The following is a 72,089-nucleotide window of genomic DNA, read 5'->3' on the forward strand; positions in this document are numbered from 1 at the left end:
CATATATCAATTTGATTTTAAGACAAAGTTTAATTCCTCATACCTTCTTTTGAACTGCATACCTAATATTTGAAAATTCATAGCTGCATAATAGAAATTGATTCTTTATAGCAATAGCACTTAGACTTATATACTGCTTCACCATGCTTTGCAGCCCTCTCTAAGCAGTTTACAGAGACAGCCTATTGCCCCCAACAATCTGGGTCCTCATTTTACCCATCTTGGAAGGGTGGAAGGCTGTGTCAACCTTGAGCCGTTGAGAATCGAACTGCTGGCCATTGGCAAAATTAGCCTGCAATACTGCATTCTAACCACTGTGCTACCACGACTCTTTATAGCCTAATTATTATTACAAAGAGATTAGTTCTTCTTCAACAACAACATCAATAATATGCCACCCAACTCCCAAGGATTATGGGCAGCATATAAACTCTATGTGGCCATAGAGTTTAGGAATTTATTCAGTGTCCCTTTCTATCTCTAATTTGCTTGCTCCTTGACTATGAGTTTGCTAATATGAGCAAACTCCCTTCTGCCTTCCTTCCTAGGTATGCAGGCACAGAACAGTTGATTTCTTCCTGATAAGATATAGTTAGCTAGATGCTGGGCTTTGGCCATCTCACTTCTTGTAAATAAATGTTTTATTTATTTTATTTTATTATTATTTTTATTATTAGTCATATTTCTATGCTGCCCACTCTCCGAGGATTCTGGGTGACTTACACCAAAGACAGTATACTAAATAGCATATTGCCCCCAACAATCTGGGTCTCATTTTACCCACCTCGGAAGGATGGAAGGCTGAGTCAACCTTGAGCTGGTGAGATTTGATCCACTGATCTGCTGAACTACCTCTCCCATGAAGATACCCACAGCATGCTTCAACCTCCAACAATCTTCGCTCCATGCCAGTGGTGAAATCTGAACTGATTTATTACCGGTTCGCTGGCTGTACATGCGCAGTGCGCACCATGCACCAAATGCGAGGTGCGCGCACGCAGTGCACGCTAAAAGGAGGCATGCGGTAAGTAGAACAGCGCGTGAGGGGGGGTGATCAACTGTGGTATGCAATCTTTTTTTTTTACTTAAAAAAAGTAAGCATTGCTTTTAAAAGTAAAAAAAAAAAGCCTCTGACGATCACACTGCTCAGCTGTGATTGTCAGAGGCTTTTTTTAACCTTTTAAAAGCATTTCTTCTACAAAAAAAATGCTTTTAAAAGGCTCTGATGATCCCAGCTAAGTTACCTGATCATCAGAGCCTTTTAAAAGCACTTTTTCTACAACCTCTTCAGCTGAAGAGGTTATAGAAAAAATGCTTTTAAAAGTTAAAAAAAAAAAAGCCTCTGATGATCATGCGGCTCAGCTGGGCATGGGGCAGGGAGGGATTTTTGTTACCGGTTCTTCAAACCACCTGTCGCCATCGCTACTGGATCAGGCGATCCGGGTCCAAACCGGGAGCATTTCATCCCTGCTCCATGCTTGTTTGACATAGTTACAGGGGTGGAATTCAGCCTATTTGGACTGGTTTGGGTGAACCGGTAGCTCTGATGATCAGCTGAGAGCAAACGAGTTCGCTCAGATGATCAAGTGGGGCGCCTGCCCCTGCTCTATATACTGACCTTTATTTTCTTTGTTTGAAACCCAGCTGATTGGCGTGGCAGAATGGATTGCCGTGCCTCAGCTGTTTTACTCACTGGGGCTGTTGCAGAAGGTAAGTTTTAGATTTAGAATTCAAATGCACTGCGTGTGTGGCGAACAAAGCGAGCATCCATGCACAAAGCGCATGCTCAATGAACCAGCTGTTACACCAGTTGAATCCCACCACTGCATAGTTATACCTGTCATGGAAAAAGAAAGGTTATGTGATAGAGAGCATTCAAGATATGAGCAATGATGGAAAACAACCTTACAGTTCTCCTTCTGTAAAAGGAAATTTTGTGACTGTATCCATGATAAATATTTTGTCAGTGTTCCAACAAAATGCTTTCAAAACTCCAAATGTGTTCATCAACACTAAAAGAGGCCTGCTTCTTATTTATCTATTTATTAAATTATTTAGCCATCCATGTCACCATAAGGAGACTCTGGGCGGCTAGAAATTTAATAGCTTTTTGTCTGTTCTTTTTCATGCATATTTAAATATGTTTCAGTATGCTTAGATCTTTTCTTCTGAAATTAAGCTATGTCCTTAAAATGATATGAGAAACAGTGGGAAATTGTTGATTAGTGGATTTAAATAAGAGACAAATCTAGCCAGGGCTTTGGACTGTGGGAAGGAAACGTTTAAAAAAGACTTTATCTGATTTGGTCAGCTGTAAATCTATCTGGAAATGAACACATGCAATTTTCAAGCTTACGTGTTTACGCTGACTAGCACTAAAAATGTCTTCTGAAATCTATATATTCTTGATTCTTGCATTTGGAAGTTATCTGGGGCTTGACAAATGGTTGGGAAAGAAAGTCCTGGAAAAAAAAAAGGCAAGGCAAGGCAAGGCATACAGCTTTGCATTCTTCAAGGTAAAGCTGAACTGACATGTTCCTCCAAGTGTTTCTGTATAGCAGTTACAATTCTTGTACTCCATGTTAACCGCAGGCCTTTAGAGAATTGTATGTAAAACGATTAGTATCAAATTTACAAGTAATTATATGAAGAAATATAGTGCAAGTGGAACTGTTATTACAGTGACACAGCAACAGTTCACAATATACGGCTTAACAAGGCTGCATTAACTTTGGATCTCAATGCATGTTTTTACAGCTGGCAAGTCCATCTTGAGTCCCAATTCTTGCTCCCAAGAGAGCATGACAAACAAATAGCATCTAGGAATTATCATCTCTCTTATTATCTTTTCCTCTGCCTGTTTGCCTGTCTCTGCATTTATCTAGTTAGCCAGTTTGTCCTTATTCTATACTGTTTGGAAGTGTTGGTCCTCTTGATCTCAATTATTCATATTGGTCATTGGCTGCACATCTCCTAAATTTAGGACTCTGAATTGTCTAAGAAGTATAGAAATGTAAAAGCACATCTGGTAATTGAAAAGATGGGAAAAAATTAATAATGAACCGCTCATTCTGAAGTAGCAGTGATGAAGATAATGGATGATCGCCAGGCAGACCGTATGCACTTGGCGGACAGAATTAATCATAGGCTTTACAACGCAAAACAAGAGTGACAAGTACAATAAAACATTTAAAGACAAGAATGGATTTTAATTTTAAGGGTTGTAATAAAACAATAGGATAAAGACGATTGCCAAGGCAGATCTTTGCATATAGAATCGAAATAAGAGACAAAAGTATACATAATATTTAATTTGCACTTCAATTACATTCTAAAATATAATATTGACTTTAAATATGATGGGGGTGGGGTGTACAACCTGAGGATTTCTACCCTTCTATGCTATTCAAATGAGCTGTGGGTTTTTTAAAAAAAACATATGATATGAAGAGGTAGAAGTTTGGATTATATGAAATGATTTTCCAACCCACATTTAACAAAGAGATCTTTGTAAACCTTTGCAATTTCATTTAGTTTGACTGGAATTAATAAGATAAGACACAGTATTAAAGAGGCGATTAATGGTGCAAAATTATTTTAAAGGATTTTTGTATCTTGCAGATATATTTTCATTAAGCCTCTAGCTATAGCACCAAGGGGATCATGTTTAGCTCTTGATGTCTAGTGTATTTTTATGTTCTTCTTTCATTTGCTTGTACAGTTGGTACATATTGAACATTGTTAGCAGATTTTTTTTTTTTTAAAAAATGTGTCAGCACCAAGTACCGGAAGTGCAAGCAATGTTGCAAAGCTTTATCTGTTTGTTTGATGGCTTGAATTTCTCCAGGGAGAATATAAGCTGTTTAAATTCTTGGTGCTTGCACAAGTGATTTATTCTGAGCTGCTTTACATGTGGAAAAAATGTCACCATTATACACAATCATGGTTCCTTGGTATTTCTATATGTAATATGCAATTTTGGGAGATTGACAAGGATTTCTGTCCATCATCTGTTTATTGGTTGCAGCAACAATATGATCGTAAATTATTACTGTTGAAATATATAAAGATGATGGAGGAGCTTTGGTAAGTGCTCTTTCTAGATACAGAGATATTAGTTGAGACTAATTCCAAATCTGCAGGACAACTACAGAGTGCTGTAGATGAAGCAGATTATTTAGACCCATGTCTGTCAGGATTCAGATGTGGGACAGAGATGGGATTGGTCATTTTGATTTATGACCTATGTTGAGAACTCAGTAGAGATAGTATGCCTGTCCTAGTCTTTTTTGGACCTTTCTGTGGCCTTTGATATTATCAACCATAGTAACCTTCTGGACCTGCTGCAGGGACTGGGGATTGGAGGTATGGTTCTGTAGCAGTTCCCTTACTCCATGGTCAGTTCCAGCCAATAGTAGCCAGGTGAGGATTGGAGATGTCTACATCATGGTTGCTTTCCCCTTGCTATTTTACTGGTACATGAGGCTATGGAATCTTTAATCTTTCTAGATTGAGAGCAAAGTCTAAAGTCCAGCTGAAATGCTTACGAGATTTCCTCTTCACTGACAATGCTGCTGTTACTGCTCACACTGCCAAAGACCTTCAAGAATTTATGGACTGTTTTAGCAAGGCCTGCCAAGACTTTGAGCTAACAATCAGCCTGAAAAAGACACAAGTCATGAGTCAAGACTTAGATTTATCTCCCTGTATTACAATTTCTGCACAAGAACTGGAGGTCGTCCATGACTTTGTGTATCTCGGTTCAATTATATCCAATACTCTCTCTTTAGATACTGAGCTGAATAAACGTATTGGTAAAGCGGCAACCATATTCTCCAGACTTTCAAAGAGAGCATGGCTTAATAAGAAGCTGGCAAACATACAAAGATCCAGGTCTATACCTGGCCTGTGGCCTGAGCACACTCTTGTACTGCAGTGAGTCTTGGACCCTTTATGCACGGCAGGAGAGAACGTTGAACACCTTTCATATGCGCTGTCTCCGATGTATTCTTGGCATTACCTGGCATGACAAAGTTCCAAATAGAGCAGTCTTGGAACATTGTGGAATTTCTAGCATGTATACACTATTGAAACAATGACATCTACGCTGGCTTGGGCATGTTGTGAGAATGGCTGATGGTCAGATTCCGAAAGATCGCCTGTATGGAGAATTAGTGCAGGGAAAGTGCCTCAGAGGGAGACCACAGCTGCGATATAAGGATATCTGCAAGAGGGATATAAAGGCTTTGGGAATGGACATTAATGACTGGGAAACCTTGACCTCCGATCGTTCAGCTTGGAGGCTAAAGACGTAGCATGGCCTTCTCCAATTCGAAGAGACACTTGTTCGGCAGGCTGAGGCAAAGAGGCAGTCCTGGAACCAGTGAAATCTGGGGGCTGGGCAGGGAACAGAATGTATCTGCCCTCAGTGTGGAAGGGATTGCCACTCTCAAATTGGCCTTTTTAGTCACACTGGATGCTGTTTTAGGACCTCTTTCCAGAGCACGATACCATAGTCTTTTGAGACTGAAAGTTGCCAATGAAGCTACTGATGGAGGTCATCCAATGGTTTGGAGTTCAGTATCATAAATGTCCTGATGATGCCCTCTAGCACAACTGCAGGCCAGCGGGGAGATGCTGTCAAAGTCCTGTTCTACTGCCTAGAGACTATATAGGTCCGGATGGGAGAAAACAGCTTTAAATTAAACATTAGCAAGTTAGAGCTACTGTTTGTACATTAAGGATGTTTGAACATGCTGAGAGAAGCAGCCAGTCTTCCCCCATTTTTAGGAATTATGGGGACTGAAGCCCAGAAGTTTGGTTTTCCCATGTTGGGGCTGACCCTTTGGAACTACTTCCAATTGGAGGCCCTTTTGTCTCTGGAAAAGACTGAAGTCAGAGTTTTTCCAGAAGGCTTTTGCTACCCGAGACCACATATTTTGTTTGAGCTTCATCTGCAGAAATGAGGAAAATTAAACAAACAAATAAATAAAATCACATCTCCTTCTCCCTCCACTTGTCTTCCAGGACTTTTTCCATTTCATTTTTTTGTGATTCAGTTTATAATAAAACACAACTGTGTTTCCTAACCTGTGTTTCTTCTCCCCCTCCCTTTCTGTATTCTCTGCCTCAACAGATCACAGGGACACTGAGTAAGTGGTCTGGGATCGTTGTTAAATACGAAAAAACAATGGATCATTGGGCTTGATGACTTAAGATATTCAATCAACTTTGGCACTTAACCACCAGTTCAGTGGTGTCCATTGGAAGGGTAGAATTGATTATTATCCTAACACAATCTTTCTGGTTGTCTCCCCAGTAATTGGGTCATGGAGACCATTATCGCAAGCCAGGTTGCTAGTCTTGAGTCCTTCTCCTTTCTAACCCAAAACGTGTCGTAAGCTGCATCAGTAAAATTGTGCCATATTTCATTCCTCTTCTCTCCCTTGGCTTACAAGTAAGATTTCTTTTCTAACAAAGAAGCAGCAAATATCATTTAGGAAAAAACAAAGTAAGAAATTGTTAGAAACCTCCTTTTTTTTCTTTTTAAAAAATTAAAAACATTTTGTTACATTCACATGCATTAAGAGGTTCAAAGAAAAAAAAATAGTCATAAATGAGTGACTAATTGAACAATATTGCACATGATTATGGCTGTACTTGAAACATGCCTTCATCAAGGCTGGGGGTGGGGAGAATACAGGAGCCTAAATCCATGAACAAAGAGATTATAAATAAACTTGAAAGTTAAGAGTAATTATGGATTTGAATGGAAAATAATAACAAAAAGTAATAACCCTAAATAATGAAAGGGGAGGGTGACAGTCAGGCAAGATCAATGTATGTGCATGACAAGGTAATGCCATTTCAGACGTGAGAATAAGGTAGGAAGGGCGTCAAAAATACAGTTTTCAGTCTATGCCAACAGAATAATATACTATTCAATACAATGAAAAAAATGTGACAACAAAGAAGCCACTTCTGAGGGGTCTCCCCCTCCCCTGCCAGCTCCCCCTCCTGAAATCATCACACTAGGAATGATCCAGTTAAGTACTTTGGTGTCAAGAATGGAGTTGTATGCAGGGATAGAGGCTTCACTGCTGCCAGATGCTTAGTTGTTGTTCACTGTAATCACTAGGACCGCATGTGTTTGCAACTTATAATTGGTTTGTGAGATTTGCAGGAGAATAATAAAGATTTTTGCTTACCAGTTACAAAAAAAAATATTCACCCCTGATTATATTGAACTTTTCCTTCAGTTCTAATGCAAAAACATTTCTGGATTCTGTACATCCAGTTGTGATTCCACAACTCTTATATTTTGTTGTTGTTAGTTGCGAAGTCCTATCCGACCCATCGCGACCCCATGGACAATGTTCCTCCAGGCCTTCCTGTCCTCTATCATCCTCTGGAGTCCATTTAAGCTCATGCCTACTACTTCAGTGACTCCATCCAGCCACCTCATTCTCTGTCGTCCTTTTGCCCTCAATCTTTCCCAACATTAGGCTCTTCTCCAGTGAGTCCTTCCTTCTCATTTGGTGGCCAAAGTAATTTCTATATTAGAGTTGTGGAATCACACTGAATGTAAGATGTGGAAGGAAGGAAGGAAGGGAGGGAGGGAGGGAGGGAGAGAGGGAGGGAGGGAGGGAGGGAGGAAGGAAGGAAGATTTGTAACACTGAAGTCTGCTCATCTGACACTTCAAAGGGATGTCCTTCACATATGTTTGACTCCAATTCCAATGTTTCTTAATCAGTATGACTAGTTCTCATACAGATTGAAAAAAGATATATATTTCAGTTTGCTGTGCTTGGGGCAGGAAAGCCAGTTGTCAAAAGCTACATTTAATATATGAGCCCAGTCTTTGTAGTTTATACACCTTAAGCCATTCCGGTATGTTAAGCCATAAACCAAAGTTTACAAACTGCAGTGTGTGAACCCAATCTGCATTCATCTCACTGTTATGAAAAAAGGATCCTCTAAATCATGGCAACTCATTTCTTTTGTCTCTTCAAGTCAGAATTTTAGAATTTTTCCCTCAAAAACTGACACAGGAAGTTTAAAACTCGAACATCCAATGCCTGACTTTAATCAAGTTAGATTGCTTCTCCTGAAATCTTTACTTTTAAATGCTTTTCAGGTTGAATGTCTATGGAGATTCTCAGTCATCCAGGTCACGGTTGCCCCAAAGGTGCTTTTTCATGAGGCCACTGGACTTTCTTTGTTTTTTTCTTGAAGATATTTCACTTCTCATCCAAGAAGCTTCTTCAGTTCTCAGTTCTGTTCAGTTCTCAGAACTGAAGAATCTTCTTGAATGAGAAGTGAAACATCTTCAGGAAAAAACAAAGTCCAATGGCCTCAGGAAAAAGCACATTTGGGACTGCTTTCAGGTTAATTCCCAATCCTCAAAAAATACTGTAGAGTTCTTGGAAACCTGAAAGCAAGTGTACATAAACACTTTGCACAAGGGACTGCTCACTCTCCCTCTTTTGTCATATATCCATGCAGACACCCAAGCAACTCTGTGCTAAATTTTGCAGTTAAGAAGCTTAGAATAATAATAATTTAAAAAAATGTTTAAATTCTCTCAGGACGCCATGCTTATTGGAAAAGAAGGGGCAGCAGATACAGAAGGGGAGGCTTAAAATACCCTGAAGGCTGATGGTAAGGAAAAGGTTGGGAATGGAGGTGAGGCTGGCAGCTAAAAAGTCTTAGTGGTTGTTGAAGATGGACAATTGTTTTTAATCCACAGAACCAGAACTAGAATGGATCGGGCAGTGTTTGTATTGCTGAAGGCTTGTTAATTTGTAAGTGGTGGGAGAAGGGAGAAGATTCCCTTCTTAAGGAAAAGGCACCATGGGGTAAATCATTAATCAGTGTAGACTGCACAATGAGGCTATGCCAGGGGTGTCAAACTCGATTTCATTGAGGACTGCATCAGGATTATGTTTGACCTTGGGGGCCAGGTGGGTGTGGCTGGGGTGGGTGTGGCCATCTTGATGTTACTCATGTTGGGGGCACCCCTCCCAGGCTCTATTTTTGGTTGCAATGGCATCCTGCAGTGCTCTGCCATCGAAAACGGAGCTTGGGAGCGTCCTCCCAAGCTCCGTTTTCGCTGGCAGAGCACTGCAGGAGGCCATCACAGCCAAAAACGGAGCTCGGGAGGTACGTGTTTGGTGACAGAGACACCGTGGGCTGGTCCTTCACTGTTTCCAGGATGGCCCCGTGGGCCAGATCTAAGTACCCCGCAGGCCGGATCAGGCCCATGGACCTTGAGTTTGACAGCCCTGGGCTATGCAGAAAAAGGCAAAAAACTGACATTAAGTTTTGCAAGTTAGATAGATACCTATCTTCAATGGCTGCTTGAGGATGAACAGTCCATAACTACAGTGCAGGTGGCCAGAGTCTGCGCAGTAGAACTGGGGATTCATCGCCCATAGTTACATTATATAACAAATGTGGCAAACCCTTTGCACTGCTTAGCCTTTTCCCTTTTAGCTTTGAACCTACAACGGGCCACACAGTTTATGGATTGTAATTTTAGTATAGTTAGGTGATGTATAATTGACAGACTGAATTTTATTATAGATTTTAGTTGTTATTTATTATTTTATACTAGAATTTTAATTGTACATTTACTGAGTGTTTTTATTTGTGCTGGTTTCTGGTTTAAGACTAAATTTTTTAAATAAAGTTAGATAGATAGGAGGAATTCTAGGATTTAGCAATACAGAGACGTCTCTGTATTGCTAAATCCTAGAATTCCTCCTATCTATCTAACTTTATGCTAGGTATATGCTAAACTTCTGTCATAACATTCTAAGATATTGATACAGTACTTTGAGCTAAAAGTTAAAGGACAGGGGGAAATGCTTCTTTTCTGTAAAGGCTGCTCTTCTGGGAGAGGGTACAATTATTTGCCGCAGAATGTAAAGCAATCTGGAATCACTTGCCTTTCTGGAAGCTAGGAAACAAACCATCTTTGAAATCCAGTAAAATAAAAGAATACTATGTGGCGCTGACTCTTTCATTCAGGTGGCTCTCAAATCTATATATTATATTTAGGATGTATTTTATCTACTCTAGTCTTAAAGGAACAACTCCCCCAAAAGCAGTGGAATTGGGGGAGGAAAAAATTACACATTTCTCCTTATTTCTAGATTCACCAACAAAATTTCTATCAACTTGCCAAGAGTTTTCTTTCTTTTCCTTTTTTCTAAACCTGGGCCATTGGCAACCCTCCTAACAGCTGACTGTCCTTTTGTATAAACAGATATGTAAATACTGATTATACATGAAACAGATACAGGAAAAGTGGTGGCCATTAATAGAGAGGCATTTCATAGTAAGTCAGAAAAAAGATATAATAAAATGATTGGAACATCTGACAGGTGCTTGTAAATCTTCACTGCACCATTCCTTGAATAAAAATAAAACAACAGCAGCAACACGCAACTTTCAGTGTTTTACATTTTCCAGACGCTTATCAATATTAATCACTTCTTTTTGCTTATTCTTTCAGGTATAACTCTATTCCTAGCTGGACCCTTTGGAAAAATTTAGGGCAGGGGTGTCAAACGCAAAGCCATGGGCCGGATCTGGCCTGGGAGTGCTTAGATCTGCCCCACAGGGCTACCCTGGAAACAGTGAAGGACTGGCCCATGGTGCCTCTGCCAGCAAAAATGGAGCTCGGGAGAGCCGCGGGCAGTGCTCCCAAGCTCCATTTTTGCTGGCAGAGGGTTGCAGGAGGCTGTTGCAGCCAAAAACAGAGCCTGGGAGCCTATTTTTGCTGGCAGAGTGCATGGGTCGCCACAGGTGCCCCTGATATGAGTGATGTCTAGCTGGCTACACCCACCCTGGCCAGGTTCACTCCGATCCCTCGAGGTCAAACACAACTTTGATGTGGCCCTCTATGAAATCAAGTTTGACACACCTGATTTAGGGGAATGGGTTTTTAAAAATGCAGTGTTTCCTGAAATTGGGTCAATGTCTTAATGGCAATATGCATTAAGAGTCACCTTACAGGAGAGATGGGTGGCCTATTTTTTTTTTTAAATAAATAAATAATAAATAAAATTAACAGTATATCCTGCAAAGTCCTGCAGAATCCTGGCTACTTTTTTCCACTGGATAACAAATCCAAATCATTACCTGGCTAGCAGGGACCACTCCTTGTTTTCTCTCTGCAGAAAATCAGTGATCTACAGTGGAGATTTTGTTTTCCCCTCTCCATCTCCACTGTAGATCATTTGTGTGTTTGTGTGTGTATGAGAGAGAGAGAAAGAGGGAGAAAAGAGAGAATGATACGAATGTGCATAAATCAAATAAATAATGTGCAAATACTGTAGGTGCACATGTGTCCGAATCTCCTCAAGCAATGACCCAGAATCCATGCAGCCCTTGGAGCCAAAACAATTGCGCACTGATGCTGATGCAGGGAAATCTCCAGGGGACAGAAAGGCAGGTGCATCATTACCCTAGGTAAACAGCAGGCCTCAAATGGGTCCTTGATTCTAGTGTGTTAGTAGATGTACAGGGCAGGACAGTGCATTAGGGCCATTAGAGGACAGTACATTTGAAGGGCTGTTCAGGTTGGCTGAAAGACAAAGGACTATAATAAAGGAGAACCTGGAGCCTTGAGCTGGCCCACCAATACAACCCTTAGGCGAGGAAGCAGCTGCACAGGTCCCAGCCTCCCTCACTATAGCTAGATGCACTGTTCCGAGATTTAAACTAATTATTTCAAGAATAGCAAGTGCTCAGACACATTAGCATTGGTGCACTTTAAACCTTCTGCTGTCTTTTTTGGGGGGGGGGTATTGCCTTTCCTTTGGTGCTGAATCAAATGACTCCTCCATTCTTTAGGATCTTTGGCTGGGCCTTGAAGTAATGCTGCAGCAAAAGACTTTTTAGGACGTTTGTATGGCTTAATTATGTTTGAATGCTGGGGCAAGACCTTCTGATTTGTTTTGAACTTTTCGTTTCTTCAAGGTTCCCATTTGATGCGTTTCAAAAAGAGAAATGAATAATGATAATGGAGTTTGGACTGGACAAATGTGCCACCCTCCCCATCAACAGAGGAAAAATATGAAAAAAATAATAATAATGAAGGAATCAAGATGCTCCATGGAAATAACACCAACTCTCTGGAGGAAGACAATCACAACAAATACCTGGGTATCCTTCAAGCAGGCAACATCAAGCTCACTGAAGTCAAAATGAAATTTAGTACTGAACACATCAACAGAGTGAAGAAGATCTCAAAGTCCAAAGTCAGAGGAGGAAATATCATCAAGGCAATTAACCTCTGGAGAATTCCAGTCATTAGATACACAACTGGAATAATGGACTGGACCAGGGGTGAAATCCAGCAGGTTCTGACAGGTTCTGGAGAACCGGTAGTGGAAATTTTGAGTAGTTTGGAGAACCGGCAAATACCAGCTCTGGCTGGTCCCAGAGTGGGGTGGGAATGGAGATTTTGCAATATCCTTCCCCTGCCATGCCCACCAAGCCATGCCTACCAAGCCACACCAAGCCCACCAAGCCACACCCACAGAACTGGTAGTAAAAAAATTTGGATTTCACCACTGGACTAGACTCATATAGAACTAAAGGCCCTGCATAGGAAAATCAGAAAAATAATGACAATGAATCATGCCCTTCATTCAAACAATAATAATAGACTGTATGTAGCAAGGAACATAGCGGACTTGGAATATTGCAAATATGCCAGAAAGTTGAAAAAAGGGACATTGGAAGAATATCTAAAGGACAGTGAAGAAGATGTTCACTTCACTGAGGGTTATTGGGGCTGGAAAATGACTACAAACTTATGCGGTTTGAATCCCCCCCCTCCTTCCTTCAGACTGAGTTTTGGCCTATTGGCCTACTACGATCATAGCTTCCCATCCATCTTGGCCTGCTGAACTACTCCTAATTTTTTCCCATTTCCATCTGGCCTGTCTGGATTCCCTACCATGTAGAACTTCTCTGACGAACATCTACGAACTTAAACCTCCTTTGAGCTGGATATTGGATTCCCTGATGCTGCTAATCCCAGGAGGGATACTGGTTCTATGGATATGGGGCCGAGGAGGCGGAATATGGCTATCCTCACCCTTGAGCTTTCTTTCAAAGTCTCCATGGATTGGCCTGGTGAGAGACGGCCACCCTGGAAACTTTCGGGGTCGAATGATATGCACCTCCTTAGCCACTGTCGTGAGAGGACAGTGGAGCTTGGCAGCCTGACCATGGACTGGAATTTTCCCTACGCTTATAACATCAGTGGTCCCCCACCCTTGGACTGTTTCCCCTGATAGCTATATGTACTCGGTGTCGGAACTCCTCGCCCTGCGAGATTCTCCCCTCTCGCAGATTTGGCCCCCCACATTATCGAGGGGCCTATCTCGATGACGGACTTTGGAGTCCGGAGAGATGGCATGGAGCAAGGAAGAATTTATGGGGCTTTTTAGGGAAATTTTTAAAGATTTTAAGGGGTTCTGGGGGAGGGGGTTGTAATTATTCTTTTAAAGATATTGGGAAGACGACTAGGGCGGATTGGGGGGGAAATCCACCAGGGTCAGAGCCGTGCCCGGCACAGGGTAACGATCCGGGGGGCACCGGACGAGGGATTGGGAAAGGGATGGGGGACGATATCTATGAGGGCTGTACCATCGGCACGGTGAATGGGAGGGGCAGATATGGCGGGAGCTGGGGACCACATCAGGTGCTGGGGGCTCGCACTTGCTGTCTGAGAGCAATTGCTTGCCCCGGTCCCCAAGGCTCTGCTCGGATACTAGGTGGCTTAGATACTCAGGAGCTGGGCCTTCGGCTGATGCTGTGCAATGCCAGGTCCGTGGTCAATAAGGCCCCCCTCATCCACGATCTTATACAAGAGGGAGGAGCGGACCTGGCGGGTATTACGGAGACCTGGTTGGGCCCGGAGGGTGGCGTCCCTCTGGTTGAAATGTGCCCACCAGGCTTCAGAGCATTCCATCAGCCGAGGGCTCAGGGGAGGGGCCGGGGGGTGGCGGTTATTATTAACGAGGATCTGGGTCCGAGGGAGACCACTGTGCCTCAGATAGCCGGATGTGAGTCCCTCCTTGTGAGGTGGGGCCGTGGGGTTCAGATGGGCTTGTTGCTTACGTACCTGGCTCCCTGCCGCGTGGCAACAGCCCTACCTGAGCTACTCGACGTGATAGCCACGGTGGCAGTAGATACACCCAGGCTTTTAGTCATGGGTGATTTCAACTTGCCATCCGTCGGTGAAACGTCTGAGGTGGCTCGGGAGTTCATGGCTTCCATGACGGCCATGGACCTGACCCAGTTAGTTCATGGCCCTACTCACAGGGGAGGTCACACTCTGGATCTGATTTTTGTCTCTGGCCAGTGGTTGAGTGGTCTTGTTATAGGGGATATAGACATGGAACCCTTGTCATGGTCTGACCACTCACTCCTTCGCCTAGATCTTCGAACCGCGACCCCTCGCCGCAGGGAGGCGGATCCAATTAGATGGATCCGCCCCAGGCACCTGATGGATCCTGATAGGTTCCAGACGGAGCTTGGGCCATTTCCTGAGGATCTAGCACATGACTCGGCCGAGGACCTGGTAGCCGCCTGGGATCGGGCGGCTGGTGGGGCCTTGGACCGAGTTGTGCCTTTGCGGCCTCTGACCCGATGCCGATCCCGTGCGGCTCCTTGGTTTACTGAGGAGCTGAGGGAAATGAAGCGCCGGAAAAGATGCCTGGAGAGTGGTTGGAGGGCCAGTCTCGCTGAATCTGATCGAACACTGGTAAGGTCGCATATTAAGGCCTACCTAGTGGCGATAGAGACGGCAAAGTCTAACTACTTTTCCGCCTCTATTGCGTCATCAGGGAATCGTCCGGCCGCCCTGTTTAGGGTGACCCGCGCCCTGCTCCATCCGGGAGTGCGGGAGGATCCCTTAGAAGGCAGGGCGGAGGATTTCGGACAATACCTGTATGACAAAATCGCCCAGATCCGGGGGGATTTGGACTCTGACTGGGTAGATCAGGGCAGGGTGACGAGGAATAGTCTTGAGAATGTTATCTGGGAGGAGTTTGATGCTGTGACTCCTGATGATGTGGACAGGATTTTGGGGAGACTTAGTGCGGCCACATGTTTACTGGACCCGTGTCCCTCCTGGTTGGTACTGGCTTCCCGGGAGGTTACACGAGGCTGGCTCCAGGGTGTTATCAACGCTTCGTTGAGTGAGGGTTACTTCCCCACCGCCTTGAAAGAGGCGGTGGTGAGGCCTCTCCTCAAGAAGCCGTCCCTGGATCCGGCAATATTGGCCAACTATCGTCCTGTCTCCAACCTTCGCTTTATGGCGAAGGTTGTTGAGAGTGTGGTCGCACGACAGTTTCCGCAATTCCTGGAGGAAACATCTTATCTAGATCCGTTCCAGTCGGGTTTCAGGTCTGGGCACAGCACAGAAACGGCATTGGTCGCGTTGGTTGATGATCTCTGGAGGGCTCGGGACAGGGGTTGTTCCTCTGTTCTGGTCCTGTTAGACCTCTCAGCGGCTTTTGATACCATCGACCATGGTATCATGCTGCACCGGCTGGAAGAGTTGGGGGTGGGAGGCACCGTGTTGCGGTGGTTCTCCTCCTTTCTCTCCGACCGGTCGCAGTTTGTGTTGGCAGGGGGGCAGAGGTCGACCTCGAGGCCTCTCATTTGTGGAGTGCCGCAGGGATCGGTCCTCTCGCCTCTCCTGTTCAACATTTATGTGAAGCCGCTGGGTGAGATCATCCGTGGCTTTGGGGTGAGATACCACCAGTACGCTGATGACACCCAGCTGTACATCTCCACCCCAGGCCACCCCAACGATGCCCTTGAAGTGATGTCCCAGTGCCTGGAGGCTGTACGGATCTGGATGGGGAGGAACAGGCTCAAGCTCAACCCTTCCAAGACTGAGTGGCTGTGGCTCCCGGCATCCCGATATAGTCAGTTGACTCCATCACTGACTATTGGGGGCGAGTCATTGGCCCCCACAGAGAGGGCTCGCAATCTGGGAGTCCTCCTGGATATGCAGCTGTCCTTGGAGGAACATCTGACGGCTGTAACCAGGGGGACCTTTTGTCAGGTTCGCCTGATTCGCCAGTTGCGGCCCTTTCTTGATCGGGATTCCCTGTGCACAGTCACTCACGCCCTCGTCACCTCTCACCTTGACTATTGCAACGCTCTCTACATGGGGCTCCCCTTGAGGAGCACCCGGAGGCTCCAGCTGGTCCAGAACGCAGCAGCGCGGGTAGTGACGGGAGCAGCATGGCGCTCCCATGTAACACCGCTCCTGCGCGAGCTGCACTGGCTCCCAGTTGTCTTCCGGGTGCGCTTCAAGGTGTTGGTTATCACCTTTAAAGCGCTCCATGGCATAGGGCCTAGCTATCTTCGAGACCGCCTGCTGCTACCAACGACCTCCCATCGACCCGTGCGCTCCCACAGAGAGGGCCTCCTCGGGGTGCCATCAGCCAGACAGTGTAGGCTGGTGACCCCCAGGGGGAGAGCCTTCTCTGTGGGGGCACCTACCCTCTGGAATCAGCTCCCCCCAGAGATAAGGAGAATCCAAGACCTCAGTGCCTTCCGTCGCGCCCTTAAAACCCATTTATTTAAACAAGCCGGGCTGGCTTAAAATGAAATTTTTAACTGTTTTTTAAATGTTTTAAACGTTTTTAATTGGTAAATGAGTTTTAATTGGGCCAAATTTATATATCTTTTAATTGTTTTTAATATTTGTTCTGCATGTTTTTTAATCTGGCTGTACACCGCCCTGAGTCCTCAGGGAGAAGGGCGGTATAGAAATCCAATATAAAATAAAATAAAAATAAATGTATTGAAAATTGTATACCAAGGCATACTGACCAAACTGGCCGACAAGAAAGATCAAATGAAGAACTGAAAACAGACATGGCAATCAATGGTGAAATCCAATTTTTTTTTTACTACTGGTTCTGTGGGTGTGGCTTGGTGGGCGTGGTGTGGCTTGGTGGGCGTGGCTTGGTGGGCACAGCAGGGGAATTATACTGCAAAATCTCCATTCCCACTCCACTCCAAGGGAAGGATACTGCAAAATCCCCATTCCCTCCCCACTCCTGAGGTAAGGATATTACAAAATCTCCATTCCCACCCCACTCTGGGGCCAGCCAGAGGTAGTATTTGCTGGTTCTCCGAACTGCTCAAAATTTCTGCTACCAATTCTCCAGAACCTGTCAGAATCTGCTGGATTTCACCCCTGGTGGCAATGCAAAGTATTGTATGGTCAGTGCATTAAAAAAGCAGGGAAAGCAGATAATAACAGGGCAGCAAATGCCATCTCTGCACAGAAGATGAAGAAACCATTAGTGCTGCAAGAAGATCACATAAACTGATTACAAACAATGCATGACAAAGTAGCAACAATGGTGCACTGAAATATCTGCAAGAAATTCCATTTTCCTGCAAGAAGAATCCATGGGACCACAAAGTAGACAAAATAACCGAAAATGAAAAAGCCAAAGTGCTCCTGGACTTTAGAATTCAAACAGACAGGCATCTGTCACACAATAGCCCAGACTTAACAACTGTCAGCAAGAAAGACATAAAAGTGTGGTTGTGGCAGTACCTGGAGACAACAAAGTAGAAAAGAAGAACTGGAGAAAATCACAAAATTCAAGAACCTGCAAATAGAAGTAGAATGATGGTGTCAAAAGAAAGCAAGGATAGCACTGATAGGTCTCATGGGTGCAAACTCAAAACATCTGGAGCGCCAGTTGAACATTATCAGCATTGACACAATTGTTATCAGTTAATTTCCAAGGCAACTTTACTTGGAACAACTTACATCCTGCGACAATACCTTTAACACTATGAAATGACATCTGCCTGTCTCAAGTCTTTGGGAAGGACTCAAAAGGTGGATAAAAATGCCATGTCTAGTCTGAACATCTGGTTGACTGACCAATGATAAATTTTAAATGTACATGCTACTAAATTCCAAGTATCTCCCAGAAAAGGAAAGACTGGAAGAAAAAGAAGTGAAATTGCAAAGTGTAGAAACTAATATATATTTGGTTTAACTTTTCAAAGTGTAGTATTTTGTGGCTGTGGGTACCGGCATCTTGGTCCGATCGAGATATTCCATCATTGACCATCGGGGGTGAGGTGTTACCCCCTGTGGATAGGGCTTGCAACTTGGGTGTCCTCCTGGATTCACGGTTGTCTCTGGAAGATCATGTAACGACCGTGACCAGGGAGGCATTTGCCTAGGTCCGCCTTGTGCGCCAGTTGCGCCCTTACTTGGACCAAGATGCCCTACGCACCATTACTCATGCACTGGTCACCTCCTGTCTTGACTACTGCAACACTCTCTACCTAGGGCTGCCCTTGAAACCACTCGAAGGCTTCAGCTGGTGCAGAATGCAGCTGCGCGGGTTGTGATGGGAGCATCCCGACACTCCCATGTTACACCCCTCCTGCGTGACTTGCATTGGTTACCGGTTGCCCTTCGGGTGAGGTTCAAGGTGCTGGTTATTACCTACAAAGCCCTTTATGGCCTAGGCCCGGGATATTTGTCGGACCCCCTGCAGCCAGCGACAATTCCCAATTGCCCGGTGTGTTCCCACAGACAGGGCCTCCTCAGGGTGCCATTGGCCAGACAGTGTCGGCTGGCGACCCCCAGGGGGAGAGCTTTCTCTGTGGGTGCACCCACCCTCTGGAACCAACTTCTTTTGGAGCTCCGGATGGCCCCTGACCTTCGCTCGTTCCGCCGCGATTTGAAGACCTGGTTGTTCCGCAGCCTGGACTGATGGGGGGTTTCTTAATGAATTTTAAATTGTTTTAAATTGGAATTTTAATTTTATATTGTCTTTTAATGAGGAACTGTGCATTTTTACCGTTGTGAGCCGCCCTGAGTCCTTGGAGATAGGGCAGCATATAAATTGCATTATAAATTTCCCCCAAGAAAATTTCAAATTAGCAAGAAAAGCACATTTAAAAAAATTATTTGATTGACAAAAATAAATGTAATTTATTTCAGATCACAGGTTTAAGATACTGAGGGCTATCTGACTTAGAATATATTCAAGATTTGATTTGAAAAAAAAAATCAACCATAGACTATAATGGGGAAACTTCAGAAGCAAAATGTCAGAAGCAATTTTATTTTCTGGCAGAATGGAATGAAAATAATATGATTGGCAGACTCTCGATAGGCTACTTACCTGCTAATTTTCAGTTTAATCATTTCAAGGGTTATACATATATAGTACACGTATACCTATACATACATTTTAGGGCAGAGAGAACAGGGAAGAAGAAAGCAAAGCACAGTTTCTAAGCTAATGAGCAACCTGTAGCAGTGGTGGGTTGCCCCTGGTTCGCACCGGTTCTATAGAACCAGTAGTAAAACCGGCGGGAGGCTCCGCCCACTGATCCTGATGTCATCAGAATGCTTCTGCCCATGCACAGAAGAGCATGCGTGCGTGTGAGTGGAACAAGCGCGCGCGCGGCCCCATTGCAAACTGGTAGTAAAGGTAAATAGAACCCACCGGGCCTGTAGAAAAATGTGCTGAACCCACAAAGAAAGTATATTACTCCAAAGGAAGGAAGAAAGGAAGGAAGGAAGGAAGGAAGGAAGGAAGGAAGGAAGGAAGGAAGGAAGGAAGGAAGGAAGGCATTTTTAACTTTCCACTTGTTTTTCTGGTATGCCCTGGACGCTAACAAATGGCCACCAATTATGGATATTTTTTTTGCCTCTGATCATTAATATTTCTAAGAGGCCAGGGCTATTGGCATAGCTAGTTGGCACTGGCCCTTCCTACAAAAGAACCCTTCACTACTGGCAGGACCCAAGTTCTGTGAGAGTTGTGACTTAACTGGCAACATTTGATGTTAGCAAGCTGGCAGAGGTAGCAGGAACAGGAGCAGCAGGATGCCTCTGTGAGATACAGTGCTACTAATAGAGCCAAGCCACAGAGAAAGATGCCGGCTATTTTGAAGCTCTACTGCGAATGTTATGATGCCTGTAAACCTCTTTTCCATTTTTTTTTTAAAAATTCTTTTTTCCTTCCCTCTTTTTTTTATTTCTTCTCTTTGATTTCATTTCGAAAATCAATGCACATTTTTTTTTTAAATAGGTAAGGTCAACCTCAAGCCTCAAGCCTCAAGCCCATATTCAATGCTGAATGCTCAGCTGAGCCCCCAGATATATTGAAGGAACATCACAAACATATAAGATTCCATTAGCTTAAGAGAGAGCAAGGTTAAAGTTTGTAACAGTAGATTTAAGAGGTTTCAAACTGAGAAGATGAAGGTAACTGAAAGCAAGGTTAGCCTTGTCACTCCAAAAGAACTCTGCTAGGAAAAAAAAAACCATTTAATGAGAATTAAACCGATTAGCTGAGTATTCATGTCAATCAACACCTCTCACCCTGCATCCTTTTATATGAAATCTAAGTTGCAGCATTATATATTGTCCGAAGCAACTCCAGAAGCAATATAAATCCTTCAAATCTGCAAGATGCTTCATATATTACAAAGTGCTTCAAAGCTACCTGATTCGGGGTGGTACTTCCAAGCAAGAGTATCCGCTTCAGTGCAAAATCTGCTTGAATGAATGGTTTGATCAAAGCGTCATCAAACTGATGCCCTCTTTTGAAGCTTTGCACGTCCCTATTCTTCAGTGCAGTAGTTGAAAGTAAATATTTTAAATCACAGGTTATGCATAGATTGTCATAGATTTTAATTATTTGTGTCACCTTTACTGTACCGAACAATTATTTTTAAAGTAATATATGCTATTAAAAGTGTTTTTTTTTTTGAAGGGGGTAATGTATCCAAAGAAGGAATGTATTGTAAAATCTGATGAGATTAATAAACCACCCAAGTGGTTTTGACATGTACTCTATTATGTTCTGCTCTTTTCACTGACAGAAGAAATATGGAGTGCATACTGGTATTATTTATGATTTGCTATTTTCTTTTTAACAGTTAGCTGCTCGAGAAACTCTTTGGGATTGAAGAGCAGAATGCAAAGTTGCCAATACACAACATTAAAAAAAAAATCCACCCAAGTGATTGATTTAACTAATGAAGTACATGAATATATGTATTGTTTTAGAAAAAGACCCCTATCTAGAGATCAAATGCATCTGTCAATTTTGCTTTCATCCACAAAGTTTTAAGATCTTATCTTAATTTCTTTCTGCCACCTTTATGAAGATATTTTAAAATGTTGCCAGGTGCTTGTTAAAAAAATGAACCCAGCAAAATTCTTATCTATCTGCCCTGGCAAAAGGCAACAGATACAGCTGTTCTCAGCATAGAGCAGACCACAGTATGCTTTCTGCAAGTAGTTATTAAGATGGAAAGCCTTATTTTTTCCTTAAAAAAAAAAAGCTTGATTTCAGCACTGCAAATATAGTTGAATAAATTAGGATTCAAGCCAGTCTAAGAGCTAAGCATTAAAAGCTCAGTGTTTCAATGGAGTTTCATCCCCTCCTCCCTCTGCCCACCCAATTCAATTTTTTATAAATATATCACAATTTATTTCTGCCCCATTTGTGAAGAAATGCACACGTTTTGTTAAGGTCTTATTAAAAGAGAGAAACCAAACAAAAAATATCTTACTTTTCTTACCCATTTCCATACTGTTCCCCACCCCTGTGCCACGAGACAGCGCTTTGGCTGAGAAATGTGTTCTTGTATGTTTTATCCCTTAGAAATAAAAATGGAAATGGAGACGCATTTTCTGAATTCTCTGAACAGCATTTTTTAAAGAAACAAATGCAATCATTAGATGAGCTTCCCCAATCGTTCTTAAGAGCTCACGAAAAACATTTGTCTCGGCTTATCATGCGATGCCTGTGGCATGAATTAATCTTGCAGAAAGTGAATGCCATGCTATTGAACTCAGTGGAATTTACTTCTGAGTAATCCTGCACTGAGTAAGGTTTTGGAAGGGAGAGCAAATCCAACTCTCTTCCGTATTAAAATCTGGAAAAGAGAAATCTGAAAAAGCCAGTCCTTTGCCTGTAGCTTCTACCTTCCCTGTGTCCCCCCACATTTGTTTCTTTTATTTATTTATCAAATTTATCTGCTGCTCATCTTGCACATTTTCCTAAGTAAGAAGAGGCAGAAGGACTGATGTTTCCTGCATTTCAAAGCATGTAGGGGAATATATATATATATTTGGAGGCTTAATGAAGGCGGGACGTGGGTAGGAGAGAAAGAATTGCAGAGGCTCATGTCTAAAACGAGGAAGAAGGAAGGAGAGACTAATTCCCTGATTTAAAAGATGACAATTTGTCTGTACGGCCAAATGGTCCTGTCAAGGCATCAGGAAAATCTGGAGACTTGAATTCAGAGAGGATGCGTTGGAAAACATAGGTTGCCTCGAGCTCCTTGAAGTAACCTCTGAAGCACTAGAAGATGTTTTTGCAATTTTGCCTTCTCATCTGCTCGGCTTTATCATGGAAGCAAATAGGGATAATGACAGTGCGTCCGTCATTTTGACTTAAATGCCAGTTTTTAAGTAATAATAAGCTCACAGCAGGTTTGATTTGGTCTGTACAGAGAGAGTACATGGGGTTATTTTCCTGTTTGCTTTCTTGTGGTGAATTATCACAATCCTCAAAGGCCAGGCAGTTGCTCTCTCTGTTAAAAAAACACACACAGAGGAAATGAACAATCAGCCCCCTCTGTGACATACTTAGCAGGATATGCTCATTTGTTGTTCTTCTGAGTGATATTTTGGAGGGGTGGAGGTGGAGCAAAGAAGAAATGTATATATATCACTGATTCTAGGGTGAAGCTGGCTTTCGTATAATGCCAGATAATAATGCTCTTTCTCTTTCCAGCTTTACCACCCTAAGCTTCTCCTGCCTGCACTGCGTTCCCTAATGGGAAATGTTAAAATCAGTGCTTATGATAATGCCCTTGTTCCCATGGACACCAGAGCACTGCAGAACCAAGATTAATGGAGGACCATTGAGACGGACCCTAAAAGATTGTCCCTCTTGGGTATTATGGTCTGTCATGCAGCATCCATTAGCTGCATACTGCAGTCCCCTCCCCCCTTGTCAAGTTGGTATCCCTGGGATCAAATAGAGCCACCACTAGATGGCATTTTCCTAGCACATCAACCGATCGTTTCACCCCTGCTTAATTGGACTTATGGATCGGTTGCTGGCATAAATAAGTCCCTTTGATAGTTGGTAGAAGATATTATGACACTCCAGGGTACAGGAGGGGACATTGGCTCTGTCTATTTCCCCCCTAGTCCTGGCGTCTTGGTGCCTCTGATCTTTCTGAAGATTCAGGGCACGCGCTCTTCATTACAGTTTGGGCACCAGGGACTTGTTGTTTTTTCTTTTTCTTTTTTTCTTTTTTTGCAAGATTAATGAGTGCCACGGAAATTCTCCAGCGCATCTCGATAATTAAGTCTTTGTTTATCAAAAAACAAGTTATATTAGGAGCAGAAAATTCGCAGTAATTATTCATAATTCTAACAATTCAAGTATAGCTACCTCATTTGCCTGGGTAATTCTGCTTTTTAATTTCTTGCATACATTTGCATATTAATTTTGCCCGTCGGCTGCAGCAGACTTTGACAGTTTGTTACTATGTGATGGTTTTCACAGGGGTGCGACTCAGTTGGGTGGCATTTCGACTGGGTGCAATGATAAATTATGAATTTTCTAATTTGCTGCATAATGAAGTAACCCCTTCCAGCCCAATTAAAAAAAAGAACAAGGAAATCCAAGGCACACTAATATATATATATATATATATATATATATATATATATATATATATATTCATATTCCAATCTATAGCAGCATTTTCCTCCCACTGTAAAAAGCAGATGATTGCATTTTTACCCTTTCCAAATGATTCTTCTTTTCCATACACTGAATACAGTCCATGATTTATGTAGCCCCCACCTGTATTCATACTTCAAATTGGCCACTTCTCTTCAACCACAGGGCAATCAGGGACGATAGTTAAGAAATCCAGACTTTATCTCTGATGCCCAATTTCATCTGCAGTGTTCAGTTTGTGTGTGTGTGTGTGTGTGTGTGTGTGTGTGTACGTATCCATTTGTCTGTCTTGGTCTAAGGAAGAATGTAATTCAAGGGAACAAAATGAGTGTTTGTATTAACTGCATAAGCAAGAGGCAATAAGGGTGAAAATTAACTTCTGAGTACTAGCATGGGCTTCCTTCTCATACCAAGCAATTGAGAGGGGAAAAATAGAGAAAAATAGACATTACTTTGGTGCAGTTGAGAATAAAAGGGACTTAATTGCAACACAAGGAGTTGTAATTCAATATTTTTTAAGTGTCTTGGGGACATTTGGTCGTCTACTGCAAAAGGCAAAAATCAAGCCGGTCCAAATGCTGAATAAAAACTGTGGATGTTCATGCATCAACCACTTTAGGGAGACTGCAAGCCTGATACAACCCTGACTTTAAAACAGCGACAAGATTACCAATCTGTGGAATCATGAAACCAATGCCAGCATTAGGCAATTATCCGGAGTTTTAATAAAAACCAATTCCTTGGCATTTTGCCATTCTTAAAAATGTTATGTTCATATAACAAAGTGATGTACAACACAAATGCAAACTCCCTCTCCCTTCTCACAAATGGCTCTGCTGTTTGATTTTCCTAAAAGCTACAGCTGAGCTACCCCAGTTATCTAGCTCACAAGATCTGACACTAATATACCACAATCAAGCACCGGAGAGCACAACATACAGCCACAAAATCTATTTTAGTTTTGAGTAAATTCAGTTTGAACAGGATAACTTTAATGTATCCCTTGGCAGTTCTGAGTTGATTTGGCACAGGCAAGTTACAGGGGACACACATCGGCTCCTATGATGGTTGTATGTGCATACAAAAAAGTCATTTTAGTTCTGTGCTAAGATTTTCTTTTGAATTCTTAACCTTTTTTTCCCCTAATCTGGTAGAACAGAAATTGCCTTTCCTCCTCCTCCTCCTCCTCCTCCTCCTCTTCCTCCCCCCATGTAAGGAGATTTCTGTTTTTAATCCTAATTATTGGAGGGCTAATAGGAGTTCTAGAGTTGGACTTTTCAGAACTTTGAACACGTGCTTTGATTTAAAAGATTTTATTGGCTCACACTATCACCCCAAATCAAAACTGATTTATGAATTGGAAACCTGCTTTGAAACTGTGTTATTGAATCAGTGGGAATTGAAGTAGTTCACTTACGTATTGAATGGACAAGGCACTCATAGATATCATCTCACTTTGGTTCTGGATAGGGTACCACTTGACCATGTTGGTGTGCCTTTTGGGGCTCCTCCCAAGATTTATGGCCCTGGCTTGAAGAGCAGATGACAGTTGTGGCTAGGAGAGCCTTTTTAAAAAGTTATCTTTTGCAGCAACTGCACCCTTTTCTGAATCAGGAGACTGTGTCACTCATACCTCATCCATCTCTCATCTATACCGTTGCAATGTGCTCTACACCTGGCTAGCCTAGTATATCTCTCAGAAGCTACATTTGGTCCAGCCTGTGGTGGCATGAGTAGTTATGGGTGCACTTGAAACATCACTACTGTGTGAGCTACACTGGTTGCCCATTGGCTTCTTGGTTAATTTCAAGGTTTTGAAAAGATAAAGGTAAAGATTCCCACACACATGCATGTTAGTCATTTCCGGCTCTAGGGGCAGTGCTCATCTCCGTTTCTAAGCTGAAGAGCCAGCGTTGTCCGAAGATGTCTCCGTGGTCATGTGGATGGCATGACTCAATGCCGAAGGTGCACGGAACACTGTTACCTTCCCACCAAAGTGGTCCCTATTTTTCTACGTGCATTTTTTACGTGCTTTCGAACTGCTAGGTTGGCAGAAGCTGGGACAAATAATGGGAGCTCACTCCATTATGTGGCGCTAGGGATTCAAACCGCTGAAGTGCCAACCTTCTGATTGACAAGCTCAGCATCTTAGCCACTGAGCCACCACATCACAAGGTTTTGATAGTCATCTTTAAAGTCCTTTTTGGTTTAAGGGCTGGTTATTTTTGGGACCATCCCTCTCCAATTCTCTCTGCCTGTTCCATATTATTGATCAGCATTCATTAGGCTCAGCATGCCCTGAAAGAATATCACTTTATGAGATCCTGGAATTGTGTCTTCCCTGTTACCTGCTTCTGTCCCCTGGTAAGCAGCGTTGCCCTTGAGATCCACATGATTCCAACCAAGCTGTATTTTTGGAAGGTCATAAAGATACACTTCTGAGCCATAGAGTGTTGTGAACCCACTGAAATGACCATTTTAATTTTGTACTCCCTGTATGATCTTTTCTCCCCCCCCCAATACTGTATTATTTCAATGTGGTTTTTACTCATCTTGCACACTGTCTCAATCATTTGACAATTAGGTAGCCTTGCAAATCCAGTACATGAATAACTCTCCTGAATCTGCTACCATAGACAAAGCTGGCAGCAAGCAGGTCTCCCCTCCAAATTCAATGCAATCATGTCCATTTCAGACAGCAAATTCAGAAACCAGGGAAATATCCCAAGGACCCTTTGTTTTGATTGTAGGGAACAAAAGTTTAACTATTTTGGACTAGCCTTAAGAAGAGAGAACATGTCCAAAAGGATTTTTTCCCCCCCAGCTCCTAACTTTTCTGTTTGAAAAGCTTTCCTGTGAGATTTCTTAATTTCTTAGATTTAGAAGGCACTCAACCCCAAAACGACTCAGTGTAGCTTACATAATTAAAAGGGAAGATATGTGGGAGATTAGCAAAAGATCACTGGAAGAAATAGCTGGAAAAGAGAAAGCAGAGACTGGAGATAAGGGAGGGAGCTCTGGATTGGGACTCAGCAGGAAAACAAAGGAATAAAATTGAATTGCTCCTAAACCTTTAATTAAGTTGGAAATCTATGAAAAGCAAGGCTTATCCAGGTAAATATTGAATCACAGAGTAACAGGGAGCAGTTAGCTGCACTATCAGAATGTTATGCTTTAATTTCTGGGCATTGGTCCAGTTTTGCTTTCAATACAGTATCTTGATAGTTTCTGTAATTTACTTGTTCCAGTAACTTACTTGGGTAAAACAAGCTCAGTTCTTGTATTTTTGTTTCATTTTAAACTGTCCCTGATGTTCCTATAGCATTTTATGGAAGATGCGTAAATGCTACATATACTCCTCTGAAGTTCTTTTTGTTCATTTGACTATCTAAAGTTAGACAGCCTGCTCACAATCACTTATGTCCTAGTCTCTTCCCACTTAGATTGGTCTATGTGAAGGTCTCTTTGGGAAGCAAAAATAGCTGTGATGGTGAACCTATAGCACGCGTGCCACAGGTGGCATACATAGCCATATCAGTGGGTACACGAGCTCTGCTCCAGAACCTCTCTAGGAGTCTCTGGAGGCTGGGGACAGCAAAAAATGTCACTTCCTCTCCAACCGGAAGTTGGGAAAAGGCCATTTCTGGCCTCCAGAGGGCCTCCGAGGGGGTGGGGAAGGCTGTTTTTGCCCTCCCCAGACTCATAGAGAGGATCTGGAGCCAGGTGAGAAAGAAAAACAGGCCTACAGGACCATTTTGTGCCAGGAAGGGGGGGGAGGTCATATGCGCGGGGGCAGGGCGCATAGAATTATGGGTGTGGGCACGTGCATGTGCGAACCTCCCCCGCCCCCCCCCCCTCCTGGCACGTGATGGCAAAAGAGTTAGCCATCACTGATATATAGGCTACAACTAGTACCAAATGTGGCAGCCTGGGTAGTGTTGGGTACATCCCAATATAACTTGGGTGACCATACAACTTCAGGTGCTGCATGGGTTGCCAGTCAGCTTCAGGATGCAATTTAGGGTTCTGGCTGTCACCTTTAAGACCTTTCCTGACTCCAGAGGTTACCATTACTGAAAGGCTACCATTTCCCGTATTCATTCACCCATCCAATCAGATTGAATTGGACAAACTCACCTAACCTACCTATGTAAGATTATCACTTGACATACGTTGTCTCCATATTTTGGAATTCCTTTCCCATGGAGATCTGGTCTGCTCCTTCCATTCTGGGTTTCAGGAGAACAGTTAAGACCAGGAATTACATTTAACAGGGAGGTAGGCTGGAATTTAGTGGGTGCATGATGTTGATGTTGTTTTGTTTATGATTTTGAAATTGCCAATTGCATTTATATTATGGATTGGTTCACTGTTTTTAATGGGGTTGCTTTTTATATGATGCTGATCTTGATAGTTAAGCCAGCCAGAGCTTCCAGGACTCAACGGCATCCAAATGAATGAAGTACTGACTTTCCTTTTCTTATTTTTCTACTTTTACTTGTGGTGCTTGCAAAAAACAAAGAGCTTGTGTGCATTTTTCTTTGATCACATGTATCAAGGGCTGGGGTGAGGGACTGTGGTGGTTGTTGACACAGAGTTAAATTTTCCTTTTTATTTATTTAGTTATTCTTCTATTAAACTGATAACCCACTACTCCAACTCTCACAAATCTAGGCAATATGCAGCTGTTAAAATAATGCAAGAAACCCCAAAGAGGAAACAGTAAATCCATTACAGATAGGGAGGAGAACTACCACTTACCTCCTCTTTGGCCAGTTGGAAGATAAAGCTTATGAAAGCACAGCAGAGTTGGGCTGTTAGGGAGCACAGCACAGCACAGCAGAGTTGGGCTGTTAGGGAATCATGGAAGGCTTTCATGGTGGCAACCAGCATTGTGCCAATGGTGGTGCAGTGGTTAGAGTGCAATACTGCAGGCTACTTCTGTTGACTGCCAGCTGACTGCAATTTGGCAGTTCAAATCTCACCAGGTTCAAGGTTGACTCAGTCTTCCATCCTTCCGAGGTGGGTAAAACGGGGACCCAAATTGTTGAGGGCAATATGCTGACTCTGTAAACCGCTTAGAGAGGGCTGTAAAGCACTGTGAAGCGGTATATAAATCTAAGTGCTACTGCTATTGTGAATTGTACCCAGAAGCATCTGGCAGCTATTCAGCTCATGAAATAGTGAGAATTAACTGAAGAACATCAAAACTACTTGTGCTGCTGAATTTTGGACTTGAATTGTGATCTTCAAGGCAGCCCCAGGTACAGAATATTTGCTACAGTGCAAATAGGAGATGGCTAACATGTGAGGTACTGAGAGAAATATCTCCATGTATGGTCACAATTAATGCAGGAAATAAGGCCCTCTTAGTTACAGTTGCCACTTAAGTAAAAGCTGCAAGTCCAGGAGGATCCCCATATTATGCATGGCTTCCTCCTGGGAAATAACCCCATTCTCAGTGGGGTTATTCCCATTTCCATATTCACCATTAAGATGCCAAATCTTTGAAAAAGGAAATTCTTGAATCCAAAGTTACTTGGTTTTGCAAAGGTTGAATCTAAGCTCAGACTGCGAGATGCCTTATATTTGTTTGTTTGCTTTTAATTGGAGCAGGACACTACAATTTCAAGAAAGTTCTTGACAGGCTCTTTGATAAACTACTTAAAAAGCTGTTGTGTTGTTGTTTCCTCCAATGTTTTAATTTTTTTTCTTAGATCAAAAAGCCTAAGGAGACAGGGAGTTTGCACAGTTATGAAGAAATATTGTTTTATCGCTTTACTGTTTTATGGCTGTTTTATAGTTATTGGTTTACTGTTGTTGTGAGCCACCCGGAGTTGTTTTAAGATGGGCAGCCATATAAATCTTTTAAATAAATAAATAAATAAATAAACACAATTGTTGCCCGCAATAATACATTCAACTCAAATAGGCTGAAAAGAATTTCTAATTGCCCTCATCTACAATAGAGAATCAGAAGCCTTTTTTTTGTAAAGAATGAATACTTTCAGAACCTTGGCACAGTTTTGGCACATTATTACTATTTACTCTAATATCTATACATACAATTGCAGCTATATGTCATTGTAAACAAACATTCCAGTTGATGCCCCATACTCTCAATAGTCTCCTCCATTTTGTGTCTGCACAATTATCCCTGAATGATGTCATACGTTTTGCTTTTGTAGTTCTACACAAGGAATGTATGTATGCAAAAAATCTGTTACAGAAGCAGACTTCAGAGGAAGATTAACTGCAGATGATAGTTTACTTGATGGTAAACCTGGCTTTGCTTCTAAATAATGTGAATTAATCTTGGATGAAATATGATGGTGGCAAAAAAGCTGCAGACTCACCAAACCCATACTGGACATCTAGAAGGTTGTGGAGCGTGAACTCTTGGTACTGCATCGATACTCTTCAAGCCCCAGTAGAAATCAGTGTGGAATGATCATAAAGGGACCCATTCAGTGGTGAAATTCTCCCGGTTCGGACCGGATTGCCCGATCCAGTAGTGATGGTGGCAGGTGGTTCGGAAAATCGGTAGCAAAAATCCCTGCTTCCCCCATGCCCAGCTGAGCCGCGCGATCATCAGAGGCTTTTTTTTTTTTAACTTTTAAAAGCATTTTTTTCTACAATCTCTTCGGCTTTTTTTACTTTTAAAAGTTAAAAAAAAAAAACCTCTGATGATCGTGTGGCTCAGCTGGGATTGTCAGAGATTTTTAAAAGCATTTTTTCTGCAACCTCTTCGGCTTTTAAAAGCCTCTGACGATCCCAGCTGAATTGCCTGATCATCAGAGGCTTTTAAAAGCATTTTTTTCTGCAACCTCTTAAGGTTGTAGAAAAAATGCTTTTAAAAGTAAAAAAAAAAAAAAAAAAGTTGGCCACAGAACCGGTAGTAACAAATTTTACATTTCACCACTGGACCCATTAGAGCAAAATGACTCTGTTGTCTTCAAGGGGATGTATGTACAATTTAGTAGATCCAAGAACAAAACACTTTTTGGTAGACCTAAAGCTGAAGGACTTATTGATAAAGTGTAGTTTTGTATGCAGCCATTAACAACTGTGCATCCTTCTGTAAGGCTATCTGAAATAAAAGTAGGAGAGACTGGAAGGCAAATTCTTCATGTAAAGCCTGGAGGTGAATCTGCGGACTGTCTCATCATGCTGGATCATTGTGGAAGATTAATATGGCAAAGTTTAGCCACCTTGTTAAAAGTGGGCTCTACAGTTGTTATCACTGCTAGTCTCTGTTAGAGTGTTGTGTCTCAGAGTGCTAATCGAGAATTCAGTGTGCAAATGGTATGTCTATGTCATAATTCCATGTCAATTCTCATTATATATAAACCCTGCTTTATCCCTGATGTTTCTTCAGCATGGAAGATTTTTATTTCAAGAATAAAAATGGTGTTGGTTTTAAATTTTCATTGTAATAACTAAGGCACACTGTTTCCTCAATATTTATTTATTGTATTTCTTTTATGTTATCCATACTGCTTTTCTACAGTGATTCCATCAATTGGAGGGGGGAGGGGTGTCAACTGAAGAATGTCTCGTTATTTTGATCATCAGTTTCAAATCAGACAAAGGAACTTTCTGCAAATTTAATTAAGGAAAATGCAATAAGAAAAATATAAAATGATGAAATACATGATTTTATTTCTCTATAAAGTATTATTCAACCACTGTTGTCAAAGCTGCATGCTCGAGGTGTTCGAACCAAACAAAAGATGAATTCATATGAATAAAAATTGAGGCACATTTAAAACTGGTCTCTCAAAAACCTGAAGGAACAGAGCTAGACTCCTAAGACGTTTTCAGATGTTTGTGGGCAGCTCACCACAGTAATAATATAGCTGACTTACAACTATAATTGAGCCCAGAACTACAGTTGTAAGTCATAGTGGTCATTAACTGGGTAACCATGCCTGATTTTATAAACTTTTTGTGGCAGTTCTTAAGTGAATGCCACGGGCGTTAAGCAAACATGACAGTGAATGTGTTGGTCATTAAATGAACCCAGTTTCTCAAATAGCATTTTTTGCTGAAAATTGGAAGATAGAACACAGAATCATAGGGCTGGAAGGGATCTCAGAGATCTTCTAGACAATCCCTTGCTCAAGGCAGGAGACATTATACAAACCCAGTCAAATGGTTGTCCAATCTATTTTTGAAAACCTCCACTAATGGAGCACCCACAACTCCAGGGGAACAGCTAATTGATTAATTGTTCCCACTGTCAGAAATGTTCTCCTTACTTCAAGAGATCCAACCTGGAAGAAAGTGCTTCATATAGGCATATTTGCCCAGTAAGGTCACTTTTACATTTCCACTGCCAACTTGGTTGGACTTTCCAGAAAAGTCACACCATGTTGCATAACAATTGCCTTCATATTTGAGTATGTCTTCAGGGTGTGTTTTTGGCTGTGGATGATGGAGGTAGTGAAACATGGGCTGTTCACTTTGTTTTGTACATCACATTTTGTATATCACTTGCTAACTCCAATTTTTGTGTGACTGAAAATTAAATTAAATTTCAGTACTAGAAATATTCTGTGGAACTTCACATTCCTAACCCACTCCCAACTGCAGCATTTGCATTTGCTTATTTATAACTTTAAGAAAAATTGGAAAACCGTGACTGTGAAAGTTAATTAGATTTAAGTTTATGTATTAGTTTGAGAATGAAAACTTATGTAAGTTTGCATTCATATACAATCTATATGGATTTATCCCTTATATCTATGGTGGATTTCCAGATATTGCAATGGGATCTCTCATACTGGTTGTAGTAGGGTTCCAGGTTGAATAGGGCCTCCAACAAAAAAGCATATCATGAAGCTCTTGCTTCAGGATTGTCATTTACTAGAAGTGCTGTATGTTAGCCCGCTACTTAGCAGAGACAACAGAAAGAGGCTGGCACAGTGAAATACAATGGACAGAGACTGAGGCTGGCACATTGTAGCCTTGTCATCAGTTTAATCTTAAAAAGAAACATTTGGGCCTGCCCTTTTAAATGATAACCTGGCACCTATTCATTCATTTCATTCTTTCCTTTGCATTCATAAAGCCTTAGTATAGGATACTTTCTTGTAGGGAGTACATTTGTCTGGATCAGGGGTCAGCAACCTTTAACACTCAAAGAGCCACAAAGGTCCTAACCGGAAGCCCCCCATTCAATTCTGGAGCTGACCAGAAGTCCAGTTTCCCCACCATAGAGTCTCCTCCTAGCATGGCATCCTTTTTCCTCTGCTGACTGTAAGTGCGGTTCCCCCACCATAGAGTCTCCTCCTAGCGTGGTATCCTTTTTCCTCTACCTGTCCTAACCGAAAGTCCTATCAATTGTGGAGCTGACCTGTGACAGAGAGCCGCAGCAGATGGCTGAAAGAGCTACATGCGGCTCCAGAGCCGTGGGTTGCTGACCCCTGTCTGGATGAACAGGAGTTTCTTTTCCCTTTTTCCCTTTTTCCCTTATCCTCTTTCTTCTTTCCCCTTCCCCTTCCCCTTCCCCTTTCTCCTCTCCTCTCCTCTCCTCTCCTCTCCTCTCCTCTCCTCTCCTCTCCTCTTTCCTTTGCCTTCCCTTCTCTTTCACAGAAGGCTGACAACTCTTGGAATTCTGGCAGGTCCAGCACAGAGATGCAACACTGCATTAACATAACAGACCATAGTTAAGGCTCATGGATGGTTAATCAAAGAAGCTTAGCTTGCCACCTGTTAGGCTGCAGAAATATGGCTTCAATTTTAGAGTATGACTCTATAGTGGCTGGTTGATTAATATTCTTGGCACGGGGAAAGATCAAGTAAAAATGTATAAGCAAGGAACCATGTATCTGTGAAATGGATATCATACATGGCTTGACCACATTGCCGTTGTGGTTGGTTACCATAAAACAACTGTGGGTGAATGTCCAGATGTGCAAGCCATGTATCATACATTTTCGTAACAACCATTTCAAAAGAAGCTATATAGCAGGGTACTATTTAGCATATGTTACAGTCAGGACTAAATGGAGAATCAAGGCCTAGTCTGAAGTACACTTTAGTCATCTGGTGTTTTCGTTTGCTTCCCGGTCTGTGTGAGAACAAAACAATTGCTTTGGGGAAGCCTATTGTTCCTCAGCCTTCAACATTTCAGTTCAGAGTAACCTTATAATTTGCCAACCAGCCTCTATCAGCCCACGGACCCTTTGTTATTTGGCAAGTGAAAACTAATGTTCTTATTTTCCTTACCTTACCACGCAGGAGGAAAATATTCCATCTGATGAATGAAAAGTTGTTGTTTTTAGGGGAACAGTACCAGGGGAACAAATTCAGAAAGAGCTAAACAGTCTCTTTTCTGTAATCCATGAGGCATTCACACATGAACCATATGGGCAAACATGAAATAGGGGGAAAAAATGGTAGCAAACATAATTGAAGTTGATGGTACAGCATTTAAAATAAAAAGAGAATTGTTTTTACAATGAGCTCCTGTATGACTTAGTTTCCTTGAGTCAGTTAGGTTTTTTTTAACCCAGTAAAGTTCAGTAATAGGAAATTTGTCACTAAAAGCAAATTTTGGGAAAGAGGGGGAGAAAAGAAATTTAACTATTTTTATTATGAAGCCTGCCACTAGAAGGCAGTGTTTGCCACTGATAAAACATGAAGAAAATATCCACATCTTGTTTCAGCTTGAAACCAAAGAGATATTTGTTTGTATTGTTGTACAGATATTGAAAATGATTTGAAAGAGTGATCATTACCTGTATAAGTCCTTTCATATTACCTTCATTTCTGGCAAATATGCTCTTTAGGTTTTTGGTATGAAAACCTGCAAGACCTCTTTAATCAAAAATAAGTCTAAAAAAATAAATGTAGGCACCATGAAAAAAATATCACTTTCCTCAAAACTATGTTGAATTCTTTTTCAATACATGTATGGCTGCATGTACATGTACAGTAATACAAATACATAAGAATATAACCAGTGGTGGAATCCTGCCGGTTTAACAACCGGTTCAGTGATCACGTGTTTTGCGTGTGCGTGCACAGTTTTGATAAAACTAAACTTCCATGTTACTTCTGGGGACTAAAAGAGCTGAGGCGCGGCAATCTGCTCTGCTACGCAAATCAGCTGACAGGATAAAGGTAAGTAAAGCACACAGGGGTGGGGTGGCAAGCCCACCTGATCGTTGGAGCAAACTGGTTTGCTCCCACCTGATCGTCGGAGAAAACCGGTTCGCTCCCAGCTGATTGTCAGAGCTACCAGTCCAAACCGGATGAATCCCACCCCTGAATATAACTAATACCATGATGGATGGGATCCCTGGTCTATTTATTTGCAAAGTGGCTAAACAAATACACAGATAACTCCCTATAACTCACACATTGATCCACATGACTACCATGAATTGTCAACCTTTTTCCATATTCACTCAAGATGGTAGCTAGCATCGCAAATTCAAAAAACTTAATTATCTGCTGTGAAACAAAAAAACAAAAACAAAACAAAACAAAAAAAAACAAAACAAAAAAAAACAAAAAAAAAAAACAAAAAAAACATTTTGTCTGTCTTGATTCTTCCAAGATTTAATTTCATTGAGTGACTTCTGGTTCTAGTATTTTGGAAAGGGGAAAATAGCTTCTCCTTGTCCATTTTACCCACATCATCCATAATGTTATAATATCATGTCCCTAGTCATTCATTTCCTTTCTAGATGTTTGTGTGAATATGTGTATTTCTTTCCTTCTCTCTCTTGATCTCTCTCCTGTTTGTTTTTGCATTCTTTCTGAAAAAATTTCTTAATATCACTATCAAATCTGATGGAGAATTTTAAAAGGTTATTGGCACTCAACAATTAGTACCTCTATGTGAAGGATCCTGTCTAATATTGCTTTACTATCAGTGCCTGACCAGCAGTTGTTCTCCAGGGTTTCTGGCAAAAACTTTAATTTTAATCCTATTTTGAGATGACAAAGTTTGAACCTGGGACTTTTTGTAGACAATGCAAATTTGGGCTTTGCATTCTAAAACAACTTGCTTATTATCTCTGATTGTTTTTTAAGACTGCCTTTCCTTATTCTTACTGTCTATATTTTATCTTAATATCTGTATATTGTTACAATGTTTTAAACCATAAAACTGATCCTGGAAGCCAGTCAATTAAACTGGTGCTCTAGATATTTTTGAGCAAGATTCATTCAGGCAGATGATCAAGCAGTACTCATCCCAATGGTTATTATTCCCATGACATATACAGCAAATGCAGGTGATCCCACATCCTATTTCTTGTCCAAAGAGGAACTCTAAGAAGCTGATCCATTCACCAGTTTTTTGTTCCACCATGGTTGCTGGTTCCACTATCCATAGAACTATCTTTAGTTAACCATGGCTTTAGTTAACCAGAAGTCCCCCAGTTCACCATTGTTTCTCTAGAAGTCCTTTGAAATTAATTACAAGAATCCTTCCTGTGGGTTGTTTTGAATTTTATTTTTAAAAATGAAGAATTTGAAATTAATTATAAGAAACCTTCCCATGGGAAAATGTTGATTAGAGAAAAACATGATAAGAGGGAACTTTGAAGGTAAGACTCTAGATGAAACAAGAAAGAACTAAAAATTATAATTAAAGGAGAAGAGACCCATTAATACTGAATGGAACAAATGACTCTAATTGTGGAAGAATTCAAGGAAATTTGGGAACAATGCACATAAATGTTTCTATCAAGATTGTCTTCTACGATAAAAATGGATTTAAAGAGATTATAGAAGAGGAACAGATCCTACTGGACAAAACTGAGTGAGGCTAAGTTGAATGTGGATATAAAAATAACAAGCTACAATAATGATATGAAACGAGATGTTACATTGATTTCAAATAAAACCAGCAGATATCTTAACAATTAAAAGGGATATACAAATAATGAACTAGAAAGCTGACTTTGATAGCTTGTTTGTTCTGCACCAGGAAGCGCGGGAGGACCCCTTGGAGGGTAGAGCCGAGGATTTTGTTCAGTATCTGAATGACAAAATCACTCAGATTCGGGAAGATTTGGACTCCGACTGGGTAGTCTCAGGGGGAGAGACAGGGGCAGGTCTTGAGAATGTTATCTGGGATGAGTTTGATCCTGTGACCCCTGAGGACGTGGACAGGATTCTGGGTAGACTGAACGCGACCATTTGTTTATTGGACCCGTGTCCTTCCTGGTTAGTACTGGCTTCCCGGGAAGTGACACGAGGCTGGCTCCAGGGGATTATAAACGCTTCGCTGAGTGAGGGTGACTTTCCCGCCGCCTTGAAAGAGGCGGTGGTGAGGCCTCTCCTCAAGAAGCCTTCCCTGGACCCGGCAATGTTGGTAAATTATCGTCCGGTCTCCAACCTTCGCTTTGTTGAGAAGGTTGTTGAGAGTGTGGTCGCGCAACAGCTCCCCCAGCACCTGGATGAAACGACGTATCTGGATCCGTTCCAGTCGGGCTTCAGGCCCGGGTACAGCACGGAAACGGCATTAGTCGTGTTGGTTGATGATCTCTGGAGGGCTCGGGACAGGGGGTGCTCCTCTGTCCTGGTCCTATTAGATCTCTCAGCGGCTTTTGATACCATCGACCATGGTATCATGCTGCACCGGTTGGAAGAGTTGGGGGTGGGAGGCACTGTGTTGCGGTGGTTCTCCTCCTTTCTCTCTGACCGGTCGCAGTCTGTGTTGACAGGGGGACAGAGGTCGACCCCGAGGCCCCTCATATGTGTTATACATATACATATATGTATAATTTTCCCCCTCTTTTATAAAGATTTTTAAAATTTTAAATATCTTTTAGTATTTATATATTCAATTTTAAATTGGTTTTAAAAGTTTGGGGTTTTAAATTTGTCGGGGCCAAAATTATTTAATTTGATTTTATTCTATTTTTTAAATTTTGTATTGTATGTGTTTTTATTGTTTGGCTGTGCACCACCCTGAGTCCTTCGGGAGTAGGGCGGTATAGAAATCTAATAAAAAGAAATCTAATAAAATGAAATTTATAAATAAGGTGTGTTAAAGTTTTGAAGTAGTTCTAAGAAGAGGCAAAGAAAATTAAAAGAAATCAAATGATGGGACATTATTTAAAGGAATTAAAAATCAAGATTGTTAAAAATAAAGGGAAAGAATGTAAAGTTGGCTTATTCAATCAAGGTTAAAATAAGAATGTTATTGTTTCTGGTAACTCTTAATGGATTTGTGCTGACAAGTATGAAATGATGAGGCTTTAAAGATTTGTTTGTAGATAAGAGGTATGGGAAAAGGGATTTTTCTTACATTTTTAGAGAATGATAAATATTTATGCTAAAAGTAAATGTGGGTTTATAAGATAAAATTGATTTATTGGGTTAATATTAAAATGTATATCTTGTTATTTCTGATAACTCTTAAATGTATTTTTGCTGATTAAGATTGAATGGTGGGGCTTTAAGAATGTGTTTATTTATGAGGGAGGAGATATGGAAAGAGAAAATCTTTCTGGGTATTATTAGAGAAGGTGATGTGCTGTTGAAATGGTCTAGTCTTGTTGAAGTACTTGTCCTGGTGAAAAAAGAAAAGTTATTTCTTTATATATCATTTTTTTCTTTACTATGTATTTTATTTTTTCACACTTTTAAAATTGTTTTATATTTTTCTTACTTTGTATTAGCTATTATTATTGTATTAGGTATCTGGCTGATTTTGTTTTGAGAGTTAAGTATATGTGTGGGGGTATGTGGGTGAGAGAGGGAGGGAGGGAGGGAGAGAGAGAGAGAGAGAGAGAGAGAGAGAGAGAGAGAGAGAGAGAGAGAGAGAGAGATTGATTACTACTTGAATGAAACACCTGTAGGGAATGCCAGAGCTGGACATTAAATTGAGAAGTCAAAAAACAAAAACATGCAACAAACTGCCATCTTTGAAGAAGGGTCACTACTTCTGCACTGCTACCGCTAAACCGACAAATGTCAATCTACTAAGTCACCAGATGTTTAGTACACAAACTCTATTTTATTTCAGAGTAGCATCCAAAGCAATTTTTAAGCAATTTTTTTTTAAATGAACCAATTCTTTGTAATAACTACCCTGTTTTCCCCAAAATAAGACACACCCTGATAATAAGCCCAATCGGGCTTTTGAGTGCATGGCAATAAGGCCAAGTGCTTATTTCAGGATTCAAAAAAAATATAAAACAGGGTCTTATTTTCGGGGAAACACAATATCTGAATGTAGAAATGATACAAAGAAGGCTATGATTTTTTTTTTTTTGCAAAGGAGGTTCCACACCTAGAAGTAAGCCAATCTAAAATAGTATTTCTCAAACTCAGCAACTTTAAGATTTGTAGACTTCAACTCCCAGAATTCCCCAGCCAGCACACAGTCTAGCTTAAAGTTGCTAAAGCTTGAGAAACACTAATCTTATACCACATTGCAGGATTTGAAGCAAGCCGTTCAGTACTTTTTATTCAAAGCAATACAACAAATCATTTAAAATTTAATCCTAAAAGCTACTTTAACATTTTGCATTTCTCCCCATTCTTTCATATGCTGAGCCACTGAGTTCAATAGAAAAAAGATTTTTAAAAACCTAACATAAGATACAGTGAGAAGAATCCTTGAGTTCAATATTTGCTGCACACACAGGCAGGCGCACAGAATATATTGCACTGAGGATAACCTAATGTGTGTTTATAAATATATGTTATTGTGTGTGCATATGCTTCATATAACCTTTCCAGTATATACATAAATTCTGTGTGCATGCATGAACATTCTCTCTTTCATGCACACAGAAGGATATTGAGGAATGACATGATACTGGCCATGAAAATAGAAGCAGGTGTATTCTTGGTTTTGCTCTCCTGCTGTTGGGCAGAACTTTTGCAAAGCTGGTGGGAGTAGAAAGAAGTATTTGGACCTTCCTTGTGCCAGAATTGCAAACCACTGGTCCAGAACTCATATATACATCTCAGGATATTGGGACCTGCAAGACCGAGACAAAATTCCTACTGCTTCTCTCCCTGCCTCCTCTGACTTCAGCCTGCCCCCCCCTTCTACCAGCCAGCCTCTTTGTCGACACTTGATCATTTACATCAAGTTGACATTCGCAGAGTTTACTCAGGGGTCTGTAATTGTATTCTTTCACCGGTTCTGCATTACCAACCATGAAAATGGAATCTTATCATCCCTGACCAATTTTTAATGTACAAAATGATTTGGCCGAGGTTCAAAGGGAGCCACAATTGAAATCAGGTGAATGATACATGTAGTATTTTTCAGTTTCTCCGTGCCTTGATTTGATTTCCCCCCCCCCCTTTTCACGTATGGCATAGAGGAAGAAGACTCTCTCTCTCTCTCTCTCTCTCTCTCTTTTTTTTGTAAGCTGTATAAATGCATATATACTCGGCACACCTATCAGCTTATCGATAGAATTCCTACCTATCATTTAAATGTACTTATTCACAGTGTAAGGGAGGACAATGCATTTTCCTATAATCCCTGAAAAGCAATCAGAGAATTGGAAGAAACTTAAATATTCCTGATTAGAGCTGTGGGATTAATAGGACATTGATTAAATGAAAGCTATCGCCAATGCAAAAGAGCAATGAGGCTGCAACGAGGCACCCTCAGACAAATAATAACAGTAATGAAAAAAAAATCTGTGTGCATTAACATCATAAAGAGCAGCATAAACAACGAGGAGTCCTATCTCTTTGAAACGCATACTATTTCCAAGGGATAGGCACCCTTCCGTTGGCAGAATGGCGTGCCTTCTTACATCCTTGATGTCACACAGTTCAGACTGAAGCCAAAACAAAGAGAGGAAAATGGAGGAACTGGGAAAGCTGCTCCCAGATAGGAAACTTTTGGGAATCTGCCACAGTCTTAAGAACATCTACTGGGTTTGTTGAACCAAGGGATACTTTTTTTCAGAATAGCCGCATTCACATTAAATCTTACTTCTCAATCCAAGGGAAGAGAATTGTAAGAACCCCCAAGATTCCTTGCCAACTCATCCTGTCACCGCAGAACTTCGAAGTGTTTGCTAAAATCAATGCAAGGACAGAGTCTAATTCTGTAATTGCATTTGTCTACTTAGAAGTAAGTCCCATTGTCTTAAAGGGTGATGGTGGTGGGGATATTTGGATTTATTTTCTGATCTACTGTACATATCTCTTTTGTCCTGGGTGCCAGGAAAGCATTCTTAGTTAGCATTCTCAAAGAAGCATGTGGTGAGGGTATCAGACTTGCAAAAGTGCTGAGAATAGAATGCTAGGAGAAGACATCTGCAGATTTAAACATTGCAATCCTGTTCACTAATAAGATATATCTGAATAACTGCATTTTTCTAGTTTAATATTTTTCTTCCAGCATTATTTTTAAAAAAGCCTTTAAACAATTTAGCACTACTGATTTTTTCTCAGATACTGGCAAATCTACTAACGTATAGGGTTTTGTTCAGAAACAAATTAAATAGTTTGGCTTGTTAGTAAAGCTTTAGAATTCCATGCTGTAGCTTAATTAATCATATGGTACAGTGCTGCCAATTTCTCATAGATTTTGCCACAAGGAAAAAGGTGACGAGGTCACTTTGGAGGCCTATAGCTCTTGATTTAAACCCTTTTAGCACTTCTGTGTTGTGAGGCTTATAGTATTATTTCATACATAAATGACACAGCTAAATATTCCATTTGCTCTATTAACATAACATTAAAGGGCTTCTTTTTTTTCCTTGGGAGATAATTAGTTGATATCCCATTGAAGTTCTAATTTGTTTCTGGAGAAAAGCCTGTAATTGGACATTGTTCTTATCCAAACGAAGAAATCTCATGTCTAAGTGGCTGTTTTTATACAGAGAGAGCTAAAGATGCTTTAGTTGATGCGAACTTACATTTGATTTACATTTGGCAGTGCTGCCAAAGCTGTTGATGTAATCTTCAGATGGTGAAACCAAAATCAGGGTTAAGGCTCTCAAAAACATTTGATTAAGAGAAATTAAGAAGCGTGAACTGCTGGAATAAGTCTAGACTACCTTGCTAGCCTGTCGTATACCTGAGATGCCAACCCTGTACGATCAAGGTTAATTTTTTTTTTCAGAAGGATTTCCATGAATGGATAAAACTAGCCTAAGGATTATTTTTCAGATGTCTGGTTCTAAATCAGCTGTAATTTATATTAGTTATGAGCTTTCTATCAATATCAGTTATCATTTCTCATGACATAGATTCCTCTGAACACAGACTCATTCTTTAGACTGTGGTGAAAGGGAGATTGCCAGGAGCTATCAAGGTCAGCTGCCCAAACTATTTTATGTTTCTTTTATTGGGCTGGGTCAGGTCGGAATCTTAAGGGGCTGGCAGAGTATGCCCTGCTGTATAAAATGGACTACAAAACAAAATCGTAAACCTATGAAATTGGATTGTTGTGAAGAAACTTCTCCAGACAAAGGATGAAGTTCTAACACTATCACAAGGATCACCAGTTCTCAGCAGTCCCTCCATCTCCTTTATGTTGCAGAGGTCAAAGTAAAGAGCTTTTTAAAAATGCGTAGATGACTCTTTAAAAAAACTGGGACTAAGTCAAGGTTTACCTCCTTTAACATGGTCCAGATAGTGTCAGTTCTGCATTACATTAAGTTAGCAGGTGATCCTGGGAGCAATGCATGATCAAGCTTATGTACAGGTCCATCCAAAGAAATTTGCCCTATTAGTTTCCAGAGCTTAGAGTAAATGGATTAAGAGGTAGGCTTGATAGGATTTTATTAAAAATACACACACAAGGACACATAATAATGAATAAGAGGGCTTAACTGAACCTACCTAAAGCATTCCTTTTCTGGTTCACTTTTAAGAATAAAAATCTTAAAGATTTTGGCTATAGCTTTGCTCAGGAATCATATTTAAGCTGGTTCAGTCATTCCCTCAAAAGACCAACGTGTAGGATTAAAATTTTATGCATGAAATATTTCATGTACAGTAATTACATAATAAGAACTGGCGTTTTATTTGTTTGTGCATGCAAGAAGAATAGGAAGTGTGTAATCATTTGTATCCAGATGCTATTTTATTAACATCCAGATTGTTCATTTTATAGATATTCAGCTTTTTAGATTTTCTGTTACAATTTATTATTATTTTTTTCTTTGCCAAATCTTATCTGAAAAGTAGTGCCCTGTTTGGTGAGCTCTCCCTGCTGCCTCTCTTAAGAAAAGGTAACCCAAGTGGAAAGTGAGTGAGCAGAGAGCTACAGCTGTTGCCACTTCTGCTCCAGAGCACAATTTTAGGAATTAATGGCCTCTAATCCTGAAAATAATATAGATACTGAATGGTGTGAGATTCTGAGCTGCCAAGATGAAGTCTCTTGCTCTACTTCATAAATATGTTTATAAGAGTGTGCCCTAATCTTTTAACAGCAAAGAAAAATCTATCTAGATCTTCCTTCATGTTTATCACCGAGCTTGGTGACAGATGGAAACTTCAGTGAGAATACATTTTCTACTTAAATACCGAGAAGATAATTAGAAATTTAGAAATTATTGTTTCTGCAATGAAAATATTTCCCTGCTCTTGCTATTTAACTCTGATGATTTATAAATACTTCAAAATGTGTGATCATTAAATTTGCTGTCCTTTTCTTAAAAAGACAGTACTATTGAAAATGATTTCATCAATAATCTCATCTAATGAGTGCTACATTTTTCCAAAATTTTAAAATACAGGTAGTCCTTGACTTACAACAGTTCATTTTAGGGACTGTTAAAAGTTACAATGGCACTGAAAAAAATGACTTATGAGAGTTTCTCACACTCACAGCTTTTGTAGCATCCCCATGATCAGGTGATCAAAATTCAGATGCTTGGCAAGGGACTCATACTTATGACCGTTGCTGTGTCCCAAGGTCATGTGATCAACTTTTGCAATCTTTTGACAAGCAAAGTCAATGGGGAAGCTAGATTCACTTAACAACTACAGTATGGCAAGGAATATCAAAATGGGGCAAAACTTAACAGTAATTTTGGGCTCAGTTGTGGTTGTAAGTCGAGGACTACCTGTACTTTAGCAATTGAGAGTAGAATCTTATTTGCACATGAGATTTGTTGAGTTTTAAATAGAGATCTAAAATTTTGCCACATAAATGCTTAAAGTTGTTTCCCCTTCTTCAGCACATAGTAGCTGGCTAGGTGACTCAGTGGCTAAGACACTGAGCTTGTCAATCAGAAAGGTCGGCAGTTCGGTGGTTCGAATCCCTAGTATAGGTCTCCTGCATGAGCAGGGGGTTGGACTAGATGACCTCCAAGATCGCTTCCAACTTCCAATTCTATGGAGATTTTCAGTCATCCAGGTCATGGCTGCCCCAAAGGTCCAGTAGCTTCTTGAAAAAGCACCTTTGGGACATCTGGTTGATAAATTTAACTGTCATACTATTCCAGGTTCCTAATATGTGTATTTTTAGTGAACACTACAGGGCCAAGAAGATATGGGGGGGGGTGGACCCAGAATGGAAAGGGCTTTATCAGTTTCACAGCTGCTTATTAAAGGCTTAATATACTCCTTAGATTTTGAAGAAATTAAAAAAGTGAGTGTTGCCAAGAAATAGAAGGTTATTGGATTTAGAAGAACACAATCTGAGATTTGGGTGGCATGGATGCCTATGGTATGATAAAGCTAAGGTGAATGTAGACTTTAAAATCATTATGTTAGACAGATTATTCTTAGAGTATAGAATAAATATAAACCTAGATTCTGCCCCAAAACACCTTCGGGCTTTCAGCACAAGAAGCATTTTATAGACACGAAATATAAGTAAATACAAATGGTTAACTTACTGTGATGTACTAGAATTTTCTCAAGGGGGTCTGTAAAATGAAATCAAGATTTGACAACAAAAGGATATACTTGGCAATGGTTTTCTTATGTACAGCTATCCGAAAGGCTTAAAGTAGATAAAATATTTTATGATTTTGAACAATGGAAGCCTGAATTTGAAACAGAGCTATGTACTAATGATAACTTGTTATTGCTAAAGTATATAAATGTCTATTGAAATATGAGATGAAAGAAGAACAAATAGGCTAAAACCTTTGGCCACAATATACAAATGATCAATGGGGAAATATGCAGTTGAAAGGATTGAAATTTACATTATGTTCTTCCCTTAAAGAGATTTTTTAAATAAAATGATTGTATCATTGGCATTTGTCACTAGAGAAACTGTCTAAAACGTATAAAGGTCCTTCAAAACTTGGTTGGACACGTGAACAGCATGAATTGATGTTTTATTGTGTCTGGTGAACATGTAAAAAAGCCAAAATATTTTAGATTCACGTACATACATTAATTCAGAAGATTTTAAAGATTTTAAAGGTTAGAGTCTAACTGAAGCAGGGGTGGGTTCTACTTACCTTTACTACCAGTTCGTAGTGGGGCTACACTCTCGCGCTTGTTTTGCTCACACACACGCTCTTCTGCGCATTTTTATGCCATTGGGGTCGGTGAGCGGAGCCTCCTGCCAGTTTTACTACCAGTTCTATAGAACCGATGTGAACCGGGGCAACCCACCACTGAATTGAAGCCAAGAACTTTTCTTTTGGGATTAATGGACAGGCAACTAGAAAAAAGTCATGAAACTTTTAAAATTTATGATAACTGCAATTAGATTATTATGTGCTCAATAACAGAAAGGTTTGACATTACCATCAACAGAGGATTGGTTGGTGAAGATGATAGAACTTGAAAAGATGACTAAATTAACTTTATTGACCAGAAAAAAAAATACTACGTACATTTATGGCTGACTGGAAACCTGTTATAGTTTTTTTCATGAAATAGAAAAAATGGGATTTATGATTTGTGGTTTTGATGATTAAAAAAACCTGCATAATCGAAACAAGGAGGGTTTTTTTTTGTAATTATAGAATAAGAGATCATTTTGTACTAGTTCTTAGATTTGCTGCAAAGGAAATCAAATCTTTTTTTCCTTTTTATCTTTCTATTCTTTTTCTTTTTTCTTTCTTTACTTCTTTTATTTTTTTGTAACTTTGTATTAATTTCTATGTTCTTTGTAAAACATTTTGTGTGTGTGTGTGTGTGTGTGTGTGTGTCCATCAGTATATATATATATTTTCTGGAGCAATTATATCTTTCCAAACACAATACTATCTTTGAAGCAACACTGGCATCAGAAATATTTTCTGAACAATTTTTTGAAGTATTCTGAAATGTTTTTATAAGGTGAGAGAAGGAAGGAAGGAAACTTAACTTTGTAAACTTTGTAATTACATGATTTATTTTCTACATCATTATTCTTGAATATTTCCTGAGAATCCCCTTTTTTAAAACATTAATTGAACCAGACTGCAGGAAATTCCCACTATTACTATTATTTTTCATCATGATAACCCCTTTATTTATTGATTGATTTATTGATGAAATCTTAATTTTTACCTATAAAGTTAAAGCCCTCAAAGTATTTGGGATTTTAAGACTGTTTTCTGAATTTGTTATATTGTTTTGTAAATATGAACTTGATAACTATGATTCTTATGTTTTAGTGTTTTTTTAGCATTGTGATCTTATTTATGAAGTTTATTTGTTGAAATTATACCAATTTTATCATTTTATACCACATTTCTTTTCAACTCTTACAAGCTGTTATTTCTATAACTTTAAGTACCAGGTTGAGGAAGGCTGATTTGAGCTTCCTCATTCAAAAACACTCATTGTTACATATGAGTTATTACTAGTTTATTTTCATTTTCTTGAGTAGGGCACAACTGTGAAAGAGTGAAAGAATTCCCTTGTTGGAATGTTTCAGTGCCCAAGAGACAATGATACTTTACATGAGTGTTGCTTTTGTCCTTGGGTTTGTCCAGCCTTACTTTTTTTTCACAGTGAAACTGCTTCTTTATGGCTTTGTAATGTGGACATAATATGACAGGAGGCTGTCAAGCCTTTTAAACAATCATTAAAATCTTCCTTCAAGGGATATTTTCAATCAGACTGCATTTTAGTCAGAATGGACTCTGAATCCCTGTGTGGAAACTTCACTTGCTTGTCAGAGAGGAGTCTGAGATGATCTTCTTACCCTGCTTATGGCCCATTTTGCGACTTTCTTCCTCAGGCATTTCTTGATCATCATCATAATTTATTTCTTAGAGAAAATATGACTCAGTGCTGTACTGTATGCAAGAGAATGTGCAACGATCTCATGTGTAAATCTTGGCAAGACTGAGTCCAATCGGTGCTCTGGGACAGATTGCAATGAAAGTCACTTTGGAAGGGAAATCAAGCATTAAACAACAGGCTGTAGCTAAGTGATGGTTTTACATAAAGACAACCCCCGATTTTAACCTTTATATTGTCCACTAGAAGTTATGAATGCTCCAACACTGGAGCATAAGATAACCATTTGTCCAAAGACCTCTAAGGTCCATTCCATTCCATTCCATTCCATTCCATTCCATTCCATTCCATTCCATTCCATTCCATTCCATTCCATTCCATTCCATTCTATTCTATTCTATTCTATTCTATTCTATTCTATTCTATTCTATTCTAGTCCAGTCCAGTCCAGTCCAGTCCAGTCTATCTATTAATTTCAGAAATAAGGCTGGAAAAGACTTCTGCCTAAGACTTATAGATCTTACTCCAGTTGGAACGGATAGGGTGATAGACCAATCACCTGAGTAACAAGGCTGTGCATCAGTGGTGGGTTTCACTTACCTTTGCTACCGGTTCGCTCATTCGTGCGTCACTTCTGTGGATGTGCATGCGCAGAGCATATTTGATGACATCTGGGTGGGTGAGCAGAGCAACCCACCACTGCTGCTCATGCTGCTTCACAAATGATTTTTTCAGACTTCGATCAGTATGAGAAAAACATTACTCTGCTATCCAATAGCTTTTTTCAGGCTGTTGCATGAAGCTGAAAAGTGATCATACTTCTGTGGGATGAATTTTAGTTTTGGTAAGGGGTTCTTTAAGGCAGCAACATCTTTTTCAGGATTAGCATGGAAACTTGGAAAATAAAACCCCATTCTGCTTTAATGACTAGTGGAGAAATGCTTGTATTTATTAGAGGTCCAAACACTTCTAAAAACTTTTTCAAGCATGCACGGTCCTATTGAACGAAGTATAAAGTATAAGGCTGTGACTGTAAAGGACAACCCTCCCCTCACAATAACTTAATGTTTAAATACTTTTTTTGAAACCATGAAGTGTTAGATTCAGACCTTGAGATCTCCAGATGAAGATAAATTTCAGCAAACAAACCTTGGAGGGAAGCGGGGGGGGGGGGAAGTGCCCCTTGAAAACCTAGGGCTGCCAATCAGAATTCCTAATACTGAAGTGGAAGGATAAGTAGCAGCTGCATCATATTGCAGTAATTGCAGTGAAGGATAGGAGCTGTTTCCTTTTAAATTAATTAATTAATACACTAGTAGAGCCTTTGGTTCTTTATGTAGTTCATTTATATATCATGCACTCCTAGCAAAGCCTGCCGGCCTGGCTGCCTGCAGCAGTTAACAACATTTCCAATAAGAATCAGTCAAAATAAAATCCCAGATAAAAATAATATCACTGAACAGAATAAAATCATAAAAGACATCAAAACATCACAGCATCAAAACTAATAAATAAATCAAAGAACAACCCAGAATACACGGTGTCATTATTAAAACAAAAACAAAAACAGTGGCAGATTAAAACATAGCTTCCGTAGGGAAAAGACTAGGATGTAAAAATATGCCAGAGAAAAGGAAAGCTAAACTATCAGGGCATTGTGTTTTGTAAGGCTTAGGTACTTGCTTGTAAATGGAGACTGAGACTGGGTTTTGATAGAAAAATATTCAAGGAAATTTACAGTAAAATCAGACATACCTATTTCATGTAACCTTTTTATTTGAGCAGGAGTAAACAGTATTATTATCCCTATTATTATCCCTAGTGTCGCATAATGGGGTGAGCTCCCATTACTTGTCCCAGCTTCTGCCAACCTAGCAGTTCGAAAGCACGTAAAAAATGCAAGTAGAAAAATAGGGACCACCTTTGATGGGAAGGTAACAGCATTCCGTGCGCCTTTGGTGTTTAGTCATGCCAGCCACATGACCACGGAGACAGCTTCGGAGATGAGCACTGACCCCTAGAGTTGGGAAAGACTAGCACATATGTGCGAGCGGAACCTTTACCTTTATCTTTAAACAGTATAATTTCATTACCATTAAGGAATATGTTACATTAAGACTTGCTTCTTTGTAATCAGAGCTAGGCTGTATTTCAGCCTTTCAACCTCTATGTGAAGATGTGATCATGTCCTTCGGCCTTCGGGTTATTTGTATGTTTGGAGTAGTTAAGACGGTGAGTAGGAGGGAAAGGGAAGTTATGTCACTGTTAAATCAGATCAAATCAAATCTTTATTATGGTCTACACAGCTTGCTTTCCCCTTTTCCCTCCCAGTATTTTCATTTGTATTTTATACTTCGATAAGGTTAATATATGGAATGGGCACATGACACACAACCCAAAGGTATGCAATGAACCTCTTAGTCATGACTGCCAACTGCTCTTCAAGCAGGAGCTGTGATTCCAGGAGGAATCACACATCAGCTCTGTCTGAGACAGTGTCACCCCATTGAGAACCAAAGATGAAAGATTCCTGGCACTAGGAGGGGAAAGGGAAAAAGGGAAGATTGAAAAACAGACAAAAATTGTCCAGATTAACTGGGCCAAGTGATGGCCCTTTGAAAAGGAGGCATAGCACAGTCTCCTTAAGAAGGAGCATGGCTACTTCTCCTCTCAAGGAAGCATTAACCACTGCCCCAACCCAATCACACATCCCCTCCAGGGGGGCTTTAGCCAGCAAAAAGAGGCATAGATCTAAAACAGAGATGGCTGAACTGATCACAAGCTACAAGAATCCTGTCCATTTCCACAGGCTTAACAGGACCAAACTCTTCCCATATAACCATATAAGACCCAACTTCTACTGGTCCTGCTTCAAAACTGGAGTCCAACATAGAGCGAATCTAAGTGATTTTATTTGTTTGAAAACATTCCAAAAAACATCAAATAAGACTCACAACATTTCTAAAAGATGCCTAAATAACCAGTGTGTATAATTTGTGCCTTCTGCCAAAATATTTTCTGTAAGGCTGTTCCTGGAAGATGTTAGTGTTCTGTAAGGCTTTTTAGGAAGATGGTTATTATTAAATAAGGTGAGACTAACAGAATGGGATGTTGTATTATGCCACCATTTTATCATCTTTCAGGTTCTCAGTTCAGTTCAAAGTTTTAGTACTACCTTGATACTTTACTCTCCAAGTCCAGGATCTAGAATATTAGATGATCCTAGGCTTGGAGGTATAGTAGAGTTACTCCTCTGTAGGATTAGTGGATTGTGCTTCTAATTACTTCATTAAGCATGTTTGAGATCTAGTACTGTTGTCTAATTAAGTTAGGTTGCCTGCATGGCTGGCACTTCTTGAAGATTGTTAGTTCTTGAAGAAGAGTTAGTTCTAGAAGTAGTTAATACTCTAGAACAGGGGTGTCAAACTGGCAGCCCATGGGCTGGATGCGTCATGCACAAGCCATGGCCACCCCAGCTCTGTGAATGGGAAAAATGTCGCAAAACACATCATGCGATGGCAACATGATGTCGCGAGTTTGACACCCATGGTCTAGAACTATTCCTGAGAAGAGTTTTTGGTTTGAGCAGCACAAAAATGCAACAGACACTTCTTCTTATGTGTACCACTAAGATTCTGCAGTCATCTTCTGAGGCTCTTTTAAGTGCCTCCCTTGTGCTAAGGAACAGCAATTAGCTCCTTGGGAGCAGTTCTCAGTGCTAGTTGCAGATTTGAAATGCCCTACCTGGAAAACCATGATTGACTTTGCAATTGTTATCTTTTCTATACTAGGAAAATTCATCTTTATTCTTCCAGGGTTTTTTTTTAAACCTTTCTTTCTCTCATAAATTTTATTTTTCCATCTTGTTGTCAATATTCTATATTTGTGCTGCACCATGGCCCAATAACTGACATGTAATTTAGCTATTATAATTTATCGTAAAAAAACAATCATTAAATCTTCTTGTCTAAACATGTATGGCCAAAGGATCTACATGTTTCCTATGTAGGTGTGGTGCCTTCATACAAATTGTCTGACCAGGACCAAGTAATCTGGACTTTTACCGGAAATGCTTCTTCTACTTTAGCAATTCTATATACTAGTGTTGATGCAATATCTATGGTACAAAATGGCCAATATATTACATCTGCAGTGATCTGAAACAGTGGTGGGTTGCTACTGGTTTGCAACAGATTGGGTGAACCAGTAGCGGTGGCAGGAGGCTCCACCCACTCGCCCGTATGCTTCTGTGCATGCGCACATGCTTGAGAAAACAGGTAGTGACGGGATTTGGAACCCACCCCTGGTCTGGAGGTGAGACTTGTATAAATTAAAGATCAGTACTTGATAACATGGACTTCACAGACATTTGAGACAAATTTCTGGAATAGAATCCATAACCACAGAAAGAAGTACTTGGAACAGGCATCTAGAATATTAAAATAGGGGTAGAATAGTTTTGAGGTTAAAAAAACCCCTCTCAAACACAAATTTAAACCTAGGATCTTATGTAATATATATTCTAAAGGCTAGTTTTCATATGATTGGTAATTTAGTAATCATGAAATTTGATGCACAATCAATCCCAGTACAGTTTTCATATGTCAATAAATACTTTTCTTAAGTGAATTTCTGATTCTTGCTTCTTCAGCTTAAAATGGATATTAGGAGTAGAGATGCGCCAGTTATATAAGACATCAGATAGTGCTCTGCATTCCATAACTACTTTAAGAACCAGAACCAGAAAGCTCATACACAAAACAAGACTATTTATTGATATACTGTGTTTTCCCAAAAATAAAACCCTGTCTTATATTTTTTTGAACCCCGAAATAAGCGCTTGTTGAAAATGGCCTTATTTTCGGGGAGGTCTTATTATTTTGAGGCATGTGGAGCAAAATGGGGCTCCTCTTGCCGCCTTACCTGATTTCCAGCTCTGAATTTAAATATTTTCAGGGAGGGCTTATTTTCGGGGGGGGGAGGCTTATTTTAGCACATGCGCTCAAAAGCCCAATTGGGCTTATTATTAGGGGATGTCTTATTTTCGGGGAAACAGGGTATGAAAACTGAACCAGCATTTGATGGTAATCTTATCTAAGACATCTTAAAAGAAAAGTTGAAAGTATTTTAGACTACTGTACAGGTAGTTCTTGACTTACCACAGTTCATTTAGTGACCATTCAAAGTTATAACAGCCCTGAAAAAAGTGACTTGCGACCTTTGTGATCAAAATTCAGATACTTGACAACTGACGCATACTTATGACTGATGCTGTGTCCCAAGGTCATGTGATCACCTTTTGCAACCTTTGGATAAGCAAATCAATGAAGAAGTCAGATTCACTTAAGAACCGTGTTAGTAACTTATCAACTGTGGTGATTCACTTAACAATTGTGGCAAGAAAGGTTGTAAAATGGGCCAAAACTCACTTAACAAATGACTCACTTAACAACAGAAGTTATGGTTTCAATTGTGATCATAAGTCGAGGACTACCTGTACTTGCCTCTACCATGACCCAACAACCACAACACAGTGTTCTGCATTCAATAAAGGATATTGGATTGTGCTCAAATACTAGTCCACTCTGTGTCATGGATGTTTTCTCTGATGCATAATGCTGTGCTTTGGAAGGAAACCAATGAAACCAATGTTCTACACCAATTTATGTTCTCTTCCTTTAGAAGAGAACATGAACCAAGAACATGAATGCTAAATTATTATTTTTCTTTGTTAGCGACTTTAGATTTTTTTAAAAAAATGGAAATTGGTTTAAATATATTTCATATTTTTTTTCCCAAATATTTGTTATTATTTTCATACAAGCAACTCCTCAGCTGATTTACACACATGCAGGTCAAGGCTAAGATTAGTGCATGGGAAATTCTGACACTGGCTTAATGTATTTGAATCAGAGTATATAGCACACAATCCATATATGATTTATTCGGGGAGGGAGGCAATAGCAAATTAAGTGAACACATCAATTAAGATTTGCTAATCAAAGATTAAAATTATAGTCCTTAATCAGGGGTGGTATTCACTTACCTTCGCTACGGGTTCGCAAATGTAAGCACCTCCTCCACACATCCACAGAGCCTTCTGCGCATGTGCTGACGGCCAAAAATGAGATGTGATGACGTCTGGGTGGGTGGGCGGAGCCTCCCGCTGCCTGTGCTACCGGATTGCACAATCTGGATACAGCTGGCTGAATTTCACCACTGCACCTTAAGCATGAAAGCCAGCTGGGTGATTTTGGCCTAGTCACTGTCTCTCAATCCAACCAGGCTGTTGTAGGGAAAATAGGAGGAGGAAGGAGTACTAGGTGTGTTTGTCACCTGGAATTAATTATAAAAATGAAAAATAAATAAACAATATTCTATTTTATGGTAAAATAGAACAGCAGCAACAACAAAACAGGACAACTCAAGAAGAAAACTTAACAAGATTTACCAAAAACAAAAGAAGAAGTTGATGATAAACGAAATAGGAAGCACTAGCCTCTCAAAGTGCTTAGGAACATAGTGGAATGATTATAAAGGATGGGATGAAAATTGTACTTCGTGAAAAACATCTCTTCTTTTCCTTTCCTTCCCTTCCCTCCCCAAATGTGTTACTGAAAGTGCACTTGACACATAATCCTACCTGTGTCTGTTACAATGGGAAATTGCTCTTTACCTTGGAGGCAAGATAAATTCAGCGTGATAATATGCAGACTGCCAAGGCTAACACTTATTTAAATACTGGCCTAATTGTAGTATACAATCCACATACATTAATGACATGTAAATCGTTTTCATGTCAGAGATGTCACAACCTTGTTGGTCCTTACTATTCCTCCGCCCCCTCCCCGCTTCTTTCTTCAATGGTGTCAAACTTTTGTTTCATTCTTTGAATCAATGCTGTTTTCAGTGCTTGAGATCTTTCATTGTTTGCACCAGGGCCTGCTGTCCCTGAAGTTAATCGCCCTTCAGTATGGCTATTGTTATGTTGCTGCCTGCCTGTGAAGAAGTGACACAATAGTGCTAGCTTATATGAAGGGAAAACGCATATACAACTGCATACCCGTCTTTGTGCACTTGGGAGAGAAGAGAGGTGGGGAAGAGAAAAGGATGGCATGAAATGTATTCATAATATCAGGAGAGTCTGAAATGAATAAATAGAAAATATAATAAATAAAAGTCAGAAACCAACATCAAGGATGTGCTGATTGAAAGTGATGGTCATGGTATTTTTTTCAAGGTTGCACCCATTACTAATATTAGTTGTAGTAAAATATTTGTATCCTTATAATCTCCTTGTCGTACAATTATGTTAAAAGATTTAAATGTGTAAATTAAAAATTGAAATGACGGAAGCTGAGAAGAACTTGAAAGAGGGAAAAGATGAGACAACTGGTTGAATTTCAATGCTATGAAACTTTGTGTCAGCGTTCCAGAAAAAACCCCAGTAAAGACTCTGAAGCAAGCATTTTCAAAGTTCTATTTACTAGAATAGGTAAACTGGCACATCTGGGAAAACCCGAATCTGAGAAGTCCGGGTTTTCCCTCAGTAAATCAAACCCCCCAAAACCATCCCCTCAATCCTCAGTCAACCACATGCTCCACTCAACCACCATCCCATCTTGAGACCTCACTTTATGATGGTCCAGTGCCTGGAGGCTGTACGGATCGGGATGGGGAGGAACAAGCTCAAGCTCAACCCTTCCAAGACTGAGTGGCTGTGGTTCCCGGCATCCCGATATAGTCAGCTGACTCCATCACTGACTATCGGGGGCGAGTCTTTGACCCCTGTGGAGAGGGCGCGCAATCTGGGTGTCCTCCTGGATACGCAGCTGTCCTTGGAGGAACATCTGACGGCTGTTGCCAGGGGGACCTTTTGTCAGGTTCGCCTGATTCGCCAGTTGCGCCCCTTTCTTGATCGGGATTCCGTGTGCACAGTCACTCATGCCCTCGTCACCTCTCGCCTGGACTACTGCAACGCTCTCTACATGGGGCTCCCCTTGAGGAGCACCCGGAGGCTCCAACTGGTCCAGAATGCGGCCACGCGGGTAATTACGGGAGCTGCATGGCGCTCCTGCATAACACCGCTCCTGCGCGAGCTGCACTGGCTCCCAGTGGTCTTCCGGGTGCGCTTTAAGGTGTTGGTTACCACCTTTAAAGCACTCCATGGCATAGGACCTAGTTATCTTCGAGACCGCCTTCTGCCACCGACGACCTCCCATCGACCCGTGCGCTCCCACAGAGAGGGCCTCCTCGGGGTGCCATCAGCCAAGCAATGCAGGCTGGTGACCCCCAGGGGGAGGGCCTTCTCTGTGGGGGCACCCACCCTCTGGAATCAACTGCCCCCAGAGATAAGGAGAATCCAAGACCTCCGTGCCTTCTGCCATGCCCTTAAAACTTTCCTTTTCCAACAAGCCGGGCTGGCCTAACAAATCCTTTTAAATGATTTTAAATTCTTATGTCTTTTAAATTTTGGGCCAAATTGAGATATTTCTTTTTAATCTGTTCTTAATGTTTGTATTATGTGTTTTTATCTGAGTGTACACCGCCCTGAGTCCCCAGGGAGAAGGGCGGTATATAAATTTGAAGTAAAATAATAATAATAAAAAAAATTAAAAAGGGGCTTGCAGTGGGAAGGCAACCAGAAAAGATCAACTTGGTTACCTTCCAGGCTCTTGCTTTCCAGTCTCTTCTTCAAGGGACGTCTTCTGCAGAATTAGGTGTAAGGTCTCTAAATGAAAGTTTACAAAGCTTCTCCTCATTCTGAAGCTCTGCACAACTGAGATTTCAAAATGTGTGGAAAGCCTATAGATGAAAAAGTTCATTAGAGCACAATAGTTGTTCCTTTGTAAATGACATTCTAAATAGATGAACATCAGAATTATTGAAATTTGCCCTCCATTCAACCCATGATGTTGCTTCACATGAGGTCATAAAAGTTTCTGTAAGATGGTTTTAAGTATATATAGTAGGCAGGGGTGGGTTCTACATACCTTTACTACCGGTTCGCATCGTGCCCGCGTGAAACAAAAAGTCTTCAAGGAAAAAAGCACCTTTGAGACAACCATGACTTGGATGACTGAGAATCTCCATAGACTATAGGAACAATACTTTTTCAACCATTGGAAGTTACATTTGACTCTAACTTCCTGGGGTACATCTAACATACATTTGAGGAAGTACAGATCCTCTTATGTCTACAACCACTCATTAGAAATCAACAAGACTCTAGCAAGCATTAAAGAAAAAAGAAGATATCAGAGTTGAATGGTTACACATTAATGGTTAGATTTGGCTTCTGTGTCACAAAAGGATTCCAAAGCCAAAGTTTGCAACCTTAATTTTGGCCCTGGAAACTTTTCCTTACCCAGTAAACCCCATTTCTTATTGACGTTTCAGAAGCTTTTAAAGATGGATGGTTATTTTGGGGAGATTTCCCCTGATTTTACCATGACCATGCTATTTCAAAATTTTTGTATTCTTGTGATTGGCTGATGATTTTATAAAAATTTCTACTGCAGAGGTATATTTGTTTATTATATTCTATATAAGTCACTTAAAATCTCTGCATTGTGGTGGGAGAGAAATGTGAAACACAAACAAACGAACAAACAAACAAATAAATATAAAGACTCCACCTCTATCAAGGTTGTACAAAAATTGTCAGTATCACTACCCAGGGTTTAATAAATAGTTTAATAAGCAACACTGAAACTGCTTTAACTCAACCATTTGTTTATTTTGAATTTCATGTCTGTGAACAAAGAAGTTGGATTTATGCAACCTTCTCAGGTAATATTCACTGAATAGGAAAACTGAACCTACAACCTTCACCCCTTCGATAGAGTGGTCATAATATCAGAGCAGGCTGCACAACATGTCATTCATTTATTCATCATCCTTGGGATTTGGTTGGGATGAAAGTTGTTGATAGGATATTAATCAGAAAATCCCATTTTCCTATCTTGTATAGCAAACACACCGTTGTTCCTGGTGCTTCGGAAGAAGAGAACAATGCTGATAGCAGCCTGCTTCTTTAAATTGTTGTTGGCTATTCATCACATTGACAATAGATGTTGGTGGCTGTGAACCAGTTACATACAGGCACACATCAGCTGAAAATAACAGCAAGCCATTTGGCAAGCATCAAGGAGAAAGTGGGTTGTTTTATTCAAAGGTTGGCTGCATATTTAAGCAGCTGCCAAGTTCCTTTGAAGACAAAAATTAGTTTCATTTCTCTGTACGTAGCACTGAAACATATCAGATAATTATCTCATTGGTTTTTAGAGTAAAAAAAAACCCTTTTGTTATTTAGAGTTATGTCAGTGGCAGGTAGGGGGCATAACAATCTAGGGAAAGTGAATTTGAACTGCCTCGCCCATTTGATTACACATTGGGATATTGCAGGCATTAGGAACCTAGATGAATAAAATAATGCATCTAGATTAGATCCCTGAATTTCAGACTTATGTCTTTGGATCAATCAGAGTTGTTACAAGATGTCCCTCCTTCAAATATAGGGAACTGTGTTCTTCTCAGGGGTGGGCTGCTGGGGATTCGCAGGGGTTCGGGAGAACCTCTCACTAAGATTCTGTGCAGTTCGGAGAACCCCCAAATCCCACTCCTGGCTGGCCCTGCCCAATCCTTCCCTCCCCTCCCAGGAATCCCCATGCAGCCTGTTTTGGATGCAAGTAAGTGCAGGGTGTGCGTGGAGGCTTGGGGAGGGCGAAAAATGGGCCTACTGGAAGTTAGGGAGGGACGGAATGGGATGGCCATTTTCACCCTCCCGGAGGCTCAAAAAAAGCCTCCAGAGCACAGGGAGGGCAAAAACGCCTCCCCCCCCCACTATGATACAGGAGGCCAACTAGGCCACGCTCACCCAGCAACTGGGCAGAGAAACCCTTGCTAAAATTTTTGAAGCCCACCCCTTGTTATTCTGGATAGACAGGGACTGGAGAGAAGTGTCCCTTTCCAGGGTGTCGACTGCCCTTAGTCTTGGAGGCCTATGCAAGAGATTGCACTCTGATACTGTTTTGCTGGATATTCCCAGTAAAAAAAACAAATGTGAGCTTTTCTCTTAAATTTAAATAAAACTCAATATAGTTAATATTATTCTTTAGTCATTGACTGATTGATTAGATTTATTCCTAGCTCAAGGTGGTGCACATACTTCTTTCTATTTATTATATTTACGGGTACTCCTTCACTTACAATCACAATTGGAACTGGAATTTTTGTTGTCATCTGTTGTGGTAATAAGTTGAATTCATCACGTGTCCAGACTCGATTTTATATCTGTTTTTATGATAGTCCTCAGTTGAGTCATAAGGTCGCAAGTTGAGTCATGGGATCGTAAATGTGAATCCAGTTTAACCACTGGCATTTTTTGCAAGAAACTGGCAGAAATTGTTTCAAATCACAGTCACATAGCCACTTGCTGCTGCAACTGGTTGGAAATGCGAGCTGGTTGTCAAACATCCAAATTGTGATTAAATAACCATGGGGGCAGGTGACAGTCATAAAACCAAACTTGGTCATAACTAACTTTTTCTGAGGCCATTGTTAATTTGTACCATCATTAAGTGAATGGTATTAAGTCAAGGAGTATCTGTGTTCATTGCTTGATTTATATGTCAGCTTTACTTTATACACCTCAATGCTCTGTATATAGTGCTTCTGTCTCCTATTTCCTGTCAACATCAAAAAACTGCATGGTGGCTTGAGCTAAGACAAGAATGTTGGCCCAAAGTGCCTTTGTAGTTTCCATGTCTGAGAAAATGCTTAAAGTCTTGGTCTCTGGCATCTCATTTTGAAGGGGCTCATTGTTTATAATAACAAGCTCTTAGTTCTTCACTAAAACTAAATTCTCAGCTATTTATTTATTTATTTATTTATTTATTTGTTTGTTTGTTTGTTTGTTTGTTTATTATTTACTTATTTATTTATAACAGGTATAAATATCTCACTGAAATAATGGCCCCTATATAAAATATAATTAAATATAACGAATAGTTATTCCAATGATCATCAGCTAGATTCCATCAGAGATAGTTTTGAGAAACATCTGGTCTGTGCTGCATCAGGGTCTCCCCAGAAGCCCTAATTATTCCATTCACAACTATTCTGTAGTTCTTGATCTTAAACAGGTCCATATGGTATATCTAGGGAAGTAGATACGTGAACAGGACTGAGCAATATGGTAACAGCTTCAGTTCATTAGCTAAATTGTTTAGCCCTGTTAATATAAAACGTATTTGAAGCAGTTTTCACCCCAGAAATATTGTGTGAACAAGCACAACCAATCATACTTTCCCAAAGATAGAATTCCATAATTTGAGGGCCACCAGCAAGAAGGCTTTACTATATCATATTACAAAACAAAAACCAGAATTGAGTTCATAAGTAAACATTCTCGGTTGATATTACATTATGGATTGAATGATTTTGAGAGGGGAGAAGTGTCTTTGCTTTCATGGATCCATGGAATAATTTTGGTTGAAACAGCTTTTTGTCTCATTATTGTTCAGTATTCTTCAATGTTATTGCTAGTGTTTCTCCAAATGTTTTAAATTGTAGCTCATAATCTCTTGCCAATGGTTATCCTAGCTGGGGCTGATGAAATCTCTGTTTTTCTTCATTTGTTAACTTGCTTTTTCTATTTGTTGCAGTATCTTATATCTTCCATAATATTTTAGATTTTGTTCCTGAAAACTATGAGGATATGAGGATTGGCCACCAAAAGTCAAGGAGAAATTCTGCACATATAGCTTCTATAGATGATGAGAAAAGCTGATACAGTACCATCTCAGAAAATGTCTTCAAAGGAACTATATTTGAGGAGGTCAAAAGAATATTATTTAGAGATGTTGAAGTATAATGCTGATGTGTGAATGCTTTCTGCTATAATTGTCATTTGAAACACAAGTCAGATAATGATGACCTAACCCAGGGATCTACAATCTTAAACACTCAAAGAGCCATTTGGACCCGTTTCCCACAGAAAAGAAAACACTGGGAACCACAAAACCTGGGTGGGTGTGGACAACTCGACATCACTCACTTCCACCAGTCACAGGACCCCCCTAGCCATGCCTACCCAGCCGGTCATTGGGTCAGAGAACCGGTTGTTAAAAAATACCAGGAAACAGAAAACCTTTTTGACCTCTCTCTCTCCCTCCCTCCCCCCTCTCTCCCTCTCTCCCCCCCTCTCTCTCTGTACCTTTCTGTCTCCGCCCCAACCACTTCTCCATCACCCGCCATCGCCCTTACCTTCTCAGGCCAGGTGAGGAGTGACTGGGAGGGGAGGGTGAGGAGTGGGGGGCAGCCACTGATGGAATCACCCAACAGGGAGCCACAGCGGAGGGCCCAAAGAGCCGCATGCGGCTCCGGAACCCCAGGTTGCTGACACCTGACCTAACCCAAATTCCAGTTTTGTCAGTTTGGGACAGGGTTTTTTTTTTTAAAGAAAAGGATTGTTTAAATATCCTCCTGATTACATTTATTGACCCTTACAGATAAGCGACAGATCAAACTATGTGTAGCCAAGTTCTAATATCATGAAGCGTGAAGTCTCCTCCGTAGTTTGTGTGTGCATGCAAGGCTTTCTAAATGGGCTGTGGTATTAGGACTGTGCATCTTTAAGTTCTCATGTGAAAGTATGAGCTTTGGAATGACAGGATATCAAAGTGAAAATTAATGTCCGCCACTTGTATATTGCCTAGACGTTACTTTAGAGAGAAAAACAACAGGAGCGAGACGAAGCCATACATATGTTAAATTCACATCAGTAATAAAGATTAAGTAGAAGTTAATAGCATCCCAGTCATGCTTGTGGAGGTAATCTCCTTTCTGAAAATTCAAAATTAGATTTGGAGGATCGAAGCAAACAGGGGGTGAGACTTTGGCGTAATATTTTAATCAAATTGTCATGAATGAGTGGATACAATTAAGAATTCTGTCAGTCACAGTGCTGAGCCCCTTTTGTTAGTCAGCTGTTGTGAGGGATGCACTAGGGCATCGTGGGCAGAGATTAAACTTGACCTTTCCCAGGATCTACATATTTGACCCTCTGGCTAGGGTTTGCTTGTCAAATGTCCTATTTTATTTTATTTACTTTATTATTTTATTATTTTATTTTATTTTGTTATGGGAAAGTAGCAGAAGTATAGATTAGGAACTGATGAAGCATACTCTGTCTCTTTCATTTATATATTTATATCTATCTGCCTAGTTATCAACAGAACGCAGACACACCCTTTTAAAAAGACCAGCCAAGCATCAATATCAACTGTCTTTCAGCTCCGAAACGTAGGTTCGCTTTATTAATTTTCTAATGTGGATTATAGCAATTTAGAATAAATTAATTTAACAAAAAACAACTTTTGTCAAAGGGCAATGCAGTTTTTAAAATCGTCTAAAGGATAGCATCTTTTGCTTATTAAAGCTGTGTTTGAAGAAGTCATAGAGATTAAACATTTTATCTTAGCTTAAAACACACACCGTACAATTAGATAATGTCAATCAATCACATTGCAAGTCCCAACAGGGCTACACTTTAGTTAGGACCAACTGAAAGACCATAAAAGTTTGGAGCAAGCTTTTCAATTCTCTAGAACAGGAGTCCTCAACCCCAGGGTCACGACCCGGTACTGGCCATGGCCCATTTGGAACCGGGCCACACAAGTGGCAGGCAAGTGCGCAGCTCCACTTGTGTGAGTGGCGGGTATGTGTGAGTGTGCAAAACTCCATTTGTGTGAATGGACGACATGCATGCACACTGCTTGTGCAAATGGAGCTGCACTCATGAGTGGGCACACCTGCTGCTTACATGGAACCATTCCCTGTCCCATGCCCCACCGGTCTGTCAAGCAGTAAGATTGGGGAGAGAGGCTCTAGAATACAACTGTTCCTGCCCATCTTTGAGTTTAACTCCAATTTAGATTAACTGGCCTTTTTTAACATTCGTTCTGTACTTTGGAATGGCTGACTTCCTTTTGGAAGTGGCTGAATATATTGTGTATGATTTATGTAATTCACACACTAGTGACTGAAACAGTTAAAGAAAGATTATCCCTCTTCTCAGTACCAGACTCCTTACACTTTACCTCCATAAAGGGAAATTCTCACAACTTCTTGTGTGTGAGAATTCTGTGCAGCTACATCATTGTGTGCATATATCACTTTCCCACACTAGAATATGCAAGGCAGAGAAGCACATCCACTATGAGTGATGGGAGCTGCAGTACAGAATAAGGCCTGCCCAAGTGGGTCCCATGATTTCCCATGATACACAAGTAGGACTTAAAAACAACAACAGGGTTGGTAATTTTTGTTGGCTTATTGAAATATTTCTTGATCTGTGTTTTAAGATGTTGATTGTCTTTTTTATCCATAATTATCCATCATTTTCTGGACAATTTCCGGAATGCATGCAAACAGAAATATAGAATGTGAAGATGAAAATCTGGACACCATCATCACAAGTTAGGGGTCATGGGATAGCTATGCCTCTAAAAATAGTGGGATGATAACAGAGAGAGAAGGATGCAGGAACATTAATTGGAAAATAAGTTTCTGCCAATACTTTGAAATCATTACTGAACCCAAACTTGAGAAGTAGCATAGAACTGCAATTACATGAAATTATCTGCAGTAGAATCAATAAACCTTAATTACTGAAAAAATAAGTTTAGGATGATAGCTTTAATGTGAACAACCTTATTTCTCTTTCAGAAATGGAAGGTATGCTAATACATTTATACATGCGTGTGTTTGTATTTTGATGCTAAAGCTGCATAATCTAAATGATCAAAACAGTACTGATATTTAAAAATCAATTAATGGCTTGAAATATAAGTTTCTACAAATTGAGACTGAGCTCCAGTTTAATTCAATTAGTATGTTGTGCTCATCTGAAAAGGTAGTTTATAATTGGGGCTAAAGCAATGCAAAGCAACCAAGATTTAAAGTTCTTTCTGTGAAGCCAAATCATCATGTTAGTCACCCATCAGATTGCATCTCCTTAGCTATTTTGCTATTAGTATGTTGCCACTTTCCTCATTATTTGTTGCTAACCAGATTTATCTCCAGAATAACACACTAGGAAGCTTTATAACAGAGAGGCAGACATACAGATATAGTTTCATGAACAGGAACACTAGTATGTGTGTGTGTATGTGTGTGTGTGTGTGTGTGTATACATATATATATATATATATATATATATATATATATATATATATATATATATATATATATATATATATATATATATATATATAATTTGTAGACATATGTCAAGGCTCTATATATTTTCCTCAATGCAGTTAGGCAAAAACTAAAATCACAGCACCCCATGGACCTTGGGTGATTTCAAAAAATTAAAGAAGACTAAATGGGGTTATTATTTGGATAGGTAAGCCCAGAGATCTAAGGTAGTTTTGGAAGTTAAAATAATATCTTTAAGAAGACCATGACAAACAATTCCAATATTTGAGTGGCTCCCACAAAGACGAGGGGTGTCAAACTATTTGCCAAAGCACCAAAAAGCAAGACAAGAAACAATGGAGGGAAACTAACCAAGGAGAAAAGCAACCTAGAACTAAGGAGAAAATTCCTAACAGTGAGAGCCCTCCATCAATGGAATAACTTGCCTTCAGAGGTTGTGGGTGCTCCATCACTGGAGGCTTTCAAAAAGAACCTGGACAAACATTTGTCTGAAATGGTTGGACTAGAAGACTTCCAAGGTCCCTTCTAACTCTTTTATCCTATGATCTAATTCCCATACTGTTGTCCAGAATGCAACATAGAAATATCCATTTAAACATCTGGGATTGTCCTCACCTTGAGGAAGTCTTAACTTTGAGAACTATTAGTAGCACCATCATACCTGACAGTAGCTGCTTCATTGGTAGTATGCTTGGACCAGTATGAAAGCTGTAGGGGTAGGTGCCTGCCCACTGCATTTTGGGATCTGTTGGTTGAGAACATGAATACAACGAGTTGGAAAATCCCTGGGTGAGACACTGCCAGATTGCACTCATTGCTTCAGGTCCCTTCTGTATCTGAATAATGGGGTCTGGTGGAATTAAAACTGTAGCACGTGTTATGATTGTCATGTTGCTAAATCCTATAGCCCATCTTAACCCAAAGATAATTCCTGGCTGTCTGGATTTCAATCCTTCAAATTTCTTAACTAGGACAGAAGCTGTTGAGAATTTTGGGAGTGCAGGTCAAATAATGGGAGGGTGTAAAGATTGAGAATGCATCTCTGTGCTACTCAGTGACTACTGAGTATAGGGTAGCACCTACATTTCCCTTTTATTTTTCCCCTGTATGCAGATGTTTGATTAATAGAAAAGGCATTTCCAATGCTTATGACAAATACAATCCTTATCTGCAGTTTTTTTTAAAAAAAACTGGTATTAAACAATGAATTCTGAACACTCTGTATTATTAAATTGGTTTATCTGTGCATCCTGTATACTATGGAACCTCATTCTATTTTAATATATTACATTTATATTATCAGAGAAGCTGGCAGGCTATTGAGCTGTGACATCACAGTGACTCTAAATTTGGGACATTCAATCCCTCTTCCTTCTTTTTATTATAACTTTTAAAACAGAAAAAAAACCCCAGTCCTTCTGTTAACTCAGCAAACAACACAATCAAGTACATTAGCAACATTTAAACAAAGTGTTGAAAAACATACTGAAATGAACCCTATTGCACTTCAGGGGTTGAAAGAAAGATGCATCAAAACGCTTGGCATTTAATTCCCCCCCCTCCCCTTCTTCGGGAATTTAGCCAGTGAAATATAGCTGCCAGTGTCTCAGGCCGGCGTGTGTTCTTCTGCAATATGCTCTCGATCAATCAGATTTGCATAACTAAACTGTCGGCAAGCCCGCTCCGCTGCCCAGGTGCAGGGCCATTTGCATATAGAACAGTGAGGAGGTCCCAAGAGTCACTTCAGACTTCGGTGACTGCTGAGCCCGCAGTCCACATGCCCTGGAAATGAAATTGGAATGACAAAAGAAATGGAGGGGGGGGGGAGAAAGAAAGAAGGAAGGAAGGAAGGAAGGAAGGAAGGAAGGAAGGAAGGAAGGAAGGAAGGAAGGAAGGAAGGAAGGGTAGCTCTAGTACTGAAGAGTAAAATATTTACTTATGTTTCAAAGGTTACGTAGAGATTAAGAGAAAAAATTCCAACAAGCAAAATACATTCATGCATGCACAAAAGCAAATGCCACTGTATGCATTTTATTTCCCTTTTCTTTATTATCTTGTACTAATACATTTTAAAAGTGTGGATTTGAAGGACAGGCTTTTATTTTATTTTTTTGTAGGTTAATCAAATCTCTCTCTCTCTCTCTTTTTCTTTCTCTCTTTCTCTCTCCCCCCCCTCCCTCTCTCTCACACACATGTGCATATTGTCTTCTTTTTGCTTTTATAGAAAATGGTGATACATATCTGTTAAAGTATGATGCAGTATCTGGGACTTCTTTTTCTTCCAGGTTTCCTAATTCTTTTTCTTTGCTTTGGATCCTTCATATCATTAATTTGAGGGTAGGCACAGCCTTGTTAATTGATATGCTCTGGGAATCTTTGTTTTGGCTTAAGAATAAGATAAAAATGTCATTTGTAACATCATTTGTAAATCTTAGGTGTGATTTTTGTATCCAAGGGTCTTCTATTGTGTCAAATTCTTATTCAAGTCTTGAGTTTAAAAAACTTGGGATTCCAGGATCACTGGCTGTATAAAAGCCTGTCTCCCCTCTCACGTGTTTAAGATATGACAAAAAAACAGTACTATTCAGATTAATAATGCCTGGAAGTCATCAATCTGACAAATTCTCTTCAGAGGAGGAATTGGTTCAGCAGCATTACCAAATGATCTGAAGGCAACTGATGATAAAGATGATAAGAAGGAACCTTCCATTTCATCCTAATTCATATTTGAACTGGAATTCTGAATCTGAAATGTACAGGATGTTGTACATTGCAAATTCACTTTGCATCCTGTGACTTCAAAGGAAACAGAATAGTAAACAAGCAACTTAAAATCACTAATTTATCTGGAAGCTTTTGGAATGAAACTAGATTACCTGGAATCTGTGACTGGAGAAAATTTTTATATAACAGTTTACCATCAATTCATACTCTGGGTCAGAAAATACTGTTGCATAGTGTTATTCAGTTCTGATTGTGCCTCCACTTTTCACTCTTGGAAATTCAGGGTACTTATTTAAAAAAAAAAACAACTATTCAATTTCAACCCCCACTTTGCCTCCTTGGTGCCTCCTTCAATTGCTGTTCAGTTTGTGAGAATCTCTGGATTTTGTCTGCTTGGTCCTGATTGCTGACTATAGACATAGATTGAACAATGAACACTGAATGTGGCAAATTCATAAGTAAGACATTAGTTGCACAGATATTTTTCTGTTTTCACCTAAGTTCAAAACTTTCTCTGACCTCCTAAAGAAATATACATTGCTTTCCCTTGAAAATTATTTCAAGGATATAGCTAATAAACAGGGCATCTATCCTATGAGCCACACAGTTTTTAAAAATTTCCTACAATATTTTCTGCACCAGCAGGTATAATAATAAATTGAATGGGTTGCAAGATAAGCCCCTAACGTAAGGTTTCTGTAGCTACTTTTGAGTCCTTCATTTCCACCCCAATATGAATTGCAAAGCCAGATAAAGCTTCCAGCATTGCTGAAAATGTCTAATTTTAGCAGTGGTTTTAACTTTAAGAATATAAGGCAGCAAAATTTAGCAATTCTCTGTTTTAAGTGTCTAACACAAAGATGGTTTGGTTCTTAAAATATGTATACCAACAAGGTCAAGCTACAAGCAGTCAAATTTCTTTTTCTGGAAAGAAAGAAGAAGTTATCACCACTCGCTATAACTTTTACTTAACCAATCTGTACCTAGTGTACTTTATGTCTTCTAAGCGATCCAGCATCCAGATTTTTCCTTATTGAGGACGGCTGGTAGAAGTCACATACCTCTGAATCTTTCATTTATTTCCCAATAATACATTTTCAAAGTTACAACAGTTGCACACTCAACCTTAGTCACATGTTCACATTTTTGGGCCTTGGCAACCAGCTTACCTTCATAGCAGCGGTGGGTTCCTCCCGGTTCGACCCGGTTCCACCGAGCTGGTAGTGGTGACGATATGACATCACCGAACCGGTTCTGCCCTCCCTGCCCCCCTGTCCCCCCACCCCTGCAAAAATACATGAGTAGACCAGTGCTTACAAAAATAAATGGGTAGACCGGTACAGCTCTGCAAGCAGTTAAAAGCCTGGTAGACCAGTACCTCTGCTAAATCCTAAAGAATTGTCACATGACCATCAAGCCATGCCCACAAAATAAGCCATGCCCACAGAACCGGTAGTAAAAAATTTTAGAACCCACCCCTGCTTCATAGCCATTTGTAGCAACCCATGGTCGTATGTCCATGATTTGGGACATTTTTTGGCTGGCAAAGAATGCCATTAAGGAAAACTGACTTGCTTAATGACTACAGTGTTCACCTAATGACCACAGCATTTGCGTAATGATCGTGGTGTTCACTTAATGATCAGCACAAAAAATGTCTGGATATAGTCACATAAACTTATAACCACAATAACCTACAATTAATAATTCCGGACTCAGTTATAGTTGTGTGTTGAAGACCAGCTGTAAGCGTATGGAAACTTCGATAAGAGTTTCCCCAAAAATAAGACATCCCCTGATAACAAGCCCAATTGGGCTTTTGAGCGCATGGCAATAAGGCCAAGCACTTATTTCAGGGTTAAAAAAATATATAAGACAGGGTCTTATTTTCAGGGAAACACGGTAGTTGGTCTAGCAATTAAGATTCCAGACTATAAACCAGGAGACAGTGAGTTGTAGTCCTGGGTTAGGCATGAAAGCCGGCGGGGTGATTTTGGGCCAGTTACTCTCTCTCAGCCCATGAAGTCAGAGTGAGGCTTGGGCAACAAGCCAGTCATTCAATTTGTGCTGCAGCAATTGGATCCACACTTGATTGATCCAAAAGAAACAAAACGGTCCCTATACTTGTGGGAAAAACACTAAGGGAAAAAAAAAGAAGAAGAAAAGAAAATAGAAACTTAAATACACTCATATCCAGAATCTCAGGAGGCCTAAAGATGATGTTCATGTATACCACACTGAGCTCTCTGGTTGAAGAACAGAGTATAAATGTAATTAGTATGAAAATAGTAAATATTTTTAAAATGGTTCACTTTGAGGAATTGCCATGAGGATGGCATTATTTAAGCATCCTATGGCATTTCTAATAGCCCTTAGAATAACTGAATGTTTCCTCCCCGACCAGAACTGGATAAGTTTTTATCTACTAGATTCACTTACTCACTTGCCATGTCTTTTTCACTATCTTCTATTCTAAAGAGGTTTCTAGTATTCCAAGAAAGAGTAACTTCATGTTTTCTAGGCATTTAAATTACAGTTGTCACAGTTCTTTTGATAGGCGTGTTAGATGGGGGAGTGAAATTGGAAGTTCAAAATGTTTGTAAGGAACCAAGTTTTTTATCCATTTGGATTTGGACTTAAATGGCACAATACTAAAAACAGTGAAAGACTAGATAAAATTATCTGTTTTAGAATAAGGAAATGCACAAGGTTTTTCATAATCAAGTACATAAAAACCAGTGGTGGGTTCCTCCCGGTTTGGCCTAGTTCGGCCGAGCCGGTAGCGGTGACGATATGACGTCACCGAACTGGTTCTCTTTGTTCGGGAGCTGGGCCCTCCCTCCCCCCCGCATTATTCTTACCTTTTATTTGGCCCCGCCCCCAATCTATTCATTGCCTCCCGAGTCCCAGCTGATCGGCTAGAAGGAAAAAAACTGTTTAAACTCTTGCCGCGGGGCTTCAAAGGGCTGCCCTATAGCTGATCAGTGTTAAAAGGCAGTGTGGTGGTAGACCAGTACCTCCAAAAACAAATGAGTAGACCGGAACGCTCCAAGAACAAATGGGTAGACCGGTACAGCTCTGCAAGCAGTTAAAAGCCTGGTAGACCAGTACCTCTGCTAAATCCTAAAGAATTGTTACATGACCATCATGCCACACCCACAAAATAAGCCATGCCCAGAGAACGGGTAGTAAAAATTTTTAGAACCCACCTCTGAAAAAAACCCATGCCTTGTGGTGTCCTGCCTCATTATTCTAGTAGTTTGTGGGTACATCTTCCTAATGTTATTTCTGCCCACCGATGCAGAGACAAAATGGTGCACTTCATGCGATCCTTGAACTCTCCTGATTTACTCCTTTATCTTTTTTTTTTTCACCAAACCCTACACCATTGGGTGTTCAGGAGCACTATCAGTTTAAATTGCGGAGATAACCTCCTTGTCTATGCAGATAGGAACTCCTACTGATTTGAGTAAATTGATTGCAAAACATGTTCTTCTCAACTTGGCTTGATTGTAGAATTCAGAGTGATTAATTCTTCCTTGTGAAAAAGTGACCATCTCAAGTTTTGTTTCCCATTTAGTTCCTACTTTGTGAAATTGACTCTCCCTTGATTGCATATGGTCTAACCTCTTGAAATTTTAAAAAAATCCCTTAAATATTGTTTTTCATAGGATTTTCCTGAAGCTGGAACAACCTTCTCACACACTGCTATTAGGAAAAGTTTTATATTATTATACTGCTACTTCCCTTGAATAAATTGAATAGAAAATGTATCTTAATATATTTTATTATTCAGTTTCTAGTCACTAAATTTTATTTATTTAATTCTATTAAATAAAATGTTTATTTGCACTCCTATTACCGTATTTCTATGAAATAACTTTTTAATTTATCTATTTAGCTCTAAGTATTAATTTTCTCTTTCTGGCCTTTCCTTTTGATTAATTACAAAATATCATGTAAATACTTGAAAAAGGCCAATTGTTAAGTACCTTTTCCTGAAGGAAAGGAACAGATTTTCTTCTCTGTAATGAGTTGACAATAATTGCAACTGTATTTTATAGAAATTGGTTCTAGATGGATACTTCAGAAAAAAGATATGCAGCAGGCTTGAGATTAATTAATCAGAATCAGGAGATTTGGTAATCAAAGAATGTACTTTGAATTTTTTTTCTTTTGGTGCAAGTTGCAGATTCACCCATCTCCCCAAAAAGAAAGGGGTGATATTGTAGGGGATGGCATGTAGCCCATGGAACAGAAATTGCCAATTTCTAATCTTAATTCTTTAGAAAAAAGTGAAGAAAAGATGACAGGCCACACTATATTAAAGTTTACACTTCAGTTTAAACATTCGGGCAGGATTGTTAAATACCTGAATAAATGAATTTTTAAATAACCCAGTGAAAACTTTCTTCAAACTGTTAGTTAAATGTTATGAAACCTTCAACCACTGTCTCCTTTAATAGCTGAAGAATGTGTTTCTTAATTCCCTGTAACACTACTGAACAATAGTACAGAATTAAACTACAATACCATTGATACCAGTCTTTCTCTATGACATATGTCGGTTCCTTTTTTAAAAAATTCACAATCATTTTCTTTTTTTAAAAAAAAAACTTGGTGCATATATTCTAATCCCATGTGCCATCCTAGTCATTAAAATGCCATGAACTCAGTTTTAAATGCTAACCCTTGGTCAGGACTGTTCTTCTGATGGAAGGAAAAGCAATAGAGAGGTGTCTCTGCTGGATTGAATGTCACTTGTTGTCAGTTCAGCATCCCAAGGAGTTGCCATGACAACAGCTTTTTTGCACTGGGGACAAGGTCATGCACCTGTGATCTCAGCGGAAAGGACAATGAGGAGCATGTCCATTATTTAAAGCTTCTATGTTTTGATGAGCGTTTCAGAATGATTTTGATATTGGAGAAATAAAAGGCAGAGAACATTGCTTTGCAGGAGAAATTGACCATTCTGAGGAGGCCATAATAGCTTGTTTTCTTACCAATGCCTGTGCAAAAGTGTCCAGTGAATCGACTCAGTGTTTACCAATGAAGACACAAGATTCACAACAAAGAATAGAGTTGGGAAACAAATTGTTTCATTGTCAAGCCATATCTAAGTAGGTCTAGATCTGGTCAACATCTGGATAATAAATTTCTTGGAAACTTCATGTTGACTAAAAATAGGCTACATGTGACCTTCCAGATGTTACTGAACTATGGTCCTCATGAAACCTAACAAATCAGGGTATTAGTGAGGAATGGAGCTATAGTCTGACTGTCTCTGGAAAGACTATAGCTTGTTTCTGATATCTACCTGAATTCATTGGAACAAAGAAGAGATGGAAATACAAGGAAGCTAATCCTAAGATATCCTTAACAGACGTGTGAACGTTATTTCAAAGGAAAATGTGCGGAGGGAGGAGGTGAATGTGACACTGACATTTGTTCAGATCTCTGTATAAAAAGGTTGTGAAAAAAATTGTCTGGTTGTATAGATGAGTGCCCTGAAATGACAATGCTTTGCAAAATGTCAAATGTTCCTGGCACATTCCCACTGTTCCTTTTATATGAATAGGTTTTGTATGTGGAGAAAGCCAGGACAGTGGCTGGTTTAAAAACATCTGAAGTGGAGAGTATAGGATTTTCTTTGAAAGTTGGTTCAGTTACTCAAACAAATATGAGAGCATCCTCATGCAGGGGGATCTGACAGATCTAAACAGACTAACAGAATAACAGAGTTGGAAGGGACCTTGGAGGTCTTCTAGTCCAACCCCCTGCACAAGCAGGAGACCCATATACCATTCCAGACAAGTGGCTGCCCAGTCCCTTTTTAAAAGCCTCCAGTGATGGAGCACCTACGACTTCTGAAGGCAAGCCATTCCGCTGGTTTATTGTTCTCACTGACAGGAAGTTTCTCCTCAGTTCTAGGTTGCTTCTCTCTTACCTCTTTTTAGTGCGCATTGTGCACATTGAAAATGAACAAAGAAGGGCAGGTCTCTGATTACTCACTCACCCCAGCCAGTTTTACTATTGACCCAGCTCCATATTTGACAAAAGTTGGACAAATAAAATTAAATTGGGTGTTTTCCCCTTTCGTTTTGCCCCTACTTCTACTGCCCACATACCAACAAACTGCCTCCATTTCCACTCTGAAACATTTTCCTTCTCTTTCCTGACCCTTCCTTTAGTCAGTAGCTGAGTGTACAGCAGTATCAACACTAGCTCTG

The sequence above is a fragment of the Pituophis catenifer genome, unplaced genomic scaffold (assembly GCF_029215685.1).
Source record: "Pituophis catenifer annectens isolate HBS135680 unplaced genomic scaffold, rPitCat1.0.hap2 SCAF_1, whole genome shotgun sequence".
Lineage (NCBI taxonomy): Eukaryota > Metazoa > Chordata > Lepidosauria > Squamata > Colubridae > Pituophis > Pituophis catenifer.